General features: G+C 38.4%; 1 pseudogene; it reads left to right on the top strand.

Annotated features, from left to right (window-relative positions):
- The first annotated feature begins 32,949 nt into the window (after positions 1-32,949).
- Positions 32,950-67,496, top strand: LOC126059560 (cytochrome P450 2C9-like; annotated as a pseudogene).
- The last annotated feature ends 2,834 nt before the right edge of the window (positions 67,497-70,330 follow it).

The raw sequence follows: 70,330 nt of genomic DNA, 5'->3' as shown, positions 1-70,330 counted from the left end.
TTTAATATTTTCCCCCATAGAATCCTTCGCTATTGAAACTCGAGGCTTGAATTTTTTCTTCAGTTCTTTCAGCCTGAGAAATCCCTAGCATGTTCTTTCCGTTTGGTTTTCTATCTCTGGCTCTTTGCACATGTTATCATAATACTTTCCTTTGTCTTCTCAAGCCATGCTTTGAAATCTTCTATTCAGTTCTTTTACTTTGTCATTTCTTCCTTTGCTTTATCTACTCAATGTTCAAGAACAAGTTTTGTAGTCTCTTCTGACATCCATTTTTGTCTTTTCTTTCTTTCCTGTCTTTTTAATGACCCTTTGCTTTCTTCATGATGATATTCTGTCATTTTACAACTCTTCTGGTCTTAGGCCATTAGAGTTCAAGATGTCAAATCTATCCTTGAGATGGTCTCTAAATTCAGGTAAGTATACTCAAGGTTGTCCTTTGGCTCTCATGGACTTGTTCTAATTTTCTTCAGTTTCAGCTTGAACTTGCTTATGAGCAATGGATGATCTGCTTTGCAGCTCGCCCCCATCTCATTCTGACTGATGATATTTAGCTCTTCTATCATCTCTTTCCACAGATGTAGTGGATTTGATTCCTGTGTATTCCATCTGGCGCAGTCCATGTTTATAGTCACCTTTTATGTTGGTAAAAAAGGTATTTGCAATGAAGAACTTGTTGGTCTTGCAAAATTCTATCAGGCAATCTCCGGTATCATTTCTATCACCAAGGCCATATTTTCCAACTACCAATTCTTCTTTGTTTCCAACTTTTGCATTCTAATCACCAGTAATTATCAACGCATCCTGATTGCATGTTTGATCAATTTCAGATTGCAGCAGTTGGTACAAATCTTCAAATTCTTCACCTTTGGCCTTAGTGGCTGCTATGTAAATTTGAATAATAGTCATATCAACTGGCCTTCCTTGTAGGTGTATGGATATTATCCTATCACTGACAGCATTGGACTTAGGGATAAATCTGAAATGTTCTTTTTGATGATGAATGTAACACCATTCCTCTTCAAATTGTCATTCCTGGCATAGTAGACCATGTGATTATACAATTCAAAATGGCTTATACCAGTCAATTTCAGCTCACTAATGCCTAGGATATCGATATTTATGCATTCCATTTCATTTTTGATGATTTCTAATTTTCCTGTATACATATGTACATAAAAACCTGTCTCTTAAGCAATTAAAAAAATTTTATTGTGCTTTAGGCAAAATTTCACGGTGCAAATTAGTTTCTCATTCAAACATTTATACACAGATTTTTTTGAGACATCACTTGCAGTCCCTGTGATATGTTAGCACTCTCCTCCTTTCCACCTCAGCCTCCCTGTATTCATTCATCCAGTTTTCCTGTTCCTTTCTGCTTTCTCATCTTTGATCTTGGGCAAGTGTACTTGACTGAACTAAGAAGCACATTCCCCACATTGTTACTGTTTGTTTTATAGGCCTTTTAACCTTTGGCTGAAAGGTGGACTTTGGGAGTGGCTTTAGTTCTGAGTTAGCAGTGTCCAGGGCATATAGTCTCAGGGGTTTTCCAGTCTCTTTCAGACCAGTAATCTGGTCTTTTTTTTTTTTGGAATTTGAATTTTATTCTATATTTTTCTCCCACTCTGTCCAGTACCCTCTATCGCGATTCCTGTCAGAGCAGTTTGTGGTGTTAGCCTGGCACTATCTAGTTATCTTTGGCTTGGGCTGGTGGAGGCTCTGGTTCATGTGGATCATTAGTCCTTTGGACTAAAATATTCCTTGTTTCATTGTTTGTTTTTTTTTTTTTTCATTCCCCTTCGCTCTGACGGAATGGGACCAATAGATGTATCTTAGATGGCCACTCACAAGCTTTTAAGACCCCAGATGCTACTCACCAAAGTAGGATGTAGAACATTACCTTTATGAATTATATGATGCCAATTGACCTGCATGTCCCCAGCCCACAGCCCCGGTATCTTGGTCTCTCAAGGTGTTTGGAGGTATCTAGGAAGTGTCTAAGACTTTACCTTGGTCAAGTTACGCTGACTTCCCTATATTATATGTTGTCTTTCCCTTCACCAAAGTTAACACTTGTCTACTATCTACTTAGTGATTTCTTCTTCCCATTCCTCCTTTTCCTCATAACCACCAAATATTTTTTTTCCATCTGTAAATGTTTTCTTGAGTTTTTATAAAGTGGTCTCATACAATATTTGTCCTTTTGTGATTGGCTTATTTCACTCAGCATAATGCCCTCCAGATTCATGCATGTTTTGAGACTTTTTGCGACTCATTGTTGTTCTTTATGTTCTGTAGTATTCAGTATTCCATTGAGTTTAAGTACTGTAATTTGTTTATCCATTCACCTGTTGATGAGTACCTAGGTTGTTTCTATCTTTTTGCTATTACGAATAATGCAAGGCTTTATATCTTTATGGGAGCAAACCGCCACATCTATCTCCAAGGAGAGGCTGGTAGATTCAAACCATTGACCTTTCTGTTAGCAGCAGAGCAACTTAAAAATTGTGCCAAAAGGGCTCCCGATTGAAGATAAAAATGATGGGTACTAATTCCTACAGCAGGAAAATATTCCCCTTCCCCCAACCAAAACGAAAGAATAAAAGGATTCCATTTATTAACTTACTTTTTTTCATTTTTTGTCCTACGTATCATTTATGTATGAAATGAAAATTTCTCCTTTAATTTTTACTAAGCAAACTATCTTCTTAGAAGTTCTGTTAGTTTGTGTTAAGCTTCCTATTTATACTGCGTGGAAGGTTTTTTATTTTTTACATTTGTTCCTTTAAATACCTGAATTCACCTGTGAACACTGTCTTTAATCTTTCCCTCTGCTGGTTTTACAGGTAGTTCCTTTAATATTCAGTAAATATAAGAAGTGTTGAGGTCCCTAACTATTTTCTCCCTTCCATTATCAATGCTTAATTGTCAGTAGGATTTGAAGACAGATATGACTCTACAGCCATAACTTAGATTATTGTTGTTAATGTTGGCAACCTCATGTGTAATAGAATTAAAGCTTGCTCAGTGTGTCAGTATATCTCATTGAGGGTTTTCCTCATTTGTGCTGACCCTCTACTTTACCAAACATGATGCCTTTATTTAGGGATTGGTCTTTTCTGATGACATGTATAATGTAAGCAAGACAAATTCTCACCATCCTCCCTCTAAAGAGCATTCTGCTTGTATTTCTACTAAGCCGCATTTGTTTGTACTTCTGGCAATTCAAAGTATATTCAGTATTGTTTGCCATCACCCTAATTTCAATGCATAAATTCTTCTGCCTTCTTTTTTCATTGTCCAGTTTTCACAGACATATGAGGCAAATGAAAAGACCATGGCTTGGTTCAGGCTCACCTCAGTCATCAAAGTGACATCTTTGCTGTTTAGAACTTTAAAGAGGATTATGAGTTTGTTTTAGAAATTGTTGTCTATAAATTTTTTTTTTCTTTTAACCTTCAAAATTACAGGCACCTTGATCTAGAATGGTATAAGTGAGTACATAGAAAGTGAATGAAGAATTGGGAACATCTTTGTTGAACTGGGTAGGAAGGAATGGTCAATTCAATTTGAAGATATGTTGAATGAACTTGCTAAATATTTGGCTGACAAGGGAATATGCAGTTAGCTACTGCTTTATAAAGCTATTTCAGTGACAAAGAGTTTTATATGTATATTTAAATGGTATTTTTTAATGTTTCCAACTCTTTAGCCTCACCCTGTGATCCCACTTTCATCCTGGACTGTGCTCGCTGCAACGTGATTTGCTCTGTTATTTTCCAGAATCGTTTTGATTATACAGATCAAAATTTTCTTAAACTGATGGAGAAATTAAATGAAAACCTCAGCATTCTGAGCTCCCCATGGATACAGGTGAGGCCAAGATCTTTTCTCAGAGAAGTGTAAAATTATATAATAGACCAAGCTGTGAAATGAATGTTTGAACATAAAAATCCTGGCCATAGTTTAGCATTGTAGAGTGAACATCTGAGAAATGCAGCCAATCCATTTATTTTACACAGAAGAAAATGAATGCTGAGAATATAGAGCTCAGTTAAATCCCATTGGCTCCCTGCACAGTGGTTTTTCCCCTAAACCCCAAAGCCCAGTTTCTGTAAAGTACTATGGTGACTGCCCCAAAAGCATACCTGTAGTACTCCTTGGAGATCCAAACCCTTGCTGAAAGACTTCCATTACCAATAAGGCTTGTCCTCCACTCAATACATAATGAATTATTCACCCAGTAACTTGGCAGAAGTATCCTAACTTAGCATATAAATGAGGGAGAATGTTTAGATCAAAGATGTTACTAAAATAAGGTTGGTTATGCCTAAGATAAGGTTGGGATCCTAGATGACAAAATGATTGTGGTTTACAGGGTATAAATCACAAACAATCATCATAATCTTACCCTGTGCTTAGCTGCTGTGTCCAGCACTCTGCCGAGATTATAATTGTGTAACCTTAGAGAACTCACTTGGTTGCTCTGGTGCACCAGTATTTATCCAGAAAATGTTGAGTGGGGTTTCATGGTATCTTCAATACCCTCCCAGTTCTAAAACCCTGATTCTGTTTCTATTTCAGCTCGATAGAAGTAGAAGCAGCCACAAGTAGTTTGTGCTCTATATCAATCAGATTGCTTAGACTTCTTTAACCTCCTCTTTTTTGGAAACCCTGGTGGCGTAGTGGTTAAGTGCTACAGCTGCTAACCAAAGGGTCAGCAGTTCGAATCCACCAGGTGCTACTTGGAAACTCTATGGGGAAGTTCTACTCTGTCCTATAGGGTCACTATGAGTCAGAATCAACTCAACGGCACTGGCTTTCCTCATCTATGAAATGTGAATCATAGTAATTCATGTCATTCATTATTCAAACCTGTAGAAAAGTATTGATATAAATAAAGAGAGGGTTGTCAAAGTCAAAAATTTGCAAATGATCAGAGTTCCAGAACAGGGGGAGAAAACAGAAAACACAAAGATGATCATTGAAGAATTCCTTTTTTTGACTCTTTGTTCATCTTACTCTCCTATGCTGAGTTCCATTTTGTTGTTGATTTTCTTTTCATTTCTTTCATTTTTGTAGAGTTTGTGTTTACTGAGACTTTATGTTTTTCTTCTTTATTTTTATGAGTAGATATGTTAACAGGTTACCTTAAAATTCACCTCTGTGTTCCTAAGTTTGAACAAGTCTTTCATTTCTTGATATCACTTTGACTTTCTCTCCATTTGAAAGTTCTATACCTACACCATTTTTCCCACTTTTATAGTTGTCATTTACAGATTGACATATCTGGTTTCCTGTTGTAAAAACTTCGGTTTTGTTTTATCACTGAGAGTTCATTACCTAGGTTTGTATTTGGCTGATGCTGTCCTGGAAACCCTGGTGGCGTAGTGGTTAAGATCTGCAGCTGCTAACCAAAAAAGGCCCATGGTTTGAATCCACCAGGTCCTCCTTGGAAACTCTATGGGGTAGTTCTACTCTGTCCGATAGGGTCACTATGAGTCAGAATCAACTTGATGGCAACAGGATTGGTTTTTTTGTGTATATATATATACTCCCCCATGTGTCTGTCAGTTTGTCCTACTATGGGGGCCTGTGTGTTGCTGTGATGCTGGAAGCTATGCCACCAGTCTTCAGATACCAGCAGGGTCACCCATGAGGACAGGTTTCAGCTGAGCTTCCAGACTAAGACAGACTAGGAAGAAGGACCCGGCAGTCTACTTCTGAAAAGTATTAGCCAGTGGAGACCTTATGAATAGCAGAGGAACATTGTTTGATATAGTGCTGGAAAACGAGCCCCCCAGGTTGGAAGGCACTCAAAAGACAGCTGAGGAAGAGCTGCCTCCTCAAAGTAGAGTCGACCTTAATGACGTGGATGGAGTAAAGCTTTCGGGACCTTCATTTGCTGATGTGGCACAACTCAAAATGGAAAGAAACAGCTGCAAACATCCATTAATAATCGGAACCTGAAATGTAGGATATGAATCTAGGAAAATTGGAAATTGTCAAAAATGAAATGGAACACATAAACATCAATATCCTAGGCATTAGTGAACTGAAATGGACTGGTATTGGCCATTTTGAATCAGACAATCATATAGCCTACTATGCTGGGAATGACAACTTGAAGAGGAATGGTGTTGCATTCATTGTCAAAAAGAACGTTTCAAGATCTATCCTGAAGTACAACACTGTCAGTGATAGGATAATATCTATACCCATACAAGGAAGACCAGTTAATATGACTATTATTCAAATTTACACACCAACCACTAGGGCCAAACATGAAAGAAATAGAAAATTTTTATCAGCTGCTGCAGTCTGAAATTGATCGAACATGCAATCAAGGTACATTGATAATTACTGGTGATTGGAATGGGAAAGCTGGAAACAAAGAAGAAGGATCGTTCATTGGAAAATACGGCCTTGGTGACAGAAACAATGCCAGAGATCGAATGATAGAATTTTGCAAGACCAACGACTTCTTCATTGCAAATACCTTCTTTCATCAACGTAAACAGCGACTATACACATGGACCTCACCAGATGGGACACACAGGAATCAAATTGACTACATCTGTGGAAAGGAACGATGGAAAAGCGCAATAACATCAGTCAGAACAAGGCCAGGGCCGACTGTGGAACAGACCATCAATTACTCACATGCAAGTTCAAGCCGAAACTGAAGAAAATCAGAGCAAGTCCACGAGAGCCAAAATATGACCTTGAGTATATCACACCTGAATTTAGAGACCATCTCAAGAATAGATTTGATGCATTGAACACTAGTGACCGAAGACCAGACAAGTTGTGGAATAACATCAAAGACATCATCCATGAAGAAAGCAAGAGGTCACTGAAAAGACAGGAAAGAAAGAAAAGACCAAGGTGGTTGCCAGAGGAGACTCTGAAACTTGCTCTTGAGCATCGAGCAGCTAAAGCAAAAGGAAGAATTGATGAAGTAAAAGAACTGAACAAAAGATTTCAAAGGGCCTCTCGAGAAGACAAAATAAAGTATTATAATGACATGTGTAAAGAGATGGAAAACCAAAAGGGAAGAACACGCTTGGCGTTTCTCAAGCTGAAAGAACTGAAGAAAAAATTCAAGCCTCCAGGTGCAATAGTGAAGGATTCTGTGGGGAAAATATTAAATGAGGCAGGAAGCCTCAAAAGAAGATGGAAGGAATACACAGAGTCATTTTACCAGAAAGAATTAGTCGATATTCAAGCATTTCAAGAGGTGGCATATGATCAGGAACCGACGGTACTGAAGGAAGAAGTCCAAGCTGCTCTGAAGGCATTGGCGAAAAAGAAGGCTCCAGGAATTGATGGAATATCAATTGAGATGTTTCAACAAACTGATGCAGCGTTCGAGGTGCTCACTCGTCTATGCCAAGAAATATGGAAGGCAGTTTCCTGGCCAACTGACTGGAAGAGATCCACATTTATGCCTATTCCCAAGAAAGGTGGTCCAACTGAATGTGGAAATTATAGAACAATATCATTAATATCACACGCAAGCAAGATTCTGCTGAAGATCATTCAAAAACAGCTGCAGCAGTATATCGACAGGGAACTGCCATAAATTCAGGCCGGTTTCCAAAGAGGACGTGGAACCAGGGGTATCATTGCTGATGTCAGATGGATCCTGGCTGAAAGCAGAGAATACCGGAAGGATGTTTACCTGTGTTTTATTGATTATGCAAAGGCATTTGACTGTGTGGATCATAACAAACTATGGATAACACTGTGAAGAATGGGAATTCCAGAACACTTAATTGTCCTTATGAGGAACTTTTACATAGATCAAGAGGCAGTTGTTCGGACAGAACAAGGGCATACTGATTGGTTTAAAGTCAGAAAAGGTGTGCGTCAGGGTTGTATTCTTTCACCATACCTATTTAATCTTTGTGCTCAACAAATAATACGAGAAGCTGGACTATACGAAGAAGAACATCAGGATTGGAGGAAGATTCATTAACAACCTGCGTTATGCAGATGACGCAACTTTGCTTGCTGGAAGTGAAGAGAACTTGAAGCACTTACTAATGAAGATCAAAGACCACAGCCTTCAGTATGGATTACACCTCAACATAAAGAAAACAAAAATCCTCACAACTGGACCAACAAGTAACATCATGATAAATGGAGAACAGATTGAAGTTGTCAAGGATTTCATTTTACTTGGATCCACAGTCAACAGCCATGGAAGCAGTAGTCAAGAAATCAAAAGACGCATTGCATTGGGCAAATCTGCTGCAAAGGACCACTTCAGAGTGTTGAAGAGCAAAGATGTCACCCTGAAGACTAAGGTGTGCCTGACCCAAGCCATGGTATTTTCAATTCCATCATATGCGTGTGAAAGTTGGACAATGAATAAGGAAGATGGAAGAAGAGTTGACGCCTTCGAATTGTGGTGTTGGAGAAGAATATTGAATATACCATGGGCTGCCAAAAGAACGAACAAATCTGTCTTAGAAGAAGTACAACCAGAATGCTCCTTAGAAGCAAGGATGGTGAGACTGCATCTTACATACTTTGGACATGTTGTCAGGAGGGATCATTCTCTGGAGAAGAACATCATGCTTGGCAGAGCACAGGGTCAGTGGAAAAGAGGAAGACCCTCAACAAGGTGAATTGACACAGTGGCTGCAACAACGAGCTCAAGCACAACGATTTTAAGGATGGCGCAGGATCGGGCAGTGTTTCGTTCTGTTGTGCATAGGGTCGCTATGAGTCGGAACCGACTCGATGGCACCTAACAACAACAACAACAACAACATATATATACTGTGTCCTAGATTCAGGTTGTTATCTAATGTTGTTTGTTCACTAACTAAAAGACTCCTTTTAATAACTCTGTAAGCTTGGTTTGTTTTTTATCTATTCCTTTATTCTCTGTTTATCTGAAAATGTCCCAATTTCACCATTATATAAGGTCACTGTGAGTCGGAATCGACTCGACTGCAGTGGGTTTGGTTTTTATTTGAATGAAAGTCTTGCAAGATATATTATTCTTGGTTGACAATGTTTTTCTTTCAAGGTTTTATATATGTCATCCCATTGCCTTCTTGTCTGCAACATTTTTGCCGAGCAATCAGAGTTTAGCCTTATCATTTCCTCTTTTTATGTGACTTTCATTTTTCTCTAGCTACGCTCAGGATTCTTGTCTTTGGTTTGGCAACTGTGATTATGATATGTCTTGATGACTTTGGTTTGTTGAGCTTCTGGGATTGTCAGATTTTCATATTTCATATTAGGGAAGTTTTCTGTCAGTAAATCTTCAATTATCCTCTCTTTGTTTTCCATTTTCTCTCCCAGTTCTGGAAAAATTTTGCTCTTGATTGTATCCCACATAGTTGTTAGGTTTTTTTTCATTTTTCTTTATTCTTTTCTCTGTCTTTCCTCAAACAAATTGTATCCAAAGATTTGTCTTCGGTTTTGCTGAGCCTGTCTTTCATTGTTTCAAATTGTCTCCTAAAACCTTCTATTATGCTGTCCATTTCTGAAATCTTTTTATTTTTTGGATTTCTAAATGTTGTTTTTGTATGATTTCTAATTGTTTATTATTTTGACATATTGTTCTTGTATTATTTTCCTGGCTTTTTCCATTGCTTTGTGTTTTCTCTGATTTTTTCTGTATTGTCCATGATTTTGTCTATTTTTTTTTGCATTTTTGTCTATGTTTTCCTTCATTTCTTGCAGAGCATGTGAAAACTGAACAATGAATAAGACAGACCAAAGAATTGAACCATTGGAATTATGACGTTGTGAAGAATATTGAATATACTGTGGATTGACAAGAAAGAACAAATCTGTCTTGGAAGAAGTACAGCCAAAATGTTTCTTAGAAGCAAGGATGACAAGACTTCATCTTATGCACTTTGGACATGCTGTCATGAGGGGCCACTCCCTGGAGAAAGATACCATGCTTTGTAAGGTAGAGTGTCAGGGAGAAACAGGATGGATTGACACAGTGGCTGCAACATTGGGATCAAACATAGCAATGATAGTGAGGATTGTGCAGGACCAGGAATTTTTTCATTTTGTTGTACATAGGGCTGCTATGAGTCAGGAGCAACTGGACAGCATCTAACTACAAAGTGTGAAAAAATAAAGATGTCCCTTTGAAGATTAAGGCACATCTTTCAAACCATGGTATTGTCAGTCACCTCATACACATACAAAATCTGAACAATTAATAAGGAATACGGAAGGAGAATTGATGCATTTGAATTACGGTGTTGGTGAAGAATACTGAATATACCACGGACTGCCAGAAGAATGAAGAAAATCTATCTTGGAAGAAGTACAGCTAGAATGCTCCTTAGAAGTGCAAATGGGGACACTTCATCTTACTTAATTTAGAAGTGTTATCAGGATGGACTATTCCCTGGAGAAGGACATCAGACTTGGTAAAGTGATTAAGAGGAAGGCCCTCAACAAGATGAACTGACACAGTGGCTGCAACAATGGTCTTAAACCTAGCAATGATTGTGAGAATGGCATAGGACAAGGCAATGTTTCCTTCTGTTCTACATAAGATCATTATGAGTTGGAATTGGCCCAACAGCACCTAACAATAACAACAACAGCATATACCAAAAAACAAACCTGCTGCCATTGAATAGGTTATGGCTCACAAAAACTCTAAAGCACAGAGTAATACTGCCCCATAAGGTTTCCAAGCTTGTAAGTTTTTATAGAAGCCAACTACCACATTTTTTCTCATGAAGCTGCTGGTGGTTTCAAACCACTGACCTTTCAGTTAGCAGCTGACTACTTAACCACTGCTCCACCAGGGCCCATTATATATACAGTGAAAACTGTGAGCATCAGAACTCAACAGAATGTGTTGTTTTTGTAGGTCTCAAAAGCTTTCTACCTGTGGCAGGATGCAATCTTACCACTTTTCCATCATTTTTTTTAGTGGAATATATTTGAGTTTTTCTTCTCTGACAGGTTTCTACCTTACACAGGTTCTGGTTTTCACAAGTTTTACTGTATACCACCAATAAACCCACACCAAATCCACTGGTGTCAAGTCACTTCTGATTCATAGCTTCCCTAAAGGACAGACTAGAACTGCCCCGCAGGATTTCCAAGGTTGTAAATCTTTACAGAAGAAGACTACCACATCTTTCTCCCCAAGAGCAGCTGGTGGGTTCCAGCCACTGACCTTTGGGTTAGCAGCCAAGCACTTCAACCACTGTGCCACCAGGGCTCCTTTTCTTTTTTTTTTTCAATTTTTTTATTATTGTTTTTTATTAGTATCTTCATAAATCTGGTATTGTTTTGAACAGTAAATCATACAATTGAACATCTGTGAGTGAACATCTGAGAATTATAACAATCAAATTATGCACTACATCATATAACTAATATAAGATGTAAAAAAACAAAAACAAAATAGAGACGGTCGTATGTCTAGTTCATCATAACTAGAATGTGTCATAAGTTGGGGACTACCTGTATTTATATATATACCAAAACCAAACCTGTTGCCCTAGAATCAATTCTAATTCATAGTGACCTTATAGGACAGAGTAGAACTGTCCCATAGAGTTTCAAAGGAGTGCCTTTTGGTTCGCAGCCATAGCACTTAACCACTCTATCACCAGGGTTTCCACATATATATATATATATATATGTATATATATATATGTATTTGTATATGCAAAAGTATCTTTATTTTCTTCTTTCATTCCATTTTCACACAATATAAGATGTATTAATAATAGTTAATTTTACATCAGAGTATTTAAAATAACAAGATATCAAGGAGAAGAGGGTACAACATCCAAGGAATTTGTATCTTCTTCTATGAGTTGGAATTGACAGTGGGTTGGGTTTTTGTTCTTCTAGTGAAGTGGTTAGCGAGTTTCCTTTTGTTGGCAGGATCATTGTATAGTGTTAGGCAGAAGTATGAATTCGTTATTGTTTTTATTTGGAGATTGTTGTTTTTAGTGTCCATCAAGTCAACTCCAACTTATGGTGACCACAGGTTCAACAGAACAAAGTTGTGCCTGACCCTGTGTCATCCTAACAGTTATCAGAAGGTCGAGTCCATTGTTGTGGCCACTGTGCCAATTCATCTCACCATGGATCTCCCTAATGTTCATTGGCCCGCTACTTTGCAGAACATGATATTCTTCTCCAAAATTGATCCATGTGAAAGAAGTGTCCAAAGCAAGCCAGTCAGACAATGTTCTCTAATGATCCATAAAGTTTTCATTGGCTAAGTTTTGGACTTAGATTGGCAGCCCCTTTTTCCTAGTCTGTTTTAGTCTGGAAGCTCTGCTGAAACCTGTCCACCACGGGTGTCCCTGCTGGTATTTGAAACACTGCTGGCATGCTTCAAGCATCAGAACAACAAGAAAGCTACCACAGTATGACAATTGAAAGATGGGTGGTGGATTTGGAGATTAAGCCTGGCTTAAGGTCATATGTATTGTTACCAAGTTGACATGGGGTAGACTGCGATGGTAAATTTTATGTGTCAATAAAAAAAAAAAAAAAATAGTACCCAGTTTTTTAATCAAATACTAACCTGGGTGTTGTGAAGGTATTTGTAGTTGTGGTTAATATCTTCAGTTTACTTTAAGTAAAGAGATTACTCTTGATAATATGGATGGGTCTCATTCAATCAGTTGAAGGTCTTAAGAGCAACTGCTGAGGTTTCCCAGAGAAGAAGAAATTCTACATCAGACTGATGCATTGCCTATGGCAGCTCCTGGACATTGAGGACGTGGGCCTCTGGTAAATCAGCATAGCAGCTTGGGCTTGCCATCTCTGAGTTCCAGGGTGTTGGCTGAGGTAATTGCTCTCGAAATCAAGCCTCTGAACCCTTGTGTTGAAGCTACTTGAGATTTATTGCTGAATTTCCTTTCTTCTGTACTCAATTTTCAGTCACACTGAAAGTTTTGACAAGTTAATTGCAAAATTAAGTTTGGCGAAGCTGCCATCTAGTGGCCGATACTTCATGAGACTCCAGTCTAAACTCAGGAAAGCTAGAAGGTTCATTTCATTAAGTTTGTTTGGACTTGCTCCTTCTTTTCACAAGTGCACATTTAAGGACCCTGAAGGGGTATTTGTTTGAGCTCATGATTTTCAAGAATCTCTGAGGAGAAAATAAAAACCAAACCAGACTTGCTGCCATTGAGTTGATTCTGATTCATAATGACCCTATAGGACAGAGTAGAACTGCCTCATAGGGTTTCCAAGGAGCAGCTGGTGGATTCAAACTGCTGACCTTTTGGTTAGCAGCCAAGCTGTTAACCACTGTGCCACCAGGGCTCCAAGGAGATAATTGGTAATGCCCATTCACAGGGGGAGGTGGCAGCTCCTGCCTGTTTTGTAAGGTTACAGTATCTCCCCTCCCACCCCTCACTGGGAAGCTGGTTTGGTGCTCATGTTCAAAAATACTATAAGCTAAATATACTTGAGGTAGTTTTGACTTTCAGTGATTACTTTGAGAATATGATTTTCATCTAAAATCTGTTTTTGTCAAATGGGGTAGGCCTTACCAAAGAACTGCTGTTTACATTTTAAGAAACTAAGTTACTGCTTTTGTATGGTATTTTATAAACCTGTGTGTGTGTGTGTGTGTGTTCTTTAGGTGAAAGTCCACAGAGTAAATTAATTTCTCATTAAAAAAATATATACTTAAATTGTTTTGTACATTGGCTGCAGTCTCCATGATGTGTCAGCACTCTCCTCTTCCTCACCCTGGCTTCCTCGTTTCCATCTGTCCATTTTTCCTGTTGCTTCCTGCCTTCTCTTCATTGCTTTTAGGAAAATGTTGATCATTTAGTCTCATATACATTATTGAACTAAGAAGCACGTTCCTCACATGTATTATTGTTTGTTTTACAGATCTGTCTAATCTTAGACTGAAGGGTAAGCTTCAGGAGTGGCTTCTGTTCTAGATTAGAAGGGTGTATGTGGGCCAAGTATCAGGGTTCCTCCAGTCTCTGTCAGACCAGTGAGTCTGGTCCTTTTTGTGTCTATGAATTTGAATTTTGTTCTACTTTTTTCTCATGCTCTTTCTGGGACCCCCTTTTGTGATCCTTGTCAGAGCAGCTTGTGGTAGTAACCGGGCATCAACTAGTCGTTCAGGGCTCAGCCTTGTGAAGGTTGTGGTATTTGTGGTCCATTAGTCTTTTGGACTAAAACTTCTCTTATGTCTTTTGTTTTCATTATTCTCCTTTGCTCAGGACAAAATGAGGCCAGTAGATATATCTTAAATGACCACTCACAAACTTCTAAGACCTCAGACGCTACTCACCAAAGTTGAATGTAGAATATTTTCTTTATGATCTGTTTTATGCCAATTGACCTGGATGACCCCCCTGACCACAGTCCCCAGCCCTCAGTGCCAGTAACTCAGACCCTCAGGGTGTTTGGAGGTGTTTATGAAGCTTCTATGACTTTGCCTTGGTCAAGTTGTGCTGACTTCTGCTATATTGTATACTGTCTTTCCCTTAACCAAAGTTATCACTTATCTATTAGCCAGTCAGTGATCTCCTTTCTCCAACCTTCCCCTCCCTTGCAACCCCCAAAGATTGTTTCTTTAGAAGGCAGAGCCAACACCGTGCTATGGACAGAAGCACCATGCCATCCCTCTATAATAAATACCAAAAAAAACTAAAGTAAAACAGATAAAAACATCAATCCTGGAACCCTAATCGTCAAATGAAGGGATAAAGAAATCAATCAAGCATTGAATGGAATAAGAAACTGACAGAGAACAGAGAATGAGGAGAGCTATGGAGCGGAGGTCCCCTACTAACTAAAGCAGCATGGATTTGCCATCTTGGAACTCAGCCACCAAAAAAGGTGGACAGAGAGTATGGGAAGGTAACTTCACAGAGTTCCCTACAGGAGACAGAGCACCCAGTAACCAGGGATACGTACTTTCCCACCCCCCACCCACCTTCCCTCTACCCAGCCTCTGACACTTTTACCTGGAACTACACCAGCTTACTGTCGCCTGGGTCTGCCTCACCCCCACTGGCCAGCTCCTTCAGCTTCATTTTTTTGTTGTTGTTATTGTTTTGGGGGTTTTGTTTTGTTTCTTCTCTATTTTTTCCTTGCTTTCCTTTCTCCCATCTACCTAGCCCCATGTCCTGTCTCTGCCCCTTCTTGACAGGATGTGTCACACTGCTTGGCTAGAAAGTCACTGGCACACAGCTTTTCTGGGTCCACATTGCCCCACCAGCAGACTCCCTCAGTGCAATTTTTTGTTCGTTTGCTTTTTATTTTATTTTTTGTTGTTGTTGTTGTTTCTTCTCTCTCTCCCTTCCTTCCTTTCCTTTCTCCCACCCAGAGAGCCCCATATGCTACCCCCTCTTCTAGACAGGCTGTGCTGTACCACTCAGCTGCTGCCTCCACCCCTTCCTGGTGGGCCATGCCGTGCTGCACAGCAACAGAGACATCAGCTCGCCACTACCCCAATTCCACCCTGTCCCCAAAGACCAGCTCCCCAGTACCATGTTTATTTTTTGTCAGTGTTTTTATTTTTTGTTTTGTTGTTGTTGTTTCTTCTCTCTATTTCTCTTCTTTCTTTTCCTTTCTCGTGCCCACCTAGCCACATGCACCACCTGTGCCCCTTCTTGACAGGCTGAGCCACGCTGCTCAGCTAGAGAGCCACTGGCACATGGCTTAGCCAGGTCTCCCCTGCCCTTACCCCACGAATCCTACTGTGTTGCCATTTTATTCACTTTTTCTTTTTTTTTTTTTTTTTTCTTTTGTTTCTCTCTCTTCTTTCTCTCACCCACTTGGTTCCACATACCACATTCCCTCACTTCCCTCCTGACTGTGTGCACCATGTGCTGAGTGACATACCCCCAAGAAGCACAGTTGTGGACAACTAGACCCCACCCTGCATTTCGCCCAGCTTCATCCAGTTGGCCACAAATGACCCAACCTGCCGTTACCTCCCCACTGGACCCCCCTGCTGCACCATAGCTGAGCAAATGACCCTGCCCGTCTGGTGAGAAGTATTATGCCCACAGACGAGCAAGCAGCAAAGCACACCCAGCCCTGCTGTCCAGACATAACCAAATAAAACAAAAAAAAGGACAAATCTACAAACAATAAATGAAGAAAATAAATTCTTGAACGTCCCAAAGACAGCAGAAAACACAAAAACTCACACACACACACAAAAAGGACAGGATAGCTCCATAAAGTGACCAAAATAAAACTCCAGGTGACCTTCTGGTAGAAGAAAAGGCACAGGAACTACCTGATAGGGAATTCAAAACACTAATATTCAAGGCTTTCTAAGAGATGAAGGAAAACACAGACAAAAATAAGCAAAAAATAGACAAAATAATGGGAAATACAGGCAAAATCAGGGAAAACACAGACAAAGCAATGTAAGGATTCAGGAAAATAATGCAGGAACAAAATATCAAAATTAAGAAAAGTAGAAATCATACAAGAACAGCAATTAGAAATCCAAAAGATAAAAAACAAGATTTCATAAATGGACAGTACAATAGGTTTTGGCAGAAAATTTGAAACAATGGAAGACAGGATCAGCAAAATTGAAGACAAATCCTTGAATGCTACTTTGTTTGAGGAAAAATCAGAGAAAAGAAAGAAGGAAAATGAAACTTTGAGGAGGATGTGGGATACAATCAAGAGCAAAAATTTGCATGTGATCAGCATTCCAGAACACGGATGAAGACAGAAAAGACAGAGAGGATCATTGACGATTTGCTGACAGAAAACTTTCCTCATATCATGAAAGATGAAAAACTGACCATCCAAGTATAGGATAGATCCCAAAAGAAAGTCACCAAGATATGTCATAATCACACTCACTAAAACCAAAGACAAAGAAAGAATCCTGAGAGCAGCTTGGGAAAAATGAAAAGTCACATACAAAGGGGAAACAATAAGACTAAGCTCCGATTGCTTGGCAGAAACCATGCAGGCAAGAAGACAATGGGAAGACATATATAAACTTTCCAAGAAAAACATTGCCAACCAAGAATAATATATCCTGCAAAACTGTTGCTCAAATATCATGGTGAACTTAGGACATTTCCAGATAAACAGAAAGTAAGGGAATATGTAAAAACCAAACCAGTATTACAAGAATTATTAAAGGGGATCCTGTGGTTAGAGAACCAACAACATCAGACAACAGCCTGAAGCTAGGACCCAGGACAGCATCAGCCAGACACCAACCTAGCTAATGAACTCTCAAGGATAAAACAAAACTAAAATATTTACAACAAGGAGCCAGAGAGAATCTGTAAACGAAAACAACAATAAAAGAGAAAATAAATGGTGTAGGTGTAGAACTTTCAAATGGAGAGGAAGTCAAGGTGATATCAAGTAATAAAACAGTGGTTAAATTAGGACAATAGGGGGAAATTATAAGGTAACCACAAAGAAACTTTACAAACCTACTCATCAAAATAAAGAAAAAAAATATAAAGTCTCAGTAAACACAAAACCTGCAAAAATGAAGGAAACAGGAAAAATCCACACAAAAAAGGAATTCAGCACAGGAGAGTAAAAGGAATGAAGAAAAACTCAACACAACCAAAAAAGAACTACAAAATGACAGCAATAAACTCACACCGAAAGATAATCAAACTGAATACAAATGGTTTAAATGCACCCATAAAGAGACAGAGAGTGACAGAATGGATAAAAAACAAGTCCCATCAACGTGCTGTCTACAAGAGACACACCTCAGAATCAAAGACATAAATATATTAAAAATCAAAGGATAGAAAAAATATGTATGTGAAGCAAACAGAAACCAAAAAAAAGCAGGCGTGGCAATACTAATCCCAGATAAAATAAACTTGAAAACAAAGTCTACCACAATAGCCAAAAAAGGACATTATATACTCATTAAAGGAACAATCCACCACGAGGATATAACCATAATAAATATGTACACACCCAATGACAGGGCTCCAAAATACATAAAAAACTGTACTGAAAAGATAAATTGACAGTTCCACAATAATATTAGAAGATTCAACACACCACTCTTGGAAAAGCACAGAACATCTAGAAAGAAACTCGACAAAGATACAGAAGATCTAAAGGCTACAATCAACTAACTTGATCTCATAAACATATATAGAATACTCTGCCCAACTGCAGCAAAGTACACATTCTTTTCCTACTCACATGGAATGTTCTCCAGAATAGACCACAACTTAAGCCACAAAGAAACCCTCAACAAAATTCAAAACACTTAGATAATACAAGACATCTTCTCTGATCATGATACCATAAAAGTAGAAATTAATATTGGGAAGAGCAAGGGAAAAAATCAAATATATGGAAACTGAATAACCCCTAGCTTAAAAACCACTGGATGATAGAAGAAATCAAATAAGAATGCAAACACATCATACCAAAACCTTTGGGACTCAGCAAAGGCAGTGCTCAGAGGTCAATTTACACCAAGAGATGCACACATCAAAAAATAAGAAAAGGTCCCTGCTTCCCTAACCCATGCTACCTACCTGACCCCTTTAGGCATCTGAATTTATGACACCTTCTCTAACTCTCCCCACCCAAGTGCAGATGGTTGAGAATAAGAGAAGCACAAAGGTGCTTCCTGAAGGGTTCTGAGTTAATAGTTTTAGGGAAGGGCATGAGAAGCAAATCATGTGGCATCTTGGTTAGAGGATTAGTAGGACGAGGAGCACCAGATCAAGCACCTCTCCCAGGACTGTGGGGTTGTCATTTAACCTCCATACCTCAAGTTCCTAAAAGGTAAAAGGCAGCTAACATTCACTGCCGACATTTCATATGGTGGATATGAGGATCAAATAATGTAATGATGTGAGTAAACTGGAAAATGCTATGTGTAAAGGTAAGGTAGATAGGCAGAATGGACTCAATTTTTAGAGGAAGAAAATCGTTCCGTAGTCTATAATATTATATCTCCCTTGGGAATCACATATTTAAAAGGGATCTTTGAGGTAATTTAATCTAGCCTTAATTTTACAGATGTTGCCTGTTGCTGTCGAGTTGATCCTGACTCATAGCGACCCTATAGGACAGAGTAGAACTGCCCCCATAGAGTTTCTGAGAAGCACCTGGTGGATTTGAACTGCTGACCTTTTGGTTAACAGCTGTAGCACTTAACCACTATGCCACCAGGGCTTCCATTTTACAGATAAGACCCTGGAACACAAGAAGCAGCTCTCGTGAAGACAAAATACATGATATATATATAATATATATAAAATACAGTTATTGTTTAGATGCTGTCGAGCTGATTTTCAACGCATAGTGAAGCACTGCTGAAGAAGAAGAAAAAAGTGGGAGGCCAAACACTGTCTGATTTTAGAAGCTATTATGCTGCCAAGGTAGGCAAAACAGCCAGGTCTAGGTACAACAAAAGATATATAGACCAGTGGAACAGAATTGAAAATCCAGACATAAATTCATCCACCTATTAGCAGCTGATATTTGACAATGGCCCAAAGTCCGTTAAATGGGGAGAAGATGATCTCTTTAATAAATGGTGCTGGCACAACTGGATACCCATCTGCAAAAAAAATGAAACAAGACCTATACCTCACACCATGCACAAAAACTAACAATGGATCAAAGACCTAAATAAAAAATCTAAAATGATAAAGATCATAGAAGAAAAAATGGGGACAACACTAGGAACCCTAATACATGTTATAAACAGAATATAAAACATTGTTAACAATGCACAAGCACCAGAAGAGAAACTAGATAACTGGGAGCTTCTAAAAATCACTTATGCTCATCAAAAGACTTCACCAAAAGAGTAGACAGATAATTTAAAGACTGGGAAAAAACTTTTGGCTATGACAAATTTAATCAGGGCCTACTCTCAAAAACCTACAAGATACCGCTAAACCTCAACAACAAAAAGGCATATAATCCAATTAAATAATGGGCAAAGGATATGAACAGTCACTTCACCAAAAAAAGACATTCAGGTGGCTAATAGGTACATGAGAAACTGCTCACTATCATTAGCCATTAGAGAAATGCAAATAAAAACTACAATGAGATACCATCTCACACCAACAAGGCTAGCATTAATCAAAAAAAACACAAAGTAATAAAAGTTAGAGAGGTTGTGGAGAGACTGGAACACTTATCCACTGCTCGTAGGAATGGAAAATGGTACAATCACTTTGGAAATTGATTTGGCACTTCCTTAAAAAGCTAGAAATAGAAGTCCCATAAGATCCAGCAATCCCACTCCTTGGAATAGATCCTAGAGAAATAAGAGCCCTCACATGAAAAGATATATGCATACCCATGTTCATTGTAGCTCTGCTCAAAATAGCAAAAAGATAGAAACAACGTATGTGCCCATCAATGGACAAATTATGGTATATTCACACAGTGGAATACTATGAAACATTTTTTCCTTTTCCTTTAGCTACTTGACGCTCAAGAGCAAGTTTCAGAGTCTCTTCTGACATCCATTTAGGTCTTTTCTTTCTTCCTTGTTTTTTTAATGACCTCTTTCTTTCTTCATGTTTGATGTCCTTGATGTTATTTCACAACTTTCCTGGTCTTAGGCCATTAGTGTTCAATGCATCAAATCTATTCTTGAGGTAGTCTCTAAATTCAGGTGGTGTATACTCAAGGTCGTACTTTGGCTCTTATGAACTTGTTCTAATTTTCTTCAATTTCAACTTTAACTTGCATATCAGTAGTTGATGGTCTGATTCACAGTCGGTTCCTGGCCTTGTTCTGACTGATGACATTGAGCTTTTCCATCATCTCTTTCCACAGATGTAGTCACCTTGATTCCTGTGTATTCTATCTGGCGAGGTCCACTTGTAAAGTTGCCGTTTATGTTGGTGAGAAAAGGTATTTGCAATGAAGAAGTCGTTGGTCTTGCAAAACTCAATCATGCAACCTGTGGCATCGTTTCTATCACCGAGGCCATATTTTCCTACTACTGATTCTTCTTGTTTCCAACTTTAGCATTCCAGTCACAGTAATTATCAGTGCACCCTGACTGCACGTTCGATCACTTTCAGACTGCAGAAGTTGGTAAGAATCTTCTATTTCTTCATCTTTGGCCTTAGTGGTTGGTGTGTAAATTTGAATAGTAGTCATATTAACTGATCTTCCTTGTAGGAGTATGATTATTATCCTATAACTGACAGCGTTGTACTTCAGGATAGATCTTGAAATGTTCTTTTTGACTATGAATGCAATGCCATTCATCTTTAAGTTGTCATTTCTGGCATAGTTAACTATATGATAGTCTGAATCAAAATGACCTATACCAGTCCATTTCAGCTCACTAATGCCTAGGACATCGATGTTTATGGTTCCGTTTCATTTTTGACAATTTTCAGTTTTCCTAGATTCATCCTTCGTACATTCCACATTCCGATTATTAATGTAAGTTTGCAGCTGTTTATTCTCATTTTGAGGCATGCCACATCAACAAATCAAGGTCCCTTGACTCCATCCACATCATCAAGGCCTACTCTACTTTGAGAAGCAACTGTTCCCCAGTCGTCTTTTGAATGCCTTCCAACCTGAGTGGCTCATCTTCCGGCAGACAATGTTCTCCTGCTATTCATAAGGTTTTCACTGGCTAATTCTTTTCAGAAGTAGACCTCTGTGTCCTTCTTCCTAGTCTGTCTTAGTCTGGAAGCTCAGCTGAAACACGTCCACCATGGGTGACCCTGCTGGTGTTTGAATACTAGTGGCATCCCCCACTCATCTGTCAGTTTTTCGTACTGTGGGTTCATGTGTATTGCTGTTGTTGTTACATATTCTGTGAGACCACTATTATGAAACCTCATGAAAAGGTTTACATAAGGAAAGAAACAATCTTTGATAGTTACAAGAGAGGGGAGAGATGGGGAAGGAAAATGACTAATTAGATAATAGGTAAGTGGTAACTTTGGTAAAGGGAAAGACAGTATACAGTATTGAGGAAGTCAGCACAGTTTGACCAAGTCAAGGTAATAGAAGCTTCATAGACATATCCAAACTCCCTGAGGGACTGAATTACTGGGCTGAGGGCTGGAGACCATGGTCTCAGGGGACATCTAGCTCAACTGGCGTAACATTGTTTACAAAGAAAATGTTCGATATCCTACTTTGGTGAGTAGCATCTCGGGTCTTAAAAGCTTGTGAGTGGCCATCTGAGATACTCCACTGGTCCTACCCTTTCTAGAGCAAGGGAGAATGAAGAAAACCAAAGACACAAGGGAAATATTAGTCCAAAGGACTAATGAATCGCAAGTACCACAGCCTCCACCAGACTGTGTCCAGCATCACTAGATGGTGCCCGGCTACCACCACTGACTGCCCTGACAGGAATCACAATAGAGGGTCCCAGACAGAGCTAAAGAAAAATGAAGAACAAAATTCTAACTCACAAGAAAAAATAGAACATGTTTACTGGTCTGAGAGGGACTGGAGAAACCCCAAGAGTATGGCACCCAGACACCCTTTTAACCTAGTACTGAAGCCACTCTTGAAGTTCATCCTTTGGTCAAAGATTGGATAGGCCCGTAAAACAAAACAAGACTAAATGGGCACACCAGCCCAGGGCAAGGATGAGAAGGCAGGAGGGAACAGGGAAGCTGGTAATGGGAAACTCACAGTCGAGAAGGAGAGAGTGTTGACACGTTGGAGAGTTGGCAACCAATGTCACAAAACAATATGTGTATTAATTGTTTAATGGGAAACTAATTTGCTCTGTAAACCCCCATCTAAAGCACACACTCACACACAAAAGATTGTTTCTTTCTCTGTTTAAACATCTTCTCTGTTTTTTATTATAGTAGTCTTGTACAGTATTTGTCCTTTTGTGATTGACTTATTTCACCCAACATAATACCCTCAATAAACCCAGTGCCGTCGAGTCGATTCCGACTCATAGCGACGCTACAGTGGAAACCCTGGTGGCTTAGTAGTTAAGTGCTATGGCTGCTAACCAAGAGGTCGACAGTTCGAATCCACCAGGCGCTCCTTGGAAACTCTATGGGGCAGTTTTACTCTGTCCTATAGGGTCGCTATGAGTCAGAATCTACTCGATGGCAATGGGTTTTTTGCTTGTTTGTTTAATACCCCCAATATTCATCCACATTGTGAAATATTTTTCAGATTAAACAATATAAACAAGGGATATCATTGTTGATGTCAGACTGATCCTGGCTGAAAGCAGAGAATATCAGAAAGATGTTAACCTGTTTTATTGAGTTTGCAAAGGCATTTGACAGTGCAGATCACAACAAATTAAGGATAAAAAAAAAAAAATTTTTTTTTTTTTTTTTTTTTTAGTGAGGAGTGGGAATTCCAGTACTCCATTGTGTATGTATCATTTGTCAGTTGATGGGCACTTACATTGTTTCCATCTTTTCACTATTGTGAATAATGCTACAATGAACATAGGTGTGCGTATGTCTGTTAGTATGACGGCTCTTATTTCTCCAGAAAATATTCCTGGGAGTGGGATTGCTATATCATATGGTGTTTCTGTTTTCAGTTTTTTAAGGAAGCACCATATCATTTTCCATAGTGATCATACCATTTTACATTTCCACTAGCAGTGTAAAAGAGTTCCAATCTCTTCCACAGCCTCTCCATTTGTTATTTTGTTTTGTTTTGTTTTGTTTTCATGCCAGTAATGTCAGGGTTAGGTGGTATCTCATTGTGGTTTTGATTTGCATTTCTCTAATAGGTAATGATCACAAGCATTTCCTTATGTGTCTGTTAGCCACCTGAGTGTCTTCTTTGGTAAAGTGTCTGTTCATATCCTTTGCCCATTTTTTAATTAAATTATTTGTCTTTTTGTTGTTGAGGTGTTGCAGTGTCTTACAAATTTTAGAGAGTAGGCCTTTGTCAGATGTGCCATAGTCAAATTTTTCTCCCAGTTTATAGGTTCTCTGTTTACTCTTTTGGTGGAGTCATTTGATGATCATAAGTGTTTAGTTTTCAGAAGCTCCCAGTTATCTAGTTTATATTCTGTTGTTTGTGCATTGTTAGTTATGGTTTGTATCCTGTTTATGCTGTGTATTAGGGCCTCTAGAGTTTATCCTGTTTTTTTTTCTATGATTTTTATAGTTTTTGATTTTATATTTAGGTTTTTGATCCATTTTGAATTAGTTTTTACTTATGGTGTGAGATATAGGTCCTGTTTCTCTCTCTCCTTTTTTTTTTTTTTAACAGTTGACATCCAATTTTGCCAGCACCATTTGTTAAAGAGTCTGTCTTTTACCCCATTTAATGGACTTTTGGCCTTTGTCAAAGATTACCTAATAGGTGCATGAATTCATGTCTGGGTTCTCAAGTCTGTTTCATTAGTCTATATCTCTGTCATTATTATCAATTCCAGGCTGTTTTGACTACCATGGCTGCATAGTAGGTTCTGAGAATAGATAGTGTGAAGCTTCCCACTTTGTTCTTCTTTTTCAATGATGTTTTGTTTATCCACATAAAGTTAGTGGTTCATTTTTCTATCTCGTTAAAGAATGCTGTTGGTATTTGGATCAAGATTGCATTATATCTGTAGATTATTTTTGGTAGAATTGACGTTTTCACAGTGTTGAGTCTTACTATCCGTGAGCATGGTATGTCTTTCCATTTATGTAGGTCTCTTTTGGTTCCAGAAGCACTGGTGGTTTGGTGGTTAAGTGCTAGAGCTACTAACCAAAATGCTGTCAGTTCGAATCCACCAGGCATTCCTTGGAAACTCTATGGAGCAGTTCTATTCTGTCTTATAGGGTCGCTATGAGTCAGAATCAACTTGATGGCAATGGGTTTACCTTTGGCTTCTTGCCCTAGTGTTTTGTAGTTTTCTTTGTATAAGTCTTTTACATCCCTGATTAGATTTATTCCTATGTATTTTATTTTTCAGGGGCTGTTATCAATGGTATTGCTTTCCTGGTTTCCTTTTTGAAGTTCTCTTTGTTGGTGTATAGGAATCCAACTGATTTTTGTATGTTTATCTTGTATCCTGCTACTCTACTGAATCATTCTACTAGTTCCAGTAGTTTTCTTGCAGAATCTTTGGGGTTCTTTATGTATAGGATCATATCATCTGTGAATAGTGACAGTTTTACTTCTTACTTACTAATTTCAATGTCCTTTATTTCTTTTTATTTCCTTATTGCTCTAGCTGGGACATCCAGGACAATGTTAAATAGGAGTGGTGATAAAGGGCATTCTTGTCTTGTTTCTGTTCTCAGGGTGAATCCTTTCAGCCTCTCTCCATTGAGAATGATGTTGGATGTTGGTTTTGTGTAGATGCCCTTCATTATGTTGAAGAATGACACTTCTATTCCTACTTTGCTGAGTGTTTTTTCAGGAATGGGTGTTATTGGACTTTGTCAAATTCCTCTTCTGCTTTGATTGAGGTGATGATGTGATTCTTTCCTTTCATTTTATTTATGTGGTGGATATGTTGATTGATTTTCTAATGTTGAACTGTCCTTATGTACCTGGTATGAACGCTGCTTGGCCACAGCATCTTTTTTTTTTTAAATGATGCTGAATTCTGTTGGCTAGAATTTTGTTGAAAATTTTTGCAACTATATTCATGAGTGAGATTGGTCTGTAGTTTTCTTTTCTTGTGGTGTCTTTGCCTGGCTGTTATATCAGCGTTATGCTGGTTTCTAGTAATGAGTTCATGAGTATTCCTCCCTTTTCTATGCTTTGAAATAGTTTGAGTAGTACTGGTGTGAGACCTTCTCTGGATTTTTGGTAGAATTCTCCAGTGAAGCTGTCCAGCCAGAGCTGTTGATGTTGGGAGTTTTTTTTCTTTTCTTTTTTACATCTTCAATCTCTTCTCTTTTCACGAATCTGTTCAATTTTCTATTTTCATTTGCATTAGTTTAGGTAGGTTGTGTTTTTCTAGAAGTTCATCCATTTCCTCTAGGTTCTCAAATTTGTTAGAGTACAATTTTTCATAGTATTCTGTTATGATCATTTTTATTTCCATTGGGTCTGTTGTAATGGCTTCGATTTTCAATTCCTATTTGGGTTATTTGCATCTTCTGTTTTTCCTTCATCAGTTTGGCTAATGGTTTGTCGATTTTTTTGATCTTTTCAAAGAACTAACTTTTGGTTTTGTTGCTTCTTTATATTAATCTTCATTATTTCTTTTCTTCTGGTGTCTTTGGACTCCTTTTGCTGTTCTCTTTCTAGTTTTTCAAGATGTATGGCTAATGTTTTCATTTAGGCTTGTTCTTCTTTTTTGAGGTGTGTGTTCATTAGTGTAAATTGCCATCTGAGAAATGCCTGTCCTGTGTCAGCTTCAGCAGCTGAATCCCTAGGCCTGAGATAGACTGTGGTGACCACCTGGAGCTGCCCTCCCAGCCTTGGGGAAGGAAAAAATTTGCAACTGGGGGGAAAAAATAATTTGCTAGCTTCATTAACTGGGGGAGCTCAGGACAGAAGCAGCTCCTGTCCAAGCATAAACCTTCCATGGATCTTGAATGCCTTTCCCTTCTGCATGGACTTCTGTGGGCCTATTTGGGAGAATAGGCCCTTGTTGGCAAACTCGAACCATTTCAGTGGTGTGGTGGAGAGGTGGGTGTTTGATGTTTGACATTGCTTTGCCTATTAAACAAGGTCCTCACCTATCCACAACAGGGACCTAAGGACTGGTAGCTCCACTTGGGTCACACAGCTGCCCACGACAGGGGTCCAGGGATAATTGGTAACTCCCAGTCCTTACAACAAAAACTTTGGGTGCCCATGGTCCTTATGCAGAGCCCACCCACCAGCACACTCTAGGGAACAGAGCGTTTTCTTCAAAGACACTTAGGGGTCAGTTCTCAGCCCCCTACCTTGTTCAGAGCGTGACCCCCTGCTGCAATCAGATACGGGTATTTACGCCAATCACCCCTGCCCCTCTAAGACTATAGGACAGAGCCTGTACCACACACTTGGTATCAGCTACCTGGAAACCTGAGCTGAATTCATACAAGAAAACTGAATGGACTCCTAGACTGATATACCTGATAACAGCTCTAGCCAGCTGGGGACAGGACACCAGAGCTCCAAAGGTGAAAATAATCAAGCTACCTCACTCAAGCAACCCATAGCTATGACACAGTAAGTAAGCATAAACTAAAACAATAACTTATAGATAGCTTGGAGACAACAGTAAATATCAACTCACATAAAGAAACAGACCATGATCACCTCAACTGGCTCTCAAAACAAGGAATCCAGGGCTCTTTTAGATGAAAGTGCATTCCTGGAATTACCAGATGCAGAATACAAAAGTTTAATATACAGAACCCTTCAAGACATCAGAAAGGAAATGAGGTAATACACAGAACAAGCCAAGGAACATATAGATAAAGCAACTGAAGAAATCAGAAAGATTGTTCAGGAACATAATGAAAAGTTTAATAAGCTGGAAAAATCCATAGACAGACAGCAATCAGAAATTCAGAAGATTAATAAGAAAGTTACAGAAATGGACAACTCAATAGAAAGCCAGAGGAGCAGAATTGAGCAAGTAGAAGCTAGAATTTCTGAACTTGAAGATAAATCACTTGGCACTAATATATTTGAAGAAAAATCAGATAAAAGAATTTTAAAAAATGAAGAAACCTTAAGAATCATGTGGGACTCTACCAAAAGAAATAACCTACGAGTGATTGGAATACCAGAACAGGGAGGGATAACAGAAAATACAGAGAAAATTGTTGAAGATTTGCTGGCAGAAAACTTCCCTGATATGGTGAAAGATGAGAAGATATCTATCCAAGATGCTCATTGAACTCCAAATAAGGTAGATGTTAAAAGAAAGTCACCAAGACATATTATAATCAAACTTGCCAAAACCAAAGATAAAGAGAGAATTATAAGAGCAGCAACGGATAAACGAAAAATCATCTGTGAAGGACAGCCAATAAGGATAAGCGCAGACTACTCGGCAGAAACCACGCAGGCAAGAAGGCAATGAGATGACATATTTTAAAAAATTGAAGGAAAATAATTGCCTGCCAAGAATCATATATCCATCAAAACTGTCTCTTAAATATGAAGGGGAAATTAAGACATTTCCAGATAAACACAAGTTGAGGGAATTCGTAAAAACCAAGTGAAAACTACAAGAAATACTAAAGGGAGTTCTATGGTTAGAAAATCAACAATATAAGGTATCAACCCAAGTCTAGAACACTGGGCAGAGCAAACAGAAGTCAACCCAGGCAGGGAAATCCAAAAAAACAAAGCAAGATTAACTAAAAAAAAAAGCCCAACACAGGGTAACGGTGATGTTATTATATAAAAGAAGACAACATTAAGATAATAAAGAGGAGAGACCAAGAAATGTAATCGTACACCTTCCATATGGAGAGGAAGATAAGGCGATAAAAAGAAAAAAAGTTAGTTTTAAATTTAGAAAAATAGGGGTAAATAATAAGGTAACCACAAAGAAGACAAACTATCCTACTCATCAAAATAAAATACAAGGGAAAAATAGAGACTCACCAGAAACAAAATCAACAACAACAAATATGAGGAAAGGACAACATATAAAGAAAATCTACTCAGCACATAAAATTAAGTGCGAAAAAGAAACTGTCAACAACACACAAAAAAGACATCAAAATGATAGCACTAAATTCATACCTATCCATAATTACCCTGAATGTCAATGGACTAAATGCACCAACAGAGACAGAGAGTGGCAGAATGGATTAAAAAACAAGATCCGTCTATATGCTGTCTACAAGAGACACACCTTAGACTCAGAGACACAAACAAACTAAAACTCAAAGGATGGAAAAAAATATAGCAAGTAAACAACAATCAAAAAAGAGCAGGAGTGGCAATATTAATTTCTGACAAAAAAGACCTTAAAGTTGAATCCATCATAAAGGATAAGGAAGGACACTATATAATGATTAAAGGGACAATACACCAAGAAGATGTAACCATATTAAATACTTATGCACCCAATGACAGGGCTGCAAGATACATAAAACAAACTCTATCAGCATTGAAAAGTGAGACAGACAGCTCCACAATAATAGTAGGAGACTTCAACACATCACTTTCAGTGAAGAACAGGACATCCAGAAAGAAACTCAATAAAGACACAGAAGATCTAAATGCCATATTCAACCAACTTGACCTCATAGATGTATGCAGAACACTCCACCCAACAGCAACCAAGTATACTTTCTTTTCTAGTGAACATGGAACATTCTCTAGAATAGACCACATATTAGGTCATAAAGCAAGCCTTAGCAGAATCCAAAACATTGAAATATTACAAAGCATCTACTCTGACCATAAGACCATAAAAGTGGAAATCAATAACAGGAAAAGCAGGGAAAAGAAATCAAACACTTGGAAACTGAACAAGACTGGATTATAGAAGAGATTAAGGATGGAATAAAGAAATTCAGAGAATCCAATGAGAGTGAAAACACTTCCTATCAGAACCTTTGGGACACAGCAAAAGTGGTGCTCAGAGGCCAACTTATATCAATAAATACACACATCCAAAAAGAAGAAAGGGCCAAAATGAAAGAATTATCCCTACAGCTTGAACAAATAGAAAGAAAACAACAAAAGAAACCCCCAGGCACCAGAAGAAAATAATAAAAAATTAGAGCTGAACTAAATGAAATAGAAAACAGAAAAACAAATGAAAGAATTAACAAGACCAAAAGCTAGTTTTATGAAAAAATCAACAGAATTGATAAACCACTGGCCAAACCAACAAAAGAAAAACAGGAGAGGAACCTAATAACCCGAATAAGAAATGAGATGGGCGATCTTACAACAGACCCAACTGAAATTAAAAGAATCTTATCAGATTACTGAGAAGAACTATATTCAAACAAGTTTGAAAACCTAGAAGAAATGGAAGAATTCCGAGAAACACACTACCTATCTAAACTAACACAAACAGAGGTAGAACAATGAAATAGTCCCAAAACAAGAGATTGAAAAGGTAATCAAAAAACTCCCAACAAAAAAAAAAGCCCTGATCCAGAAAGCTTCACTGCAGAGTTCTACCAAACTTTCAGAGAAGAGTTAACACCACTACTACTAAAGGTATTTCAGAGCATAGAAAAGGATGGAATACTACCAAACTCATTCTATCAAGCCACCATATCCCTGATACCAAAACCAGGTAAAGACAGCACAAAAAAAGAAAATTATAGACCTATATCCCTCATGAATGTAGATGCAAAATCCTCAACAAAATTCTAGCCAACAGAATTCAACAACATATCAAAAAAACAATTCACCATGACCAAGTGGGTTTCATACCAGGTATGCACGGATGGTTCAGCATTAGAAAAACAATTAATGTAATCCACCACATAAATAAAACAAAAGACAAGAATCACATATTTTATCAATTGATGTAGAAAGGCATTTGACAAAGTTCAACAGTCATTCATGATAAAAACTCTCAGCAAAATAGGAGTAGAAGGAAAATTCTTCAACATAATAAAGGGCATTTATACAAAGCCAAAAGCCAACATCATGCTAAATGGGGAGAGCCTGAAAACATTCCCATTGAGATCAGGAACCAGACAAGGATGCCCTTTATCACCGCTCTTATTCAACATTGTGCTGGAAGTCCTAGCCAGGGCAATTAGGGTAGATAAAGAAATAAAGTGCATCCAGATTGGCAAGGAAGAAGTAAAAGTATCTCTATTTGTACATGATATGATCTTATACACAGAAAACCCTAAGGAATCCTCCAGAAAACTACTGAAACTAATAGAAGAGTTCAGCAGATTATCGGAATACAAGATAAACATACAAAAACCAGTTGGATTCCTCTACACCAACAAAAAGAACATCGAAGAGGAAATCACCAAATCAATGCCATTTACAGTAACCCCCAAAAGATAAAATACTTAGGAATAAATCTCACCAGAGATGTAAAGGACTTATACAAAGAAAACTGCAGTACACTACTGCAAGAAACCAAAAGAGACTTACATAAGTGGAAGAACATGCGTTGCTCGTGGATACGAACACTTAACATTATAAAAAATGTCTAGTCTACCAAAAGCGATCTATACATTTAATGCAATTCCAATATGAGATGAAGAAACAAATCACCAACTTCATATCAAAGAGAAAGAGGCCCTGGATAAACATGGCATTACTGAAAAAGAAGAACAAAGTGGGGGGCCTTACTTTACCTGATTTTAGAACCTATTATACCACCACAGTAGTGAAAACAGCCTGATACTGGTACAACAACAGATACATAGACCAATGGAACAGAATTGAGAATCCAGACATAAATCCATCCACATACGAGCAGTTGATATTTGACAAAGGCCCCAAAACAGTTAAATGGGGAAAAGACAGTCTTTTTAACAAATGGTGCTGGCATAACTGGATATCCATCTGCAAAAAAATGAAACAAGGCCCATACCTCACTCCATACATTAAAACTAACTCAAAATGGATCAAAGACCTAAATATAAAATCTAAAACAATAAAGATCATGGAAGGAAAAATAGGGACAACATTAGGAGCCCTAATACATGGCATAAACAGTATATAAAACATTATAAAGAATGTAGAAGAAAAACTAGATAACTGGGAGCTCCTAAAAATCAAACACCTATGCTCATCCAAAGACTTCACCAAAAGAGTAAAAAGACTACCTACAGACTGGGAAAAAGTTTTTAGCTATGACATTTCTGATCAGGGCCTGATCTCTAAAATCTACATGTTACTGCAAAAACTCAACTGCAAAAAGACAAATAACCCAATTAAAAAATGAGCAATCCCGCTTTGAAATGTGGCGTCTGGGGTCTGAAATGCTAACAAGCGGCCATCTAAGATGCATCAATTGGTCTCAACCCACCTGGAGCAAAGGAGAATGAAGAACACCAAGGACACAAGGTGATTACGAGCCCAAGAGACAGAAAGGGCCACATGAACCAGAGACTACATCATCCAGAGGCCAGAAGAACTAGATGGTGCCCAGCTACAACCGATGACTGCCCTGACAGGGAACACAACAGAGAAGCCCTGAGGGAGCAGGAGAGCAGTAGGATGCAGAACCCAAATTCTCATAAAAAGACCAGATTTAATGGTCTGACTGAGACTAGAAGAATCCCAGCGGTCATGGTCCCCAGACCTTCTGCTGGCCCAGGACAGGAACCATTTCTGAAGCCAACTCTTCAGACGTGGATTGGACTGGACAATGGGTTGGAGAGGGATGCTGGTGAGAAGTGAGGTTCTTGGATCAGGTGGACACTTGAGACTATGTTGACATCTCCTGCCTGGACTGGAGTTGGGAGTGTGAAGGGGCTTAGAAGCTGGTGAAATGGACAAGAAAAGAGAGAGTGGAGGGAAAGATCGGGCTGTCTCATTAGGGGGAGAGTAATTGGAAATGTGTAGCAAGGTGTATATGGGTTTTTGTGTGAAAGACTGACTTGATTTGTAAACTTTCACTTAAAGTACAATAAAAATTATTAAAAAAAAGTTCAAAAGTCTTTAATTTTCCAGATCAAAGTCTTCTGATATTTCAAAAAGCATTGCAGGACATTTTTGTACACAAGGCTTAGAATACACTGACTCCCTCATACATTTCTAACTTGTCAGCAGTCTGAGAATCCAGAATGCCATGCAATATTTTTTATCAAATCATTTACTTCAATATTTCTCTATCTTAGATGCACACTGGAACAACAAGTGGTATTTTACTAAACTTTTTTTTTAAACCAGTACCTAGACCAACCCTATACCTGTTGAATCAGAACCTCCAGGGTGGGGCCTTGTCCTTGGAAAGAAAGAGAGCAAGATTAAATGACACTTTATTTTTTATCTGCATCAGTGAGCCAGAGTCCACTCAGAAAGAATTACAGCAAATCTATCTGATTGGTCACTTTAAAAATAAGAATCCCAAGTTAAGCAGCAGGGAGTATTTGAAATCTTTGGGTGGGAAGCCCGTAGTTGACTGAGTGAGAAGAGAAGGCTCCAATGGATCCGGTTGTGGTCCTGGTGCTCTGTCTCTCCAGTTCGCTTCTCTTTTCACTCCGGAAGCAGGGCTATGGGAAAGGGAAGCTCCCGCCTGGCCCCATTCCTCTCCCATTTATTGGGAATATTCTACAGTTAGATGTGAAGGACATCAACAATTCCCTACACAATGTAAGTATATTTTATGCTCCTCCAGGAGCTTACAGGGGTAAGTAAATTAATCCCTAATTTTAAATATAATGTATTCCTAGAAGCAAAGCATTAAAATAGATCATCTTAAAGAAAAATAGTCCCTGTGGATTTTCTTGTTTCTGTTGCCTTTTTTTTTTTTCTTGGCCTGTCATCCCCAGAAATAAAGGAATGAAGTAATGCATTATGGGAAAAGAGAAAAATCTGGTTCAGTTGTTGTAGCACAGACTCAAAACAATGAAGTGTTGACATGGCAAAAGGATGCAGCAAGGCTGCCTGGCATAGACTGAATTGTGTCCTCCCAAAATATCTTTCAACTTTGCTAGGTCATGATTCCCTTGTATAATTGTCTGATTGTCTACGATTTTATCTTCTGATGTGGTTTCTCTGTGTGTTGTAAATTCTATCACTATGATGTAATAAAATGGATTAGCGGCAATTATACTGAAGAGGTTTACAAGATTATGTAGTGTCTTAAGCCAATCTCTTCTGAGATATAAAAGAGAGAAGCAAGCAGAGAGACATGGGAACCTCATACCACCAAGAAAGCAGCACTGGGAGCAAACCACATCCTTTGGACCTGAGGTTTCTGCACTGAGATACGCCCAGACCAAGGGAAGACTGTCGACGAGGACTTTTCCCCAGAGCTGACAGAGAGAAAGCCTTCCCCTGGAGCTGGCACCCTGAATTCAGACTTCTGGCCTACTGGACTATGAGAAAATAAAATTCTCTTTGTTAAAGCCATCCACTTGTGGTATTTCTGTTATAGCAGCACCAGCTGACTAAGACACTGTGCTTCATTGTTTCACAGTCCCTTGCTGTGATTTTTTGGCTGAAAGTGAATGGTGTTGGAAGTGGTTTGTGATTAGAAAGTCTATTCAGGAGTCATCTACAGTATAGGCTGTGCGTTTTGTTCAGATTAGCCGTGAAAATTAAACTTCTCCTAAGAAGGCGGTTATGCCTGATGTCAAGGGAACAAGGATGGGCTGAAGACCAGCCTGGGTGAATAAAAGAAAGCAGTAATCAGGGGAGCCCTGGTGGTGACAGCATTCTTTTGAACTCTTCACAGAGCTGCTGTCTGTGGCCTGGGAATGCTGCAGGATGGAGGAAATTGTTCTTCCAGGAGGTGTGGCCTGTACTGGCACTGTCTCTGTGGTGCCCATTCTCTTTCTCTGTGACCAATACCCACAGGTTTCAAACTGGGCTGGGCTTGGAATCATATGGCTGGATTTTCAAAAAATATAGATTTCTAGTGTTCCCCACAGTGCTACTGAATAGAATCCCCATGGAAAGAGGTGTACAAATCAGTCAGCTGGATATTGGGCCAAAGGTAGATATTAGGGAGAAAATGTTTTCCATGTATCAGAAATCGACCAAGCAATGTTTAAAATTTGGGTCTTCTAATTGGCTGAATGGAAACCCTGGTGGCGTAGTGGTTAAGTGCCATGGCTGCTAACCTAAAAAAAGCCGGCAATTCAAATCCACCAGGCGCTCCTTGGAAAATCTATGGGGGCAGTTCTACTCTGTCCTATAGGGTTGCTATGAGTCGGAATCGACTCGACGGCAATGGGCTTGGTTTTTGGTTGGTTTTAATTGGCTGAAAGTAGAGAATGCCAGAAAGATGTTTACCCATGTTTTTTTCACTATGCCTAGGCATTCAACTATGTGGATCATAACAAATTATGGATAACATTGTGAAGAATGGAAATTCCAGAACACTTAATTGTGTTCACGAGGAACCTGTACATACATCAACGGGCAGTCATTCGAACAGAACAAGGGAATACTGTGTAAATTTAAAGTCATGAAAGGTGTGCATCACGGTGGTATCTTTTCACTATACTTAGTCAATCTGTATGCTGAGCAAATAATTCGAGAAGCTGGACTATATGAAGAAGAATGGGGCATCAGTGTTGGAGAAAGACTCATTAACAACCTGCGTTATGCAGATGACACAATCTTGCTTGCTGAAAGTGAAGAGGACTTGAAGTAGTTACTGATGAACATCAAAGACCACAGCCTTTAGTATGCATTACACCTCAACATAAAGAAAATGAAAATCCTCACAAGTGGACCATTAAGGAACATCATGATAAATGGATAAAAGATTGAAGTTGTCATGGATTTCATTCTACTTGGATCCACAATCAACCTCCATGGAAGCATCAGTCAAGAAATCAAAAAATGCATTGCACTGGGCAAATCTGCAAAAGACCTCTTTAAAGTGTTAAAAAGCAAGAATATCACCTTGAAGACTAAGGTGTGCCTGATCCAAGCCTGGTGTTTTCAGTTGCCTCATATGCATGCAAAAGCTGGACAATGAAAAAGGAAGATAGAAGAAGAATTAATGCCTTTGAATTGTGGTGTTGATGAAGAATATTGAATATACCACAAAATGGCAAAGTAACGAACGAATCTGTCTTGGTGGAAGTGCACCTAGAATGCTCCTTAGAAGCAAGGATGGAAAGACTATGTCTCATATACTTAGGACCTGTTATCAGGAAGGATCAGTTCCTGGAGTAGGATATCATGCTTGGTAGAGGACCAGCAAAAAAGAGAAAAACTCTTAAGAAGCTGGATTGACACAGTGGCTCCAACAATGAATGGGCTCAAGCACAACAAGGATTGTGAGGATGGCAGGGGACCAGGCAGTGTTTCATTCTGTTGTACGTAGGGTTGCTATGAGCCAGAACTGACTCAATGGCACCTAACAAGAGCAAGTTGCCAGCTGAAGTAGCCCTGGTGGTGAAGTTGTTAAGCATTCCTGTGCTAAGTAAAAGGTCAGTAGTTGAAATCCACCAGCCCCTCCTTGGGAGAAAGATGTGGCAGTCTGCTTTGTAAAAATTACAACCTTGGGAACCTTATGGGAAAGTCCTGCTCTGTCCTATAGTGTTGCTATGAGTCAGAATCTACTTGACTGCACCAGGTTTTAATTATTAGCTGAGAGACACTAGAAACAATATTGAACTTTTCTGAATCTCAGTTTCCTTTTCTATAAAATAAGGGTATGTAAGCCTGCTCATTGCCTGCTCATTGTGTTCATGTGAGGTTAGCTGTAACAATGTGTGGAACAAGCGTCTGTTCCATTGCCTGGCATATCAGAGACCCCTCAAAAGGCAGCTATAAAATCACCACCGTGTTTATATAAAATTAAAAATATTTGAAATTGGATGTGGTATAATAAAAACATCAAGAATATGGTGACAATACCAGTCTGAATGATACACCGCATATAGATCAAGTAGTGACTTCTTTTGCTAATGTTTGCATCTACTTTCCATTTCCTAGCTCTCCAAAAGCCTATGGCCCAGTGTTCACTCTGTATTTTGGCATGAAGCCCACAGTGGTGTTGCATGGGTATGAAGCAATTAAGGAAGCCCTGATTGATCTGGGAGAAGAGTTTTCTGGAAGAGGTTATTTTCCAATATTTGAAAGAACTAATAAAAAATTTGGTAGGTGTTCCTGTTGGCTTGTTGGTCAGGGTTAATGGTGAGTGGGGAGGACGGGAAAACAGAGATTAAAGAGGTGCTCGGGCAGAACTTGGCCCATCTGCGTGGCTGCCTAGGCTGGAAATCCTTGCCAAGGACCTCCAACCTAATTTCTGTTCTCCCCCCTGGTAGGAGTCATTTTCAGCAATGGAAAGACATGGAAGGAGATCCGGCGCTTCTCTCTCATGACACTGCGAAATTTTGGGATGGGTAACAGAAGCCTTGAGAACCAAGTTCAGGAGGAAGCCCGCTGGCTAGTGGAGCAGTTGAGAAAAACCAAGAGTGGGTGACTCTTTACTCTGTAACACTGACCTGAACAGATAGCACGCTTCTTTAATGGGATCTTTGGAAACATTTCAGGGGAGGCCAAATCTTTCCTTGTGGGTGGGGACTATCAGCCCACAAGTGGAGGAAGGAGGGTTTGAAACAGAGAACAAGGAGGCATTTGTACATGCTGTCTGTGTGCATGATTGTGCACACACTGTGCGTATAAAAGGCTTTTAATCGTATTGTTCGTTTGTTGTCTTTATGTGAGAAAGTTATCAAGATAGAAGGTTTTGAGTCTCATTTTTTTTAAGGGTTAAAAAGCAGTGTTTTGCCCTACTAGAAATGTGGGTTATCTATTCTAGATCATTTCACAGGGGAATACTTGTCAAATGGACACTGTGAGTGTGACCTCATCACACTCCTACAGATCATGAAGCCAGAGTTTTTTGCTTTAACTTCGTTGGACTCTATATTATGGTCACCCTCACTGACATGTGTGAGGGTTTCTTTCAAGGTCACGCATGCAGTTCTGACCAGGTGTGGTGCTTGTCTACAGTTTTCACCACCTTAAAAAAAAAAAAAAGCAGTTGCCATCGAGTAGTTTCTGATTCGTAGCAACCCCACAGGACAGAAGAGAACTAGCCCATTGGGTTTCCCAGGATCAGCTGGTGGACTTAAACTGTCTGCCTTTTGGTTAGCAGCCCAGCTCTTTACTACTGCACCACCAGGGATCTTTTCATTGCCTACGCATCTCTTAGTGCAACTCTCATCAATCGTGATTCCCTGTAAAAATAGGACTATTTTAAAACCTTCAGCAGGAATTGCTTAATGTTCCTCCCTACTAACTGTATTGATATTTGTGTTTTAAGAAAATGTATGGTATTTTTTTTTTTTTATGGTATGGTATGGTACGGTACGGTACGGTACGGTATGGTACGGTATGGTATGGTATAAAAAAAAAATTTTTTTTTTTTATATGGTATGGTATGGTATGGCACAATTCTGTAAAATACACAAATACCAATTTATAAAATTGTTTATTTAAGTAGATTTCAATTGTTATTAATGACTCTTTGCTCTATCTTCTCTAATGATGAGTTGGTTCTGTTTGTCTTTGCTTGTCTTTTTCTGCCCCATATTTGAATTTTGTGTTAAGAACATTTATGTTAATTATTTACCTCCTGCTGGCCAGCTCTTCTGACCTATAAAATTACATGTCACAATAAGGGTGGTTTTCAGCTTTGATTCCAAATTACCCTGGATTTTAATGCTTTCTTTCAAATGAAGGGAAAGGAAAGATTGAAAATTATGTTTTAGCTTTAAACCACACACACACAAATATATACCAAAAAATTCCCAAGTATCTCCAACATCAAGCTAAAATACAACTTTTCTGAAAGCTTAGGTCCCTGTAGGGCTTTGGGTTTCAGATGGTACAGGAGAAACTATTACACAGGCTTCTTGTTATTTGATGCTGTATTATTCCTTCACAATACTTTTGATTCAGTTCACCCTTATTACATCTATAGATATGAATTTGTGGTCATTTTACATGTAAAATTTATAGTTCATTTGATTAGAATAGTTTTGTTTTACAAATCCTCAACCAAAAACTAATAAAACATTTTCTATGCTTTAAATTCTTCATCCGTAAGTGATGGAATTAACCAAAATGGTGGTCAAATTTTAAAATTTACTATAACATAATTATTCCGTAGATGGTTATTTAGAACAATATCCCAAAAGTCCGCAAGAGGGCGAGCCTGGCAAAAAGTTCAGTTACGGAGCTAATTGGAGATGAACCCAAAAAAGTCATTGAGTAGAGTCTATTTGGATTCATAGAGACACATAGGGTTTCCAAAGTTCTCTCTCTCTCATATATATATATATATATATATATATATATATATATATATATATATATATACATGTAATGTTGCGAAGAATGGGAATTCCAGAACACTTAGTTGTGCTCATGAGTAATGTGTACATGGATCAAGAGGCAGTCCTTTGAACAGAACAAGGGGATACTTCATGGTGTAAAGTCAGGAAAGGTGTGCATCAGGGTTGTATCCTTTCACCATACCTATTCAGTCTGTATGCTGAACAAATAATCCAAGAAATTGGACTATATGAAGAAGAACAGGTCATTGGGGTTGGAAAAAGACTCATTAACAACCTGTGTTATGTAGATGGCACAACCTTGCTTGCTGAAAGTGAAGAGGACTTTGAAGCACTTATTGATGAACATCAGTGAGCACAGCCTTCAGTATGGATTACACCTCAACATAAAACAAAATCCTCACTCACAACTGGACCAGTAAGCAACATTATGATAATCGGAGAAAAGATTGAGGTTGTCAAGGATTTCATCTTACTTGAATCCACAGTCAACACCCATGGAAGCAGCAGTCAAGAAATCAAAAGATGCATTGCATTGGGCGAATCAGCTGCAAAAGAACTCTTTAAAGTGTTGAAAATCAAAGATGTCACCTTGAGGACTAAGGTGTGTCTGACCCAAGCCATGGTGTTTTCAATTGCCTCATATGCACACGAAAGCTGAATAATGTATAAGAAAAACCGAAGAATTGACGCCTTTGAATTGTGGTGTTGGCGAAGAATATTGAATATACTATGGACTGCCAGAAGAATGAACAAATGTGTCTTTGAAGAAGTCAGCCAGAAGGCTCCTTAGAAGTAAGGAATGCGAGACTATGTCTCACATACTTTGGACATGTTATCAGGAGGGATCAGTCTCTGGAGAAGGACATCAGCAAAAAGAGGAAGACCCTCAACAAGAATGATTGACACAGTGGCTGCAGCAGTGGGCTCAAGCATAGCAACAATTGTGAGGCTGGTGCAGGACCAGGCAATGTTTCGTTCTGTTGTGATAGGGTCGCTCTGCGTTGGAAGCCACTCTATGGCACCTAACAACAACATATATATATTTAATGTGTTCTTGAACAATGCTTCTTTTTTTAAGTTTTATTGTGCTTTAGGTTAAAATTTACAGCAGAAATTAGCTTCTCATTCAAAAATTTATACACAAATTGTTTTGTGGCATTGGTTACAATCCCTGTAATGTGTCAACACTCTCCCCCTTTCCATCCAGGGTTTCCTGTGTCCACTCGTCTAGTTTTCATGATCCTTTCTGCCCTCTCTTCTTGATTTTGGGCAGGTGTTGCCCATTTGGTCTAGCATACGTAATTGAACTAAGAAGCAGCTTCCTCAATTGTGTTACTGTTTGTTTTACATAGGCCTGTCTAATTTTTGGCTAAAAGGTGGACTTGAGGAATGGCTTAGTTCTGAGTTAGCAAGGTGTCTGGGGTTTTAGTCTTATGGGTTCTTCCAGTCTCTTTCAGACCAGTAAGCCTGGTCTTTTTTGGAATTCGAATTTTGTTATTTTTCTCCTGCTCTGTCCAGGACCCTCTATTGTGTTCCCTGTCAGGGTGATTTGTGGTGGTAGCTTGGCACCATCTAGTTCTTTTTGGCTTAGGCTGGGGGAGGTTGTGGTTCATGCAATCCATTAGTCCTTTGGAATAACATATTCCTTGCGTCCTTGGATTTTTTCATTCTCCTTTTCTTTTGAGGAAAAGGGACCAACATATGTGTCTCAGATGGCCACTCAGAAACTTTTAAGACCCCAGACGCTACTCACCAAAGTAGGATGTACAACATTTACCTTTATGAACTCTGTTATGCCAGTTGACCTTCACATCCCCTGAGACTATGATCCCTAACCCTCAGGCCTGTAAATTGGTCCCTCAAGGTGTTTGGATGTTTCTACAAAGTGTCTATGACCTTACCATGGTAAGCTTGTGCTGACTTCCTCTGTATTGCATGTTGTGTTTCTCTTCACCAAAGTTAACACTTGCCTACTATCTACTTTGTGATTTCCCCTCCCCATTGCTCTCCTCCCTCATAACCATCAAAGATTTTTTTCTGTGTATAAAACTTTTCCTGAGTTTTTATAGTCTCATACAATATTTGTTTTTCTGTGATTTACTTACTTAACTCAGTATAATGCCCTCCAGATTCATGCACATCGTGAGATGTTTTGCTGATTCATCATTGTTCTTTATGTTGCGTAGTACTCCATTGAGTGTATGTATCATAATTTGTTTATCTATTCATCTGTTGATGAGTACTTAGGTTGTTTCCATCTTTTTGCTATTGTGAATAATGCAAGACTATATATCTTTATGTCAACAGACTGCCACATCTTTCTCTCAAGGAACAGCTGGTAGATTCAAACCACTGACCTTTCCATTAGGAACTGAGCACTTAACCACTGTGCAACCAGGGCTCCTGATTGGAGGTGATGGATACTACTTTCTAGAGCAGTAAAGAATCCTCTTTTCCCCAACAGAAAGGAAGAGATAAAAAGATTCCAATTATTAATTTACTTTTTTCATTTTTCTACGCTACATATCATTTAAATATGAAATGAAAATTTCTCATTTTATTTTTATTAGGTATTCTATCTTCTTAGAACTTCTGTTCATTTGTATTAACCTTCCTACTCACACTGCAAAGAAGGTGTTTTATTTTTTACATTTGTTCCTTTAAATACCCGAATTAACCTGTAAACACTCTCTTTAATCTTTCCCTTTGCTGTTTCTACACATGGTTCCTTTATCTATTCAGAATATATAAGAAGTGTTGGCGTCCCTAACCATTTTCTCCCTCCCCTAATCAATGCTCAATTGTTGGCAGACTTTGCAGACAGATGTGGTTCTACCAGCATAACTTAGATGATTGTTGTTGTTCATGTTGTCTACTTTATGTATAACAGAATGAATGCTTGCCCAGTGTGTTAGTACATCTCATTGAGGGTTTTCCTCATTTTTGATGACCCTCTACTTTACCTACTATGGGATAATTGTGAGTCGGAATCGACTTGACGGCAATGAGTTTTTTCTATTTTATCAAACATAATGTTTTTATTTAGCTATTGGTCTTTCCTGATGACATATATAAATTAAGCAAGACAAAGTCTTGCCCTTCTCGCTCACAGGGGCATTCTGCTTGTGTTTCTTCTAAGACTGATTTGTTCATACTTCTGGAAATCCACAGTATATCCAATATTGTTTGCCAACACCCCAATTTCAATGCATAAATTCTTCTGTCTTCTTTTTTCATTCAGCTTTTGCATACATATGAGGCAATTGAAAAGACATGGCTTGGATCAAGTCCGCCTCAGTCATTAAAGTGACGTCTTTGCTGTCTAGAACTTTAAAGAGAATTATTAGGGGTTTTTAGAAAATGGTGTCTTAATTTTTTTTTTCTATTACCCTACAAAATTATAGGCACCTTGATTTAGAATGTCGTAAATAAATGCAAGGAAAGTGAAGGGAGTATTGGGAACATCATTATTAAACTATAAAGTAAGGAAGGTTCAATTCACTTTGAAGAGATTGTAGTCATACTGAATATCTGGCTCACAAGGGGATTTCTAGGTAGATGTTGATTCAAACTTTCGAAAGTTATTTCAGTGCCAAAGAGCTTTATATGTGTTTTTTCATGCTATTTTTTTTTCATGTTTCCAATTCTTTAGCCTCGCCCTGTGATTCCGCTTTCATCCTGGGTTGTCCTCCCTGCAATGTGATCTGCTCCATTATTTTCCAGAATCATTTTGATTATACAGATCAAAATTTTCTTAATTTGATGAAAAAATTAAAGGAAAACCTCAGTATTCTGAGCTCCCGACGGATGCAGGTGAGGCTAAGATCCTTTCTCTGAGAAGTGCAAAATTATATGATGGACCAAGCTGTGAAATGAATGCTTAAACACAAAAATCCTGGCCAGAGCTTAGCAACATGGAGTGAGCAACTGGGAAATATAACCCATCCCTTTATTTTACACAAAAGAATACAATTGCTCAGAAAATAGAACTCTCTTCAATCCCATCAACTACTTGCATGGTGGTTTTTCCCCTAACCCCAAATCCCAGTTTCCATAAAGTAATATGATGACTGCCCCCAAAACATACCCGTAGCACTCATTGGAGATACAAGGACTTTGCCGAAGGGCTTCCATTACCAATAAGGCTTATCCTCCATTCAATACATAATAACTTATTCATCAAATGAGTTGGCAGAAATATTCTAACTTAATATATAATGGAGGGAGAATGTTTAGACTACAAATGTTATTAAGTAAGATTGGTTGTGCTTCATTTGGGATGATAAAATGATTGGGGTTTCCAGGGTTCAAACCATAAACTATCATCACAATTTTATCCTGTGCTTAGCTGCTCTGGTGCACAGGTATTTATCCACAAAACATTGAGTTGGGTTTCCTGGTATGTTCAATCACCTCCCAGTTCTATAACCTTGATTCTATTTCAGCTGGATAGAAGTAGAAGCAGCCATGAGTAGCTTTGTGCTCTATATCAATCAGGTTTTTCAGACTTCTTTAACCTCCTCTGTTCTTATTTATAAAATGTAAATCAGAGTAACACATGCCATTCATAATTCAAAAATTTAGAAGGTATTGATATAAAAAATGAGAGGATTGATATAAAGATTCTTTTATACTATAGGAATAATATATGAGTATCAGAAATGATGATTACCATTGATCATCTGGTCAGTTTTCTCCCTGGAATCTCTCTATAAGCATGGAGAATTACTTTATATGTACAGTAAGAAGCCCCAGCTCCAGGTGGAGACATTTTCTACTCATGTTCATAGCTCCAGTTTTAGCCAGGGTTTGGTGTATCATATGTACATATTCAATAAAAGATTTATATTTAATAAACGATTTTTTTCCTCCTATAGGTCTGCAATGCGCTCCCCATGCTCATTGATTATCTCCAAGGGAGTCATAACAAAATAATTAATAATCTTGCTTATGTAAAAAGTTACGTTTTGGAGAAAGTGGAAGAATACCAAGAAACCTTGGACATTAACAGTCCTCAGGACTTGATCAATTGTTTCCTGATCAAAACGGAACAGGTAAGATGTTAAAAGCAGTTCAGTTATTTGTTTGCTTGTGCATTTTGTGGTTCATTGAATTGTTTTGTACTTACTAAGGATAGTTAAATGGTCAAGCAAGAAATTCTTGACAAGCACTTTTAGTACCTTGGTGTGCATCGATCTGCACTAAGTACCATAGAATAAATTAAAAATGAATTGTTAAATAATTAGAGTGCATGGACCCTGTTCTTTAGGTGCTAATAATCTACCTGAAGAGAAACAGAATGCAAGCCTCAGGTGAAACAGAATCAATTAAAAACAAGCTAAACACTTGAAGCTGAATAAAAGTTAATTAAAAAAAAAAAAGCTAAAATATAGGACATATCACGCCACCAAATGAAGATGCCAATGATCATTGCCCACAGTGAGAAGGAAAGGCTTGACCTAGGTAAACTTTCTGCATGCCCTGAGGTGTGGTGTAGATCTTAATTTATTTTCAGTGAGGGACAGGAAAGGGCATTACAAACAGGTTGAATGGTGTATTCAGAGGATGAGAGGTGTGTGATAGCAAAGAGATAAAGGAGATGGAAGAGCAAAGCCTTCACCGAGTGTTTCCAAATATGAATTTGAACAGATAAGGAATTGGATGGTGGTGTCCTTCAGGTAACCTGTAGACATCAATGCTGGCATGAAAGATTTGATCTAATCAGGTAGGTAGATTATGAGTCATAACAAGATGAAACGCAGATAATTGTTAGGGAAATTGTCCTGGTACCTGTAGAACAATCTATATGATGAGAATGGAGCTCAAGGACCATTTGGGAGATTTTTCATTTATTTAGACAGCACTAGTTGTTGTTTGTTTTGTAGTCTCAATGAGAGTATGGACCTTGGAAATGCAGACGTGTCTGAAATAAAATGAAAGTTGTCCATTTTGTCACATTCTCCGAGATCTAGGAAGAGAATCAGTGAGGCAGTGCCCAGGAAGTCAAGGAAGAAGCAACATTTTAGAAGAAATGGATCAAATAAAATAGGGAAGTGAAGAACGCTGTACTTGGAAAGGCCTGTGAATTTGGTTAAGACTTTGTGTTGGTGGAGCCCTGTAAGTGTGGTTTTAGTAGAGAGGAGAGGATGGAAGCCAAATTACAAGGGGCTATATGTGAAATTTCAGTCATGAGAGAAGACATCGTATTTGACAAGTTTAGCAAAGAGAATAATTTGGATGCTGAATTTGAATAATGATAAGGTCAAGTTGAAAATCTGTATAAGAGGAGTAATACAGATGCCATAAACATATGTGCTTAGGCACAAGATTCTCATTCATATGGAGAGAGGTAGAATTCAGAGCACTCTGAAAATTGTAAACTCTGATGGAGATTTGTTCCTCTGTGGCCACCATTACTGTATTCAGCCACGTTTTTCAGCACTAAGAAGAAAAAAGAAATCACTTAGTGGTCCAAAATGGGAAGGCAGAAACGCTGAAGGAGGTGATATTCAAAGAATTATCCATGGATTTGACCCAGACAGCTTAAATCATGTGTTCCAGATGGAATGTGGTGAATGAGATGGAGAGGTTTGAAGAGCCTGGGGGAGGGAAGAAGGAAATGACTTCCTCTGTCAGCCTTTGCTGCTGCTGGGGCAATGATTCTTATCTTTTCCTGTGGCCTGGTTATTCTGAGAATCTGATTCAAGGTGTAGACGCTTTTCAGAAGCATGCACATGAATTGCAGCTGCATGATTTTTACCAATGCACCTACACGAGTTCCAGTATTTTGCTCGCATTTACCGGGGGTTCCTTAATGCTTTGAAGCACCTTCACTTATCCCAGGTTAAGGAGAGCTCTAAGCTATTTGGTACTTCAATTAAAAGGCAGCCATGAGTTGAAGCCGGCTCAACAGCAGATAAAAACAATGACCTCAATCCGCTATTTAAAAACAGCATTGTTTTACTGAGCCTCACATTGCATTAAGAGCCAAGATTAATTTTTTTGTAAAACCTAAATCGACATATAATTCACATACCACACAATTTACTGACATAAAATGTATAATTCAAATGTTTTTAGTTTATTCAGAGTTGTGCAGCCATTAAAAAACCAGTGCCGTTGAGGCAATTCCGACTCATAGCGACCCTATAGGACAGACTATAACTGCCCCATAGAGTTTCCAAGGAGCACCTGGCGGATTTGAACTGCTGACCCTTTGGTTGGCAGCCATAGCACTTAACCACTACGGCACCAGGCAGCCATAACCACCATCAATTTCAATTTCAGAATATTTTCATCAACCTGAAAGAAACCACATGCACTTTAGCAGTCATTCTGCATTTTCCCTCAACATTCCTAGCCCTATGAATTTTAGGATAAGCTTATCAATTCCTGCAAAAGAAGACAGTTTGGATTTTGATAGGTATCTTAGTTACCTAGTGCTGCTATAACAGAAATACCACAAGTGGTTGGCCTTAAGAAAGAGAAATTTATCCTCCCACAGTCTAGTAGGCTACAAGTCCAAATTCAGGGTGTCAGCTCCAGGGGAAGGCTTTCTCTCTCTGTGGCTCTGGAAGACGGTCCTTTCCATCAGTCTTCCCCTGGTCTAGGAGCTTCTCCTCGCAGGAACCCCAGGTCCAAAGGACATGTTCTGCTCCTGGTGCTGCTTTCTTGGTGGTATGAAGTCCCCGCCTCCACTTGTTTCCCTCTCCTTTTATCTCTCCTAAGATAAAAGATAGTGCAGGCCACACCGCAGGGAAATTCCTTTTACGTTGGATCAGGGATATGATCTAAGATGTTACATCCCACCCTAATCCTCTTTAACATAATCTAATATTGCCTCATTAACCACTGGCAGAGATTTGAATTTACAACACATAGGAAAATTACAATCACTAAATAGAGGACAACCACGCATACTGGGAATCATAGCATAACCAGTCTGACACATAGTTTTTGGGGGCACAATTCAGTCCACGACAAGAGGGATCTCTTTGAATCTGTAGATGTATTATGGGAGTAATGCCATGTTAACAATATTAAGTGTTAAGATCTACGAACATGGAATCTCTTTCCACTTACACAGATGTTCTTTAATTTCTTTCAACAAAGTTTTGGGTAATCTGTCTTAATTTTGATAGGCTGTGCACACATACCCACTTAATCTCCACATTCACTTGAACAGATGTCAATATTACTGTTGGCTTATAAATTGCTCCTTCCTGGCTCTAGAATAATTTTGAGTTGATGAGCTTAGAAAACAACGAAATTAATGTTACCAATGGAGATGACTAGATTTGTCTAGCATGTACACCCATGTATAGGGGTAAGCCAATCTTAATGGAGTTAATTACATAATGTTAGACATGCCACAGGTCATCAGGAGATTATAAGGGCCTCATTAAAATAATGCTGGCCTATTTTACTGGTTAGGAAGAGTTTTTCTTTAGGTGTGTTAATGACCTCCTCCAGTCAATATTTTAAATTGCCTTTTTTTATTGTCTGTTCAGTAATCCATCATTATTTTCTAGTCCTAAATCAACCTTAATTGTTCTCGTCAAGTGCTTTTCCTCTTCCAACTTCCAATTCATGAGAGCTCCATTCAGTCAATCCGTTAGTTAAAGCATTTGCATTATCCCCACTCTCTCCATCACCCTTTATGGAACTCAGTTCCTTAACTCTCTGTCTTTGTGTTTGTTGTATCTCTTTAATTTGTATATTCCTGTCCTTTTCTGCAGTTGTTCACTAGACCAAGTTACCAATGACATTGCATTTGGCCAGTAGCACTGTCTGTCTTGTCTTTATGAATCCATTTTCTTTCCTTACATTTCATTCTAGGCTATGCTGTCGTATAAGCTTTTGTATAATTTAAACCTCATGATGAGTTTTCAAGCAATGCTGAGTCCATATAAGTAACAGAAGAAGAGACTTGCAAACTCTTGATTCAGGCTTATATCTTTCATAATATGGCACCAATTTAATATGTCAGTTAATTAAGATTGCCTTTTGTCTTCAATTAAAGGGAAGCCCAGTTAACAATGTCTTAATCGTATAGTGGGTTTATCTCACAAGGAGTCTAATGCTGGGCAGTCCAAGCAAGTACAATAACCCTGAAGCATCAGAGAGTCAAGGGTCTCCCATTTGCCTTCACCAAACTTTGTATACAGGCCTTTATCTTCATGCTTCAATCCTCATGTCCCAAGATGACGTCTGCCCTACCTGCAACTGCACATCTGGATTTTGAGTAAGAAGTAGGAAAGAGAAAAATTTGTATCAGGGGGTTTTGCTTGTATCTCATTGGCAAGAACTATGTTGTATCACCCATATTACTGCTAGAGATGCTGTGAAATGAAATCATTTTTAAAGTACATGATACTGGGTCAGAAAATGAAGATTACATCAATTCACCTACCATCTCTGCCATGCCATACACTAGTTAATTTTATACAATTATACTTCCAGTTTCTAAGCTTGCTTAACTTTAAAACAACCTGAGTTGTTTTGGATGCATCATAGTTAAATATCCTGGCAAACCAATTTGTCAACATTATGTCAAATCATTCCTAGGAAAAGCACAATCAACAGTCTGAATTTACTACTGAAAATTTGTTAGCCACGGTATCTGATCTGTTTGGAGCTGGGACAGAGACAACTAGCACCACTCTGAGATACGGAGTCCTGCTTCTGCTAAAGCAGCCAGAAGTCACAGGTATGACCACAGATGGTGGGCAGGGTGAAATTCAGAAAGGAAGTTGGCAAGACACAGCTAGCATTTTCCATCATGCTTCTCTCAGAGAAGACTCATTATTTAAATTTCTGTGCCACCATGTGGAATTTGTCTAAATTTTATAAAGTGATAAAATGAGACAAATTTGTACAATAGGGGAGTATCTTAGTTATCTGGTACTGTTATAACAGAAATACTACAGGTGGACGGCTTTAACAAACAAATTTATCCTCTTACATTTGGGAGGCTAGAAACCCGAATCAGGGCTTCAGCTCCAGGAGGGAGTTTATTTTTCTCTGTTGGCTCTGGAGTAAGATCCTTGTCATCAATCTTCCCCTGGGTCTAAGACCTTCTCAGAGCAGGTACCTCAAGTTCAAAAGATATGCTCTGCTTCTGGCTCTTCTTGCTTGATGGTTATAAGGTCCTTATCCTCTCTGTTCATTTCTGTCTTTTATACCTCAAAAAATATTGGCTCAAGATACAACCTAATCCTGTAGATTGAGTCCTGTTGCCTCATTAACATAACTGCCTGTAGTTCTGCCCCATTAACATCATAGAGGTAAGGATTTACAACACATGGGATAATCTCATCAGATCACAATATGGTGGACAACCACACAGTACTGGGAATCATGGCCTAGCCGAGTTGATACCCATTTTTGAGGGACACAATTCAATCCATAACAGGGAGGGCTACTGAGAGAACGGAAGGACTGTGTGGGCAGTAATAAACATGATAAAGCTCTGGTGTGGTGTCAGGATTCCGTGGCAGGGGATTTGCAGCAGGAAAATTTCAGGAAGGCTACTGGGCACCAGGCCTAGAAAACAACCAGTTTGCAATGGACTTGGCAGATAAAGCAAGTGTGAAGTAAGACAATAAGAACAAAGAGTAAGTGATCAATTCTCCGAGGTTTCCCAATAATTAGGAGATTATTACTAGGAGTTTCAAATACCTAAGTTTTCCTGAGCATCTGGAAATCATTCTGAATTTGCATCTAAGAAATTAGTAAATAAAATAAAATAGATGCTTTTAAATCGAAGAGTGTATAAAAATGAGATATAAGCGTGGTTATCATAGCAGGAAATAATATTTATGTAGTCATAATGATATAAAAAATGAGTATTGATATAAACAAAAATAGTGATATCATTTTAATGTAGAATGGGATGGGAAAACTATGTATGAGTTCATGTACATATGTGTGCACGTGTGTGTGTGCATTTTGTATGGGGTTGTGATGAATTTTGTAAATCCTCATCTTCCGTACCTGGTTGTTGTTGTTAGGTGTTGTCATCAAGTTGGTTCCAACTCGTAGTGATACTGTGTACAACAAAATAAAACACTACTCAATCCTGTGCCATTCTCACAATTGTAGCTCTCTTTAAGTCCATTGTTGCAGCCTCGGTGTCAATCCATCTTGTTGAGGGTCTCCCTCTTTTTCACTGACCCTCTACTTTATGAAGCATGATGTATTTCTCCAGGTAGGGTCCCTCCTCATAACATCTCCAAAGAAAGTGAGACCGTGGGTAACCCTGCTCATATCTGAAATACTGGTGGCATAGATTCCAGCATCACAGCAACACAAAAGCCACCACAGCACAACAAACTGACAGACTGGTTGTGGATGTATGTCTGCATTGCTGCAATTCTCTTTCCCTGTCTAGGTGTACTTCTGGGCTTATAATGTATGTTTATAATGATATCGGGACAACTTCATAATGCTTCATGTAATGCTGAATTGCTATGGAAAAAGTGCCAATTTTCTCCTTTTCATCAGTTCTTATGTCTTATCTGCTAAAGTCCAGGAGGAGATTGACCATGTGGTTGGCTGACATCGGAGCCCCTGCATGCAGGACAGGAGCAGCATGCCCTACACCGACGCTGTGGTGCATGAGATCCAGAGATATATTGACCTTGTTTCCATGGGCATGCCCCATGGAGTGACCCGTGACATTAAATTTAGAAACTACCTCATCCCCAAGGTAAGATTTGTTTCTCGTACGCTGCACCTGGTGTCATGAAGCCCCCGTGGTCAGAGTATGATTCTAATCCTCTACCAACACAGGATGAGAAAAGTGCAAAAATCACAAGTGTGGGTTGATAAATTTTGTGTCGTGTTGTGTCCTGTTTGGGGCTACAAAGCTTTATTAGGGGCCTTGATATCTCTCAGGATAAGCCTTACAAATTTGTTCTGCTTGTTTAAGATTGTTTAGGTTTCTCCTAGCAGTTTACATTGCCAAATAAATTTTTTAGTATCAGTTTGTCAATTTCCCAAAACATTCTACTGGCATTTTAATTGGGGTGACATTAAATTTACAGATCAACTTGGAAAAAAATTGACATGTTGAATCTTTCAAGTCAAGCTGACAATCTATTTGGGCTTTTTAAAATTTTCTCAGTAAGATTTTGTTTTCAGTGCAGTGGCTTGCACGTCTTTTGTTCGCAGCTTTCCAAGGCCTTCTAACACCTGATGTCTACTGTTATGCTCAAGCTACTCCATCCCACTTGAAGCCAGTCCATACTGCTATTATAATAAATTAAGAGAACTAAAAATTCTATTGGGGGGGTAGACTTGTGAGTTTGGTAAGGTTTCAAAAAGTTTCTCTAGTCTCAGATGACATGATCCTATATACACAGAAGATTCCAAAGAATCTGCAAAAATAAATTCAAAAGCTAATAAACAAATACAGCAAATTTGCAGAATACAAGATCAATGTGCAAAAATCAGTTGTGTTTCTTTAAATCAGCAACAAACCATGGAAACATCTGCTAAGAAGCCAGACATAAAAGGTCACATTATATTATTTCACTTACATGAAATATCTATAATAGATAAACCCATACAAACAGAACACAGATTGGTGGTTGGCTGAGGTTGGGGGAAGGTTAATGGGGATGAAGTTAATGGTAGGGGGCTTACTTAGGAGTGAAGGTAATGTTTTGGAACTAGATAGAGGTAGTGGTTGCACAACATTGTGAATGTACTAAATGCCACTGAATCGTTCACTTTAAAATGGCTACTTTATATTGTATGAATTTCACCTGAATAATTATTAAAAACAAACAATCGAAAAAAGAAAACAAAACATATAGCAGGCAGGATTTAGGCCTCCCATGGGCTGTGATTTGTTGACAACTGGTTTAAGACAGCCATACCCATAGAACTTTCTGCAGTGATGGAAATGTCTTATATCTGTATGCTGTACCATATAGTAGCCAGAGCCTGAGTACCTGAGAAGTGATAGCAACTAAAGAACTGAATTTTTTAATTTTCTTTATTTTTAATTGGTTTAAATTTAAATATTATTAACAATGTATGCCTAGTGGTTAGAAATCGCTCTTCCTTATTCTGCAATACTGAAAGCTATGAAAAATTTAAAAAAATATATTTGGTACTATCTGATTTGGTGGCCAAACTAGACTTTAGCTGAAGGGAACCTATTTGTATTCTTTATTTACCTCACTGTGCTTAAATATTCATATATTTTCTTAGAAAATATCAGTGTGTGTGCGTGCGTGTGTCTGTGTACGTGTGTGTGTGTACATATATATGGTGCTATCCCACACTCTATTGAGATTACATAAACTCTACAGTAAATACATAACAATCCCTTTCTAAAAAGCCAAACAATTGTGACCTTGGAAACACATACCTCTCCAGGGGTGTCAGATAAGTGTCTGTGAACTTATGACTCCAAGAAGGCAAACGTTCATATTTTACGGGCTGAAGCAGAAAAGCAGGGAGAGGCTAAAAATATCCCCCTGCATATAGTTGTGAGATGGTTGTTACAAACAACTTTGGGGAAGGATGACTTACTTCCTCTGAGTTGCAACATGGGCATCTGTTTTTCATGTACCCAGACTACGTTTTTTTCAGATTTTCAGATCCCTGTTTCCAGCCAGGAAAATGCATGATGAGAATCACAGTTGTATGTTTAGGGAAGACGGTGGATGAGAGTATCACTTGACCAGAGAGGGGAGATTTCCCACTTTGGCTTTTCTACGAGTCAAGTAAAGTCTTCTTGCCAAATGTGTCCTGAGAATGGAAGACTCAAGTAAGCATTCAGAAATGCAAGGCAACATGATGCAAGAGTCAGGAGGAACTCAGTAGGAACTCTGGCTCTGCTACTCTTAGGTATAAATTGGGTAAATTTTTTAACCCTTTGAGCCTTGGTTTTTTCATTCTTAACCTGTTGATGATGCCTACCTTACTTACTGAAGTAGGATATGGCAAGAATTAACCCAGGCAATATATGCAAAACGCAAGCTAACCTATGTTATTGTTAGGTGCCGTCGAGTTGGTTTCAACTCGTAGTGACCCTGTGTGTAACAAAAAAGAAACACTGCCCATTCACGCACCATCCTCACAATTGTTGTTCTGCTTGAGCCCATTGTTGCAGCCACTGTGTTAGTCCATCTCATGGAGGGTCTTCCACTTTGCCATTGACCCTCTACCAAGCATGATGTCCTTCTCCAGGGACTGATCCCTCCTGACAAAATGTCTGTTATGAATTGAATTGTGTATCCCAAAAATATTTGTCAACTTGATTATGCCGTGATTCTCAGTATTGTATGGATGTCCTCCAATTCATAATTGATGTAATTTTCCTACGTGTTGTAAACCATAACCTCTGCCTGTGGTTAATGAGGCAAGATTGAGTTATGTTAAGGAGGATTAGGGTAGGATGTAACACCCTTACTCAGGTGACATCCCTGATCTAATGTAAAGGGAGTTTCCCTGGGGTGTGGCCTGCATCACCTTTTATCTTACAAGTGATAAAAGGAAAGAGATGTGAGCAGAGAGTGGGGACCTCACACCACCAAGAAAGCAGAGCCAGGAGTATGCATCCCTTGGACCTGGGGTCCCTGTGCTGAAAAGCTCCTAGACCAGGGGAAGATTGATGACAAAGACCTTTGTCTAGAGCTGACAGAAGAGAGAAAGCTTTCCCCTGGAGCTGATGCCCTGATTTTGGACTCGTAGCCTACTAGACTGTGAGAGAATAAATTTCTCTTTGTTGAAGCCATCTACTTGTGGTATTTCTGTTATAGCAACACTAGATGACTAAGACAATGTCCCAAGTATGTTACATGTAGTCTCACCATCTTTGCTTCTAAGGAGCATTCTGGTTGTGCTTCTTCCAAGACAGATTTGTTTGTTCTTCTGGCAGCCCCTGGTATATTTAGTATTCTTCACAAACACCACAATTCAAAAGCATCAATACTTCTTTGGTCTTCCTTATTCATCACCCAGCTTTTGCATGCATGTGAGGCAATCGAAAACACCATGGCTTGGATCAGACACACCTTATTCTTCAAGGTGACATCTTTGCTTTTCAACACTTTAAAGAGATCTTTTGCAGCAGATTTGCCCAATGGGCCTTTTGATTTCTTGACTTCTGCTTCAATGGGTATAGATTGTGGATACAAGTAAAATGAAATCCTTGACAACTTCAATCTTTTCTCTGTTTATCATGATGTTGCTTACTGGTCCAGTTGTGAGGAGTTTTGTTTTCTTTATGTTGAGGTGTAATGCATACTGAAGGCTGTGGTCTTTGACGTTCATCAGTAAGTGATTCAAGCCCTCTTCACTTTCAGCAAGCAAGGTTGTGTCATTTACATAAAGTAGGCTGTTAATGAATCTTCCTCCAATCCTGATAACCTGTTTTTCTTCATATAGTTCAGCTTCTAACCTATCAGAGACCATTTTCACCCAACAAACTGATGAAGACAAAGGCTGAAAAAACATTTTGTTTGTGAGGATATGTGTAGATGGGCACTTGCATGCATTGGTGGTTGAATTATGAAATAGTACGTCTATTTGGAAGACAATTTAAGAGTATCTATTGCTATGAATTGGAATGGAGTCGACGGCAATGGGTTGGGTTTTATTAAAATATAGAATGTAATGTGTTATAATGCAAGAATTCAAATTCTTGATGTCTACTCAGGATGCAAATGGAGGAGCATCTAAATAATTTTCTTTACATCATTACTTGGAATAAAGGAATATAGCAAACTATGTGTTCATTAGAAGTGAAATGGTTCATTCATATTGTGCAGTATGAATAAGGCAGATGTATATGTGTTCATAATAATCATAGAAACTAGACTTTTTGAAGAAGAATGCAGATTAAGAAAGGAGGAAGACTCATTAACAACCTGAGATATGCAGATGACACAGTCTTTCTTGCTGAAAGTGAAGAAAACTTGATACACTTAAACTGATGAAGATCAAAGACTACAGCCTTCAGTTTGGATCACACTTCACCATAAAACAAAAATACAACTTGACCAATAAGCAATATCATGATAAATGAAGAAAATATCGAAGTTGTGAAGGATTTCATTTTACCTGCATCGGCAATCAATGCCCACAGAAATAATAGTCAAGAAATCAAACGTCATATTGCACTGGGCAAATCTGCTGCAAAAGACCTCCTTAAAGTGTTGAAAAGCAAAGATGTCACTTTGAGGACTAACCCACTCCTAACCTAAGCCATTATATTTTCGGTTGCCACATATGTATGCAAAAGTTGGCTAACGAATAAGGAAAACCAAAGAAGAATCAATGCCTTTGAATTATGGTGTTGGCTAAGAATATTGAAATATACCATGGACTTCCAGAAAAAGGAATAAATCTGGCTTGGAAGAAGTTTGCCAGAGTGCTCCTCAGAAGAGAGGATGGCGAGACTTCGTCCCATATACTTTGGACATGTTGTCAGGAGGGATCAGTCCCCGGGCAAAGACATCATTCTTGGTAAAGTAGAGGAAGACCCTGCATGAGATGGATTGACACAGTGGCTGCAACAATGGGCTCAAACGTAGCAACGATTGTGAGGATGTTGAAGGAATGGGCAGTGTTTTGTTCTGTTGTACTTAGGTTAGTTATGAGTCAGATTCATCTGGATGGCACCTAACAACAAAACAACGTATGTGATCATATGGGACCATATCCAAATTATTTAATAAATACAAAAATCAAGATGCAGTAGAGTACATGTCATTTGGGTAAAGAAAAGAGGAAATTCAGAAATGACAGAAATGTATATAGGTTTATCTGCCTGATATGCCTAGAATATTTTGGGAAGGGCATATTTCTGGAAGCATATATAACCAATTGATGGCAATTGTTGTTCCTAGAAAGTCTAAATGGGGTTCTTTGGTTAGATGCAATGGAGTCTTACTTTTGATTATATGTGCTTTTTGTGTCTTGATATATTCTATTTTTTAATCAAAATATAAACTATGTAAAATAAAACTCACCCTTTAAATATACTGTTCAATGACCTTTAACAGTTATGTAACCACCACCACAGTCAAGATATAAAACATTTCAATCGCTATCCCCCCCAAAACTTCCCTCATGCTCTTACTGTAACCAGTCCATTCCACCGCCTCCAGTCTTGTCCGTCTGTCCCTGCAGGTTTGCCTTGTGACATAAATGGAATAATTTATAATTAACTCTTTATTTCTGGGTTTTTTTTTTTTCCAAATGGAGAATAAAATTCATTATAGGTGAAAAAGATGACAATTTCCTTATAAACTAATCAATAATATTCTGAGGATAAGAACATACAGGGGTCAGTGAGTCATTGACAAATTTCATATACAATACCTGAAATATATTCAGGTCTGTCACCCAGATACTCATTACTTCCATTATTATTGGGGGCCCCTTTTGTAATATCATTACCCCTAAATGTTTATTCCTTTATTAGTCTGGGTGGAAATGTAACTGCCTGTCTTTGGATATGCATCATCAATAGATCAAAGACATTAGCCTGAGTGAGGTCCAACAGTTCTATCAACTTCATGATTTCTTTATAACTAAGTTCAATGATGCTTATTCATTCTAGGGCATGACTACATCAATATCATTGTCTTCTGTGCTGCATGACAACAGAGAATTCCCCAACCCAGAGAAGTCTGACCCTGATCACTTTCTGGATGAGAGTGGCAACTTTAAGAAGAGTGATTACTTCATGCCTTTCTCAGCAGGTAATAGCAGTTTATATCCATCTGTAATTAAGGCAACAGGGTACGAGATCAGTTGAGACTTGTATGGTGCCTATTCTGGAGCTAGTAGAATTGCTGCTTGTACAAAATCACAAGCACCACTCACAATGGCATGCACTTTCCCATTCATGAAATATCATTATAGGGACAGAGTTTTGAGTTTTTGGTGACTGTAACACAGTTCTTCCAAAGTGAGAAAGTTAGGGAACGAGTTGAGTTCTGTCTCCAGATACATCACTGAGCTACCCAGTAGCACCTCCTACAGGGCGAAACTCATTTAGCTAGTGTCTTTCTTAAGAAAGGTATCTAATGCCACAACTTCATTGTTTTCTATCTGTGCCCCTCACCAGCCCCATCCCCCACCCTAGGGTGAGTTCTGGGGAAACAAATATCCATAAACACAGAATGGACACTCAAGGGCCTCATTCACTCACCAGTTAGGAAAGCAAATGAGTAAGCAGATCGTTATAATCCAATATGACTGGAGCTGTGTGAGAGGGAACAAAATGCTCAGGGGACAAAGTGGGGAAGCTGCCAACTTGCTGCTCTCCCATGCCTCTCAGTAAGGCATAAAATGGAATAAACAACATTCTAATAATAACAATGACAGGTGAGCTGTCTCACAGGGGCAGGGAGCAAAGAAAGAAGAAGAGGCAAGGTGTTTTTCAAAAACAGGTGGTAGTACATATATATAACAAAACACTTTCCATTTCAACATTTTTTAGACGTACAATTCAGTGACATTATTACATTCATCATGTCATACAACTATCGCCCAACATCCATTTCCAAATTTTTCTATCACCCTTAACAGAAGCTCAGTACCCCTAAGCAATGATTCCCTAAGCAATGACTCCCTCTTTCTCCTTCTCTACCATCCCTTGTAGCCACTAATAAAGTTTGGTCTTTTTACATTTGCCTATTCTAGATATTGCAGTTAAGTGAGATCATGCAATACCCATCCCTTTGTGACTGGTTTATTTCAGTGGGCATGTTTTCAAGTTTCATCCATGTTGGAGCATGTATCAGGTCTTCATTTCTCTTTATGGTGGAGTAATATTCCATTGTATGTGTGGACCACATTCTGTTTATTCATTTGTTGATGGACATTTAGTTTGTTTCTACCTTTTAGCTATTGTAATGGGTGGTGCAATGAACATTGGTGTACATTTATCTGTTTATGTTCCGGCTTTCAGTTCTTTTAGGTATATACCAGGAGTGGAATTGATTGTAGCTCAGTGAATTCTTTCAGTGAATTATCTGGAAGCAGAAGCCAATGACTCCTTCTCTAGCCTTCTTACTTTAGAGAACAAGTGGTAATGTTTTTAGGAAACTCAAACTGTTTTCTGCAGTGACTATACCATTTCACAGTCATATTTTCTTTACATTCTTGTCAGCACCTATTCTTTTCTTTTTCTTTTTTAGTCATAGTCACCTTAGTGGCGATGAAGTGATATCTCATTGTGGTTTCGATTTGTATTTTCCTAGTGACAAATGACTTGAGCACTCTTTATGAGCGTGCTGGGCATTTGTACCACTTTTTCAGTAAAACATCTATTCAAGCTCTTTGACCAGTTTTTTTTTTTTTTTTTTTTTTGCTGTTGTTGATTAGATAGTTTGTCTTTTTGTTTTAGGAGTTCTTTATATATTCTGAATATTAAACATTATCAGATATAGAATCCCCAAAAATGTTTTCCTGATCTGTTGGTTGTCTTTTCACTGTGTTGATAAAGCCGTTTAATGAACAAATTTTTTAAACTTTGATGAAATCTTTTTTATCTATGTTGTCTTTCGTTGCTCATGTTTTTATTGTCATATCTAAGAACTCATTGTTAAATACTAAATCTTGGAGCATTACTGGTATGTTTTCTTGTAAAAGTTTTATGGTTTTAGTTCTTACATTTAGGTTATTGATTTATTTGAGTTGATTTTTTTTATTTGGTGTGATTCAGTTGTCCCTGCACTATTTATTAAAAAGACTATTCTTTTGCCCATTGAATGAACTGAGAATCCTCATAAAAAATCAGTTGATCATAGATGTGTGGGTTTACTTCTGAAAACTTCAATTCTATTCCATTGGTGCATATATCTATCATTATGTCAGTAACCAACTCTTTTGATTACTGTAGCTTTATAGTGCTCTTTGAGATCAGGAAATATGAATCCTCCTACTTTGTTGTTTTTTAAGACTGCTTTGGCTATCAGGGGCCCTGTATAATTACACGAAAATTTGAGAATTGGCTTTTCCATTTCTTCAGAGAAGGATGTTGGAATTTGTTGGGTATTGCATTGAATTTATATATTGCTTTGGGTGATATTGACATCTTAACAATAGTAAACCTTCCAATCTATGAAAACAGAATGCCTCTACATTTATTTAAGTCAACTTTAATTTCTTTCAGTAATAATTTATGGAAACCCTGGTGGTGTAGTGTTTAAGAGCTATGGCGGCTAACCAAAAAGTTGGCAATTCAAATGCACCAGGCACTCCTTGGAAATCCTATGGAGCAGTTCTACTCTGACCTATAGATAGGGTTGCTACGAGTCAGAACTAACTTGACGGCAATGGGTTTGGTTTTTTTGGTTTTAATGATTTATAGTTTTCAGTGTACAAGTCTTTTACATCTTTGATTAATTTTATTCCAAGGTATTTTATTATTTTAGATGATATTGCAAATGGAATTGTTTCATTAATTTTCTTTTCTGAATGCTCACTGCTGATATGTAGAAACCTGATGGATTTTGTGGGTTTATCTTGTATCCTGTCACTGTGCTGTTTTTTTTTTTTTTTTTTTAGTAGCTTTTGTGTGGATTCTTTGGGTTTTTTTATATATAAGATCATGACATCAGCAAAATGGGATAATTTTATTTCTAATTTCTCGGTTTGGATACCTCTTATTTCTTTATTTTGCCTAATTGCTCTGGCTAGGAAGTCCATGGAAAGTTGAACAGCAGCTGTGAGAGTGGGCATCCTTGTTTTGTTCCTGATCTTAAAGAGAAAGCTCTCGGTCTTTCTCCATTTAGTATGAGATTAGCTGTGGACTTTTCCTTAGTGTCCTTTATTACTTGAGGAATAGCCATCATATTCCTAGCTTGTTGAGTGTTTATTTATTTATACATTATTGTACTTTAAGTGAAAGTTCACAGCTCGAGTTAGTTTCTCTTACAAAATTTATACACACATTGGTATGTGACCCTAGTTGCTATCCCTAAAATGTGACAGCACACTCCTCCTTTTCACCCCATATTTCCCATGTCCATTCAACCAACTTTTGTCCCTTTCTGCCCTCTCATCTCACCTTTGGACAGAAGCTGCCCATTTAGTCTCACGTATCCACTTGAACTAAGAAGTACACTCTTCACAAGTATCATTTTATGTCTTATAATCCAGTCTAATCTTTGTCTGAAGAGTGGCCTTTGGGAATGGTTTTAGTTGTGGGTTAACAGAGAGTCTGGGAGCCATATCTTCTGGGGTTCCTCCAGTCTCAGTCAGGCCATTAAGTCTGGTCTTTTTGCTAGAATTTGAGTTCTGCACCCCACTTTTTTCCTGCTCCCTCAGGGACTCACTGTTTTGTTCCTTGTCAGGCAGTCTTGGTGATAGCTGGGCACCATCTAATTTTTCTTGTCTCAGGCTAATGGAGTCTCTAGTTTATGTGGCCCATTTTGTTTCTTGGGCTAATATTTTCCTTGTGTCTTTGGTGTTCTTCATTCTCCTTTGCTCCAGGTGGGTTGGGACCAATCGATGTATCTCAGATGGACAGTCACCAGCTTTTAAGACCCCAGATGCCACTCACCAAAGTGAGATACACAACTTTTTCTTAATAAACTTTGTCATGCCAATTGACCTAAGTGTCCCCTAAAACCATGGTTCCCAGGCCCCAGACCCTGCTACTCTGTCCCTTGAAGTGTTTGGTTGTATTCAGGAAACTTCTTAGCTTTTGGTTTAGTCCAGCTATGCTGACTTTCTCTGTATCGTGTGTCATCCCTCCCTTCACCTAAGACATTCTTGCCTACTATCTAGTTAGTGAATACCCCTCTCTCTCCCTCCCTACCCTCATAACCATCAAAGAATATTTTCTTCTGTGTTTAAACCTTTTCTTGAGTTCTTATAATGTGGTTTCATACAATATTTGTCCTTTTGTGACTATTTTCACTCAGCATAATGCCTTCCAGATTCATCCACATCATGAGATGTTTGGAGGATTCATCATTGTTCTTTATCATTGTATAGTATTTTATTGTGTGAATGTACCATAATTTGTTTACCCATTCCTTCATTGATGGGCACCTAGGTTGTTTCCATCATTTTGCTATTGTCAGAAGTCCTGCAATAAACGTGGGTGTACACATATCTATTCACGTGATGGTTCTTATTTCTCTAGGATATATTCCAAGGAGTGGGATTGCTGGATTGTATGGTACTTTTACTTCTCGCTTTTTAAGGAAGTGCCAAATTGATTTCCAAAGTGGTTGTACCATTTTACGTCCCCACCAGCAGTGTATAAAAGTTCCAGTCTCTCATGACCTCTCTAACATTTATTTTTTTGTGTTTTTTGGATTAATGCTAGCCTTGTTGGGGTGAGATAGTATCTCATTGTAGTTTAGATTTGCATTTCTCTAATGGCTAATGATCCTGAGCATTTCCTCAAGTGTCTGTTAGCTGCATGAATGTCTTCTTTGGTGAAGTGCCTGTTAATATCCTTTGCCCATTTTTTAATTGGATTGCCTTTTTGTTGTTGAAGTTTTGCATAATCTTGTAGATTTTAGAGATTAGACCCTGATTGGACATGGCGTAGTGAAAAAATTTTTCCCTGTCTGTAGGTTCTCATTTTATTTTTTTTGCTGAAGTATTTTGATGAGAATAAATGTTTGATTTTTAGGAGCTCCCAGTTATCTAGTTTCTCTTTTGATGTTTGTGCATTGTTAGTAATGTTTTGTATTCTGTTTATACCATGTGCTATGGCTCCTAGTTTTATCCCTATTTTTTCTTCCATGGTCTTTATTGTTTTAGATTTTATATTTAGGTATTTGATCCATTTTGAGTTAGTTTTTGTGCATGGTGTGTGGTTTTTTTTTTTTGTTTTTTTTTTTTGCAAATGGATATCCAGTTATACCAGCACCTTTTGTTAAAGAGACTGTCATTTCCCCATTTAACAGACTTTGTTCCATTTGTCAAATATCAACTGCTCATAGGTGAGTGAATTTATGTCTGGATTCTCAATTCTGTTCCATTGGTCTATGTCTCTGTTGTTGTACCAGCACCAAGCTGTTCTGACTACTGTGGTGGTATAATAGGTTCTATAATCTGGTCGTGTGAGGCCTCCCACTTTCTTCTTCTTTTTCAGTAATGCTTTATTTACCTAGGGCCTCTTCCCTTTCAAAACTAGTTGGTGATTTATTTCTCCATCCCATTAAAAAATGTTCTTGGAATTGGGATAGGGATTGCATTTTTGGGGGTAGAATTGACATTTTCACAATGTTGAGTCTTCCTATCCCTGAGCAAGGTATGTTTTTCCACTTACATGGGTCACTTTTGGTTTCTTGCAGTAGTGTCTTGTAGTTTTCTTTGTATAGGTCTTTTACATCTCTGGTTAGATTCATTCCTAAGTATTTTATCTTCTTGGGGGCTATTGTAAATAGTACTGATTTGGGGATTTCTTCTTTGACTTTCTCTTTGTTTGTGTAGGGGAACCCAACTGATTTTTGTATGTTTACCTTGTATTCTGATACTTTGCTGAAGTCTTCTATTAGTTCCAGTAGTTTTCTTGTGGATTCTTTGGGGTTTTCTGTGTATAAGAGCATATCATCTGCAAATAGAGATACTTTTCTTCTTCTTCACCAATTTCGATGCCCTTTATTTCTTTTTCAAGCCTAATTGCTCTGGCTAGGACCTCCAGCATAATGTTGGATAAGAGTAGTAATAAAGGGCATCCTTGTCTGATTCCTGTTCTCAAGAGGAATACTTTCAGACTCTCTCCATTTAGGATGATGTTGGTGCTTGGCTTTGTGTAAATGTCTTTTATTATGTTGAGGAATTTCCCTTCTATTCCTATTTTGCTGAGAGTTCTTATCAAGAATTGGTGTTGGACTTTGTCAAATGCCTTTTCTGCAACAATTGATAAGACCGTGTGGTTCTTGCCTTTTGTTTTATTTATATGATGGACTACATTGATTGTTTTTCTAATGTTCAATCAGCCCATCATACCTGTTATGAATCACACTAGTTATGATGAATTATTTTTTCAATATGTTCTTGAATTCTGTTGGTTAGAATTTGTTGAAGACTTTTGCGTCTATGTTCATGAGGGATATTGGTCTATAGTTTCCTTTTTTTGTGGTGTCTTTACCTGGTTTTGTAATTAAGGTTATGCCAGCTTCATAGAGCGAGTTTGGCGGTATTCCGTCCTTTTCTATGCTCTGAAATACCTTTAGTAGTAGTGGTATTAACTCTTCTCTGAAAATTTGGTAGAATTCTCCAGTGAAGCTGTCAGGGTCAGGGCTTTTTATTGTTGGAAGTTTTTTAATTATCTTATCAACCTCTTCATTTGTTATAGGTTTATTTAGCTGTTCTACCTCTATTTGTGTTAGTTTAGGTAGGTAGTGTATGTCTAGAAATTTGTCCATTTCCTCTAGGTTTTCAAATTTTTTGGAGTACAATATTTTATAGTATTCTGTTATGATTCTCTCAATTTCAGTTGGGTCTGTTGTGATATCGCCCATCTCATTTCTTATTTGGGGTATTTGCTTCCTCTCCTGTTTTTCTTTTGTCAGTATGGTTAATAGTTTATCAATTTTGTTGATCCTTTCAAAGAACCAACTTTTGGTCTTGTTAACTGTTTCAGTTGTTTTTCTATTCTCTATTTCATTTAATTCTGCTCCGATTTTTGTTATTTGCTTTCTTCTGGCGCCCAAGGACTTCTTTGCTGCTTTCTTTCTATTTGTTCTAGTTATAGGGTTAGTGTTTTGACTTTGGCCCTTTCCTCTTTTTGGATTTGTACATTTATTGCTGTAAATTGACCTCTACGCACGGCTTTTGCTGTGCCCCAAAGGTTCTGATAGAACGTGTTTTTGTTCTCATTTGATTCTGTGAATTTCCATATTCCGTTCTTAATTTCTTCTATAACTCAGTTGTTTTTGAGCAAGGTGTTGTTCAATTTTCATGTAATTTATTTTTTTCCTTGCTTTTTCTGTTATCTATTTCTACTTTTATGGCTTTATTATCAGAAAAGATGCTTTGTAATATTTCCATGCTTTGAATTATGTTAAGGCTTACTTTATGGCTAATACGTGATCTATTCTGGAGAATGTTCCATGTGCACTGGAAAAGAAAGTATACTTGGCTGCTGTTAGGTGGAGTGTTGTATATATGTCTATGAGATAACATTGGTTGATTGTGGCATTTAGATCTTCGTTGCCTTTACTGAGCTTCTTTCTGGATGTTCTGTCCTTCACAGAAAGTGGTGTGTTGAAGTCTCTTACTATTATTGTGGAGGTGTTTATTTCTCTTTTCAATGCTGTTAGAGTTTGTTTTATGTATTTTGAAGCCCTGTTGGTGGTTGTATAAATATTTATTATGGCTATGTCCTCCTATTGTACTGACACTTTAATCATTATATAGTGTCCTTACTTATTCTTTCTGGTGGATTTTGCTTTAAAATCTATATTCTCAGAGGTTAATATTTCCACTCCTACTCTTTTTTGATTGTTGTTTCCTTGATACATTTGTTTCCATCTTTTGAGTTTTGGTTTGTTTGTGTCTCTAAGTCTAAGGTGTGTCTCTTGTAGGTAGCATATAGACGGATCTTGTTTTTTAATCCATTCTGCCACTCTCTGTCTCTTTATTGGTGCATTTAGTCCATTGACATTCAGGGTAATTATGGATAGGTATGAATTTAGTGCTATCATTTTGATGTCTTTTTTTGTGTGTTGACAGCTTCTTTTTCCCACTTGATTTTATGTGCTGAGTAGATTTTTTTTATATATTGTCCTTTCCTCATATTTGTCGTTGTTGATTTTGTTTCTGGTGAGTCTCTATTTTTCCCTTGTATTTTATTTTGATGAGTAGGATAGTTTTTCTCCTTTGTGGTTATGTTATTACTTACCCCTATTTTTAAGCCTAAGGTCTTTATGTTTAAGCCTAAGGTCTGTCTCTTGTAGGCAGCATATAGACAGATTGTGTTTTTTAATGCATTCTGCCACTCTCTGTCTCTTTATTGGTACATTAGGCTATTTACATTCAGTGTAGTTATGGATAGGTATGAGTTTAGTGCTCTCATTTTGATGGCTTTTGTGTGTGTGTGTGTGTGTGTGTTGTTGAAAGTTTCTTTGTTCCACTTAATCTTCTGTGCTGAGTTGTTTTACTTTATGTATTTTCTTTTCATCTTTTTCGTTGTTGTTGATTTTGTATTTGGTCTCTTTGTTTTTCTTGTTTTTTATTTGGATGTGTAGGATTGTTAGTTTCCTTTGTGGTTACTAGATATCTACCCCTATTTTTCTAAGTTTAAACCAATCTGTTGTTTCTTTATATTGCCTCGACTTCCTCTCCATATGAATTTTCATCAAATACCTTCTTTCCATTTATTCAGATGATCATGCATTTCTTTTCTTTTGTTCTATTAATGCTGTATAAGACATTGGGCAGTTTTGTAATGTTGAGCCACCCTTGCATTCCTAAGTTAAAATCTACTTGATCATGGTATATAATCCTTTTAATATGCTTTTGGATTAGGTTTCCTTGTTTATTAAGATATTTTCATCTATAGTCATATGGAATTTTGGTGTGTGGATTTCTTTTCTTGTGGTGTCCTTGTCTGGCTTTGGTATCAATGTAATACTAGCCTCATAGAATGAGTGAGGAAGTGTTTCCTCCTCATCTATTTTACAGATGAGTTTAAGAAGCAGTGGAGTTAATGTAACCTGACCCTAAAAATGCCAGTAAATTGCCCTTAGTCCTTAATATAGCCCAAGCCAGATTTGGCCCCACATGCAGGGAAGGGTCAGCTGCAACCACTGAATGACTTCAACAGAGGACTCAGCAACAGGTGGAATTAATCAGAAATAAAATCATCTCCTGGACCGTATTCTGAAGTGAGAGGTCTAGCAAGACCCAAGTTCACATCCTGTTTCTTGGCCACTTTCTAGAATTTTCCCTCCCCAGCATGCTTGCTTGGCCACCATCTTGCTGCCCAAATTACATATAAGCCCTGCTTTCCCATAGCTCAGGGAGCCAGATCCTAGGAACTCCCTTCTGGCTCCGTGCTCTGAGTGTTACAATAAAGTTACTTTCTCAGAGACCCATGTCCAGATAACTGGCAAATCTGAGTGTGCCATACAAGGACTCACCTTCCAGGTTTGGTAATGTTAATTCTTAAAAATGTTTGGTATATTACTCAGTCTAGCCATCTGGTCCCCAGCTCCTTTTCTGGGAGATTTTGATTATGGCTTCAATCTCATCTGCTTGTTATGGGTTTGTTGAGGTCAGTGTAGGAAGGTTAAATATTTTGAGGAATTTGTGCATTATATCTAGGTTATCTAATTTGTTGGTGTACAGTTGAAGGACAGGCTGTTTTCACCTATGTAATTAGCCACAGGGACAGGATAGGACATTTGCTTTATATCAAAGATGTTAGAACTTCCTGCTGAATAACCGTACAGTCAGGGAAACCATGGGAATGTGTCAGCATACCTTACAATGATTCTAGAGCCCACCAGTCTTTTTCCAGTAATGATGTTCCTTCTTGGTTATTGAGGTTTCAACACCTACTGTGTGTCAGCTGTATCTCTGGTCATGAAATAACCTTCTTTAATTATTTGGCTTTTGATGCCTGCACTGTATCTGGCATGGCAAATACCGAGATGGCAAAGGACCAGACACTGTCTTTAAGAAACTCACATTTTAGGAGGAACGAAAAATAAATAATCATAGAATTATGTTTCAAGGTGATTTTTACTTCAGTGAAAGCATGACTATGATAAATAAAAGGCTGAGGAAATCAATCAAGGGCAAGATTCTATGGCCTAAAAGGATCACAACATTTTAATGAGAAAATGACATTTGACCTAAGTGTTGAAAAAAGTATAAGGGAAGTGCATCTTAGCCAAAGAAAAAGCATGAGATAAATCTTGAAACTGTATGCTGTGTTGGAAACTGATGAAGAGTGAGTATGGTGACAGCCAAGAGATGTCCAGTGTAAAGACTGGAGGGAAGGCCATGAAAGTCATACCGTGAACATAATGTGAAGGTCCTGCCAACCAATTTGACCCTTAACCCTTAAGACAGCCTCGGGGAGTCATTTAAAGATGTAAGGTGTGGGAGAGGTATATTTAGACGTGTGCTTTTGAAAGTACATGAGGTAAACAAAATCTGTAACTAAACTCATGCTGAAGGCACAGAGGGAAACACAGATATACGAGCCCCCTGCTCTTAGAACTTCTCCTTTTAATATTCTTGGACAAACAATGCAGGTGTGTTTATAGGAAGAGATTGATTGGAAATTTGGAATGTGAAAACAGCAGCTGCAATCTTGGATGCTTAAAGTAGAACTTGGTATAGGGCTCAAAATAAATATTTCTTGAATGAAGGTTTTTCTTAAGATAAGGCATTAGCTGGATAGTACACTTGTTCATCTTTCCATCCATCTACCCTTCCATCCATGCTTCCTTCCCTCCATCCATGTATGTTATTATTCAACAAATAATTACTACATATTCTCTTTGTACCAGATTACAAACATAGTGTTCAAGGAGTATCTAACCTCTGCATTTGTTATTCTCAGGAAAACGAATTTGTCTGGGAGAAGGCTTGGCCCTTATGGAACTCTTTTTATTCCTGGCCACCATTTTACAGAAATTTACCTTGAAGCCTCTGGTTGACCCAAAATACATCGACACCACCCCAGTGGCCAATGGGCTTGCCTCTGTGCCACCCACATATCAGCTCTGCTTCATTCCTGCCTGAAGGAACAAGACTATCTGACTGCTCCTGTTCTGTACTTGCAAATCCCCTCCACTGGGGCATCATTGGAGGACTGGTGCCACAGTGGTTAAGTGATATGGCTGCTAACCAAAAGATCAGCAGCTCAAAACCACAAGCTGCTCCTTGGAAACACAATGGGGCTTTTCTAATGTGCTCTGTAGGGTTCCTATGGGTCAGAATCAACAATGGCAATGGGTTTGGGGCATCGTTATCTCCTTCCCAGTAGTTTTCCTGAACTCCCTTCTCCACATCCTTTATTACTTCAAAATTCAGTGATAATACACTCTATTGGGGGAGTTTTTGTGTTTCATGGAATAAATTTCTCTTATTCTCCATATTCTGTAATACTTATATTGGCCACCATGCTTAACACTTCCCTAACTGAATTACTACTGTGTTATTACCCTGAAACAGAGCAAAGAATGATTTTTTTTTTCCTGTTGCTGATAAGTTGTTTCCGACTCATGGTGACCCCAGGTGCGTCCGAGTAGAACTGTGCTCCATAGGCTTTTCAATGGTTGATTTTCAGAAGCAGATTACCATGCCTTCCTTCTGAGGCTCCTCTGGGTGGTTGGAGCTGCCAACCTTCTCGTTAGTATCTGAGTGCTTAACTGTGCCACCAGGGTCTCCTCAAGATGTGGTGGTAGATATGCAAAATATCACTGCTGTATATTCCTAATACAATACTTATACGAGGCAATGACGATGAATTTGATCCCTGATAAAATTGTGTGAAACTAATGAATATAATGAGATTGGATGGTTACTCTTAACTGATTCGAGGGAAGTGGAGAAATAAAAGGATTATCTGTGGGCTTCAAATTTTCAGCACCAGTGCCACATAAATGACTTAAAAGTTTCTATGTCTTCCCTGAAAAAACACCTTTCCTTCTATATTTACAAGGCTAAGTTTTCAGAAAACAAGGGCTATAGTCTCATCCAGTGAGTGGCTGAATTTTAAAGCAAACTGATTTCCAAACATTTCAAGATGCCTTCTGTTACACTGAGGATTTTGACTGGAAAGGAATGGCACCTTGAAAATTGGAATGGAGACATATGGGCAGACCATAATGAAGCTGAGAACATTGAACCCCACAGTTCTAATGTGACTTCTTTGCCAGTAGAAACAGCCCTTACACCCCTGTCTGAGGTTTAAGAACTTAACCCTGCTTTTCCAAGACAACCTGTAATGGCCATCACTCAGGTAGTTGCCCTGCAACACAGTGCTGATTCTTCTTGGAACTCACCCAGCCACTCATCTTGGCTTCTGAATTATAACTAGACTCAAGTCACATCAGGCCCCAAAAAGTGAGGTACAAAATATGACCTCTGAGCAAGTGTGCTCCACTCCAAAAAAGCTACATAGTTATTCCAATTTATATGGACTGAAATCTAGAGATTATATGTGAGAACAAATATAAAGGATGTGGGATAATGGTGGTAAGAAAATCAAGTTGGATCACAGTGAATTTATTGACATGGGTGCACTAAGCAGAGATTCTAGATTCAATTTCACAGCTCAAGGGGTTAGACCTGCCCACCCACATCAACAGAGTTCAGAGGACACACCTTTTATCATGACTTTGAGAAATAACTAGAAGGGAAGAGCCCAAGTATCCTTGAAGAACCCTGTGGTAGCTCTTCTCTGTAGGTCAGCATTTATAGTGGTACATGTTGCCACTGAACTGGGAACCCTTAAGTACAATGGGGATAACTGAATCCTGGGTGGCAGGGGCCTAGTGGCTGCACTTAATCACTGGAGACAAGGAGTTTGTGGTTGCCATAAGGGACAGAGGAGTCAAAGCAGTAATCAGAATAGTCTGATTTACAGAGACCTATGGATGATTATAGTCTCTTTTAAAGAAAAATAGATAGGCAGTGTGCTAAATACTCATTTTTACAAGCGGAAGAGCTCTGGGTTGAGTGAGCAGAAGTCCATCTTGAATCACTAAAAGAGAGTCATGTTCCTTCAGTCAATACCCAGACTTGAGGCAGCTTATACACCCAGAATGCCTTGAATGAATGGAAGGCTGGGTCCTTTGAGGAGAGACTGCACTATACTGCCAATAATTTATACTGTTAATATTTCTTCCAGCCTTTTCCAAAAGGATCTACAGCCTTTTAACAGAATTACTGTGTGTCAAAGTCAGGATTTTCTAGAGAAACAGACCCAGTATAATAGAGAGATGATCAACAAATAGATAGCTATAAATATATGTGTGTGTGTGTGTGTGTGTGTGTGTGTGTGTACTTATATACATTGAGATTGATTGATTGATGTTTGAGGAATAAGCTTATGCAATTGTGGGGCTGGCAATTCCAAAATCTGTAGGTCGGGCTGGAAAATATGGTAGTCTTGTGTCTCAAAATTGGTAGGTTAATTGATGAAGGAGCCAGTGACATTCTGGTAAGTTGTCTGTTTATCTTCTGGAGTAGAATACTCCCTTGAAAAGCCTTCATATATGATTTTAAAGCCTTCAACTGATCGGATGAGACAAACCAAGATTATGGGGACTCATTTATTTTACTTAAAGTCAACTGATTTAACCACATGTAAGTATTTTTTAAGTATTTTATTATATCTAAACTAGTGTTTGACTCCCCACATGTCTGTGTGTTTGTCTTACTGTGGGGGCTTGCATGTTGCTGTGATGCTGGAAACTATGGCACTGGTATTCAAATACCAGCAGGATCATCCATGGCAGACAGGTTTCAGCTGAGTTTCCAGACTAAGACAGACTAAGAAGAAAGACCCAGGAATCTACTTCTGAAAAGAATTAGCCAGTGAAAACCTTATAAATAGCAGCGGAATATTG

This window comes from Elephas maximus, chromosome 16 (assembly GCF_024166365.1).
Source record: "Elephas maximus indicus isolate mEleMax1 chromosome 16, mEleMax1 primary haplotype, whole genome shotgun sequence".
Lineage (NCBI taxonomy): Eukaryota > Metazoa > Chordata > Mammalia > Proboscidea > Elephantidae > Elephas > Elephas maximus.
The sequence above is the reverse complement of the archived record's forward strand: the minus strand, read 5'-3'. Positions and strand labels throughout refer to the sequence as shown.